The sequence below is a fragment of the Vigna umbellata genome, chromosome 11 (assembly GCF_029865625.1).
Source record: "Vigna umbellata cultivar VRB3 chromosome 11, Vumbellata_1.0, whole genome shotgun sequence".
NCBI classification, from domain to species: domain Eukaryota; kingdom Viridiplantae; phylum Streptophyta; class Magnoliopsida; order Fabales; family Fabaceae; genus Vigna; species Vigna umbellata.
The window spans coordinates 21103657-21175745 of record NC_142175.1 but is presented as its reverse complement, the minus strand read 5'-3'; the positions used below and the strand labels follow the sequence as shown (position 1 = coordinate 21175745).

Sequence of the window (72089 nt, the reverse complement as noted above, 5' to 3'; positions counted from 1 at the left end):
ATGTGAATGTGAAGTGATCTTAATGGTTTCAAAGGTATGGAAATGTGTTCTAAGGAGGAACTTCTTGGTGTTGGTTTCAAGTATCATTAGTATGAATGTAGGAACCTCAGTCTTGGGGGTTATCCTAACACTCTAATGATCTTTCATTCTCAAGTAGAGAAGATTGACACATGTGGTGAGAGTAGTAGGATGTCTTAGTCTTAGGTGCTTCCAGTATGATCTAAGGCATGAAGCAGACTAACCTTGTGAGTGTGGTAGAGTGAAACCCATTGGCAATGACTTTGCAAAGTAGTAAAGGCCACCACAAGTGCACAACCCGTCATTCGACATTCATTCTAAATTTGGATATTCAGTCTAGGTCCTTGTATGTTAGGATGTGTGCGTTGATCTATGTTATATGTGATTCATGTATGCCTTATTCTAAATGCTATATGACTTATTTTGTATCTAGTTTACCCTTGTGTTTGTGTGTTATTTGTATGTGCTTGTGTTTAAATCTTGGCTATGATCATCAAGTGTGTGTGAGCAGAGAGTGATGAGGTGAAAGTGGAGCAAGTTCTTGATGGAGATACCCCTTATGCATAGATAAATTAATAGTTATTTGTTTTAGACTTGTCTTCTTTTGGTAGTTGAGACTATCACTCTTGTATATAGTTTTGACACAACTATATTATATATAAACTTTAAATTTATGGTTGTTTTTGGCAATTATATAGTGTAATGCTATATTTTTGGCTGTTACACAAACCATACAGTTTTGACAAAGAAAACAATTAATTAAGTTTTAATTATATATGAAATTTTATTTTTATTTGTTTAAAAATTAATTATTTTTACAATCTACATAAATAACATGCAAAGTAAAAAAGTAGGATATATACTCCTTGGATGGTCTTCATATTTGTTCAGGAATCTCAATTTGGACCTCTCGTTTTAAGTTGTTTCAATTCTCAATTTTGAAAATGTAATGCAATATGGTCTTTTGTGTTAATATAAAATTGATGACGTTAATTCAATGTCACGTGTCAGTGTGCTTTTTTTTTAATTTTTAAAATTTTTCTTTTAAAAACTTTGTCACGTGTCAAATGATGATCTTGTCACATGGCATAGACAGTGTGACGTGACAGTGATAATGACACGTATCACTATTGGAGAAAATGTCACGTGAAAAATCTCAATTTAGTCATTTTATTTGTATTTGATCTCACTTTAGTTTTTTTTTTAAATTGAAACAATTTCACCCCTCCAAATCAAAACCAAATTTAACTTTTATATAGATATATAACGATATTTTCAATAAAATCGATATTTATAAAAAAATTTAAAATTTATATTTTACATTAAACATATTTTAAATTTTATGAAATTTTAATAAAAACATCATTATAATATTTATTTTAAATTTTTATAAAAATATTTTAAAATTTTATATTTTAATTTATAATATTACTATTTTCAAAAGTTCAATAAAAAATATAAATTTTACATTGAACCTTATTTAAAAATATAAATTTTAAAATATTTTTGTAATGATTAAAAATAAATATATTTAAAATTTAAAAACAAAATTTATAACAATTTAAAATAAATATATTTAAATAAACTTAATCTTCTTAAAAACATTAATAAAAATATAAATATTTGTTAAAAATATCATCACAATAATTATAACATTTATTAGTTATAAAAATATCATTTAATAAAAAGGTCATTATAATATTTATTTTAAATTGTTATAAAACTATTTTAAAATTTTATATTTGAATTTATAATATTTTTATTTTTAAACCAACTTTAACATTTGTATAGAAATTATTAATATATAAATATTTGAAACAAAATTTAAATAAACTTCAATGTAAAATATAAATTTAATATTGTTAAAAATATTTAATAAAAATATCAAATGTAATAAAAATATCATTATATATGTATACAAAAGTTAAATTTGGTCTTAATTTGGAGATGGATGAAATTGCTCTAATTTAAAAAAAAAATATAAGACTAAAGTGAGACCAAATACAAATAAAATGACTAAATTGAGATTTTTCACATAATACTTTCCTAACAATGACACGTGTCACTATCACTATCACGTCACACTATCTTTGTCATGTGGTAAGATCCTTATTTGACATGTGACAAAGTTTTTTTTAAAAAAATAAATAATTTTTTTAAAAACAAATAAATAAATAAGTTTAAAGAAAATGATATACTGACGGGTGACATTGAGTTAACGTTGTCAATTATGTCTTAATGGAAATGATCAAACATCATCACATTTTTAAAATTGAGGACCCAATTGAGACAACGTAAAACTAAAGGACCGAATTGATATTCATGTACAAAGATGAGGACCTTATGAGGCTTTTAACCTATTTTTATACCTACGTATTTGATTATATATACTACATCTAAATCTCAATCAATTGAATGAGGTTTACTAAATAGACAATGCTGCAAAGTATAATACGAGTGTTCGTTTGTAGTTACTCTTGGCTAATAATTTTAGTCCTATTTTACTAAGTTACTCTTAACTCATCCAATTATTCTTTTTCAAGTCATTAAACCAAGTATTATTTTTCAAACCATATGGCTTAACTAAGTACTCTTTCCCAATCTACTTGTGATTAATTTTGTTCAAGTATTTTTTCTACAAGTCACTTTTAACTTAAGCAAGTATTATTTTACAAGTCACTTATGACTTAAACAATATTCTTTGAACCGTTCACTCTTTTCTAACAAGTGAGTATTCTTTGTCTAACATTCACTCCTAGTTAGGATACAGAGATAAGATATTTTGTGATCTTGGATAATGCTTTTTGCTTGGTAAATGAAGATTATTGTTTGTCAATGAATGTATGAGAGATTGAAACATTCTTCTTTTTTAACGTGTTGATTTGAATACTATAGTCTTCTTACCTTAAGTTTTAGTTGGCTCAATTTTTTTTACTACATATTTGTGTTGTGCACATAGTCTCTCACTCTTTTTGTTCTTCTCCTCAATGATTTTATGGTTTCAAAAAAATTAGCAGTTGTAAATCTTCTGGCTGCTTGAGAGTAGCTTCGACTATTTTGAATTTTTTTTCTTAATGAGCTTGATAGTGTTGAGTGTCTTTAAAGCACTACGTGCATTAATAGGTATTTTTCTTCATTTTGTCAAAGTTCTAATAACTTTAATTGCTTATAATCTTCTTGGGCAATTTGAATTTACTTGAATCACTAAAGATATAGTGTTGTACTATGTTGACAATTCTTCCAAAGTTGATGATGCTTTGTTTAGGAATTTGACTAAAGAAAATTAACTTTTTAGCTCTTTGCTCGAAAAATCTTCTAACATGTTTTGTCTTTTGGCCAACAAATCTCGTTGTCAAACATAAGAGGTAATAGATATTCCCTCCAACCATAAAGTAAACATGTAGTTTTTTTTTTTTTACTGATTCTAGCTTATTTCTTTGGATTTTTAATGTATACGAGTTTTTTTAATTAGTTTATTAGACATTATCTAAGATTGTCCAATGTTGATCGTTTATTAGATGAAATACTTACGTCTTACATAATCTATTGTTTATTTATCACATTATCTTTTAGACAAATCATTTCACTTTGCTATTTTTAGCACTTAATCAAAATGATAAGGTGCTGTACATTTGTTTTCTAACAAAAATAAAAAAATATCAAAAGAAAAAAATAAAATAAATTCATCTTTTAAATCGAAAAGAAAATTATAATACACTCTCTTACAGATAAAAACACATAACTAAGAAAACTATTTTTCTTTTCTTTTTTAAGTTTTCTCTTCCTAGAAAATAAAAAGGAAGTATTATAGTGTCTTTTATATAAAAAATGTTATGAATTTTTTATAAGAAAAAATAAGTATTAGAGTAAAATTCATTTCATATAAGACTTTTTTTTATATTCTCTTACTCGAAGATTTTGACTCAAATTTTCATGTCATGTTTCATTCTTTTTTTTTTTATTTTATATTGTTTATTTTTTAATAGGTCATTAGTGGGATCAATCCGATGTAAACTTATTAGTGCTGTAACATCCCAAAATTATACAGTCAGCAACTATATAATAGAATATTAACATGTATTAATATTATATAGCAGTTTTACAATTAAAGAGAGCAGTGTGCAAAAATGGCCGAACGGCCTTACATATACACACAAAAAATAACGAGCGTTCACAAAAGAATTAGAACGAACGGTTTACAAAATATTGGCCGAACGTTCAACTATTTACAATCCCCAAAAGAGCGCTCGCTCACAGCCGCTCGCTACCCAAATATACTAACTGAAAACCGAACGTCTTTACCGCTCGGCCTTCACTTCCACTTCAACGAGATTCTCCTCAGCTAGGACTTCTTCTTCAAGTGCTTGCTCCAGGGAAATATCACCTTCTGCTCACATCCACACGGATGATCATGGCAAGGACAAGACGGATACACATATACCGACAACGCAAGGAAAGTGCAAGGGTAAGCTTATTGAATTTAATTTAAGTAAAACATATATTTCATACTTATCAAATACAGCAAGTAAATTCACAAACATGTACATACAATTCATACAATAATTCCATCCAAACCCTGATGCTAGACCGACCGTCCGGACTGTATGAAACCTGTGTAGCTAAGGCGTCCGTGCACTCAGGTGGGGTAACTGGAATGCTCATCAGTAGCCACCTGAGGTTAGTCTGTTCTGTCCAAGTTACAGTTATGGACTAGACCTCCTGCCATTCCCACATATGACATACTCCTCTCTACTTGAGAACGAGCACTCACGGAATATCAGGATGAACCACCATCTAAGCTTACCACGTTCATACTTACAAATCTCAATTTCCGACCAAGAGTCGTTCCTCCCTGGAACGCTCGTTCAAAAACCATAATCACAATTTCAGTTTTCATAGTGTTCGCACATCTTAATTCTTTCTCTTAATTACATTTTCATTCTATGTTCCACTTGCATAAAAAGACGAACGTTCACTCCCCTTCATAACGAGGACGAACGTCGAGGACGAGACCGAGAAAGACTCCTTTGAATCAGTTAAATGAAATGACTTTAGTACGACCCGAACAACACTTATAATAATTTGAAGTCCATAACTCTGGAATGAATCAAGTGGATAGACATATCACCCATTGTTTTAAATAAAGAATCCGAAACGATTTAATTCAAGAGTCAATCCGCCAATCAATGACCGAGCGTTAAAATGAAACTTTTGGACGAACGTCACTTAAATCTTGGACGAACGTTACTAGGATTATTGGACGAGCTCTATTTAGATAGTAAGGACGAACGCTATTTCAAATTTGGGACGAACGCTATTACCGCTCGTTGATAATTTAGAAATGAATGAACGTTCGGTATAGGACCGAGCGTTCCTTTACCACATACTCATTTGGACGAGCGTTCGGTTATAAAACCGAACTCTGCTTTGGACGAACGCTAGGTAAATGACCGAGCACTAAATAGAACGAACACTCATTTAGAACGAACGTTCGGTATTAAACCGAACGCTGACTAGGACGAACGCTCAATCTAAGACAGAGAGCTCATTTGGACGAACGCTCAGTATAAGACTAAGCGCTACCTATGACGAACGCTGGAATGTAAAACCGAGCGTTACTAAAATACTTTAATTTATTTCAATCGTTGGACACGCTAGGCTGAGCCGAACGCTCAAACCTAACCCTTCACTCAAAGGACGCTCGTTCTTAATCAGAATCCTTTCCAAATGAAAGAATTCTTATTCTATGTTATTTCAAGGGAAACCGAACGGTATAAGACAGTTCGATGACGAGCGTACATTATCAAGCAGAGAATATGAAGATTTCCAGATTTTTCATTTTTCAATAACTTTACAGTTTTCATACGATTCATAACTTATAATTTCTCTCCACCATAAATCTCATACATTACAAAATTCATATTATCATCCCAAACCATACAGAAATTTAATCATACTCCAAATCATACGTTTCATTCTCAGCATATAGTTCAAACAATATTCATCATATACATCCAGTGCAACCATGCTCGTTCATGCATACTTAAACATCAAATATTTCATGCATTTCAGACATCCAGTACACTTCATTACTTTCATACACATCAAACAAATATTAAATTAAATTACTAAAGCTTCCCTTACCCGGATTGTAGTGAACGTCCTAAACTGAGTGGATCTTGATTCGTCTAACCGAGACTCCCTCAACGTTTCACTTACGCTTTCCAACTAAACTAACCAAAGAAAAAAGAAAAGACTTAGTCCACGCCTTTGCATGCAACGGAATGGGGTTTGCAGGAACTTCTAGAAACGAACGTCCAAATAAATTTACCAGAACCGTAAGTTGTTCGGTTCAGTCTGAAGCTCTTGGTGCAGGGAACGTTTCTGTGGTCTCTGAAACGTAATCGGAGGAGAGGAAAGTGAGTTATGGTAGAGAGAAGGTGGAGGTTCTAGAGAGAAGGAGGAGAAAAATGGAGATTTTAAATTCCTGGGGAAGAAGAAGGTGTACGCAGAGGGGGAAGAGTTGTTCAGAGAAATTTAATTCTCTTACCAATTCATACGGACGTTCCTTCCTGTGCTGACACCTGGCTTCCAGAATTGAGTGCAGAACCTTCCGATGTGACACATGTCAGAGATATTCAGAGAATGAAAGTGCACATTAATGGCACAGCACGTGGAGGGGCGTGGGTGCATTAATGAAACACAGAGGTATTAAATGGGGCGTGACAATCCCCCTAACTACAAAAATTTTCGTCCTCGAAAATTAAATCTTACCGGAGAAGAGGTGAGGGTATAAATCCTTCATAGCGTCTTCCACTTCCCAGGTAGAGTCGCCCGTCTTTTCGTCCCACACTACTTTAACTAACCGAACGTCCTTTCCCTTGTATAACTTAGTGCGTTCGTCTTCAACGCGAATCGGTTTCATCTCTAGCGTTCGGTCTTGTCGAAGACGAACGTTCTCCAGTTCCAATATGTGCGAGGGATCGGCCACGTACTTTCGGAGTTGCGAGACATGAAATACTGGATGAAGGTTGGATAATTGAGGAGGCAAAGCTAACTCGTACGCTACAGGTCCAATCTTCCTTAGAATTTGATACGGCCCCACGAACTTGGGAGATAATTTCTTTGGTCGTAACACCCTGCCTACTCCAGTAGTTGGATTCAGTCTCAAGAAAACGTGGTCGCCAGCTTCGAACTCCAAGGGTTGTCTCCTCTTATCTGCGTAGGACTTCTACCTGCTTCTGGACGTCTTCAACCTCTCTTGAATTAATTTCACCTTTTCAGTCGTTTGTTGAACGAGCTCGGGTCCAGTCAATATGTTTTCTCCTTCTTGGAACCAGCAAAGTGGTGTGCGGCATTTGCGTCCGTAAAGAGCCTCGAATGGAGCCATTCCAATGCTTGATTGGAAGCTGTTGTTGTAGGTGAACTCCACTAATGGTAGGACTTCATCCCAAACGCCCATGTGATCAAGTACGCACGTTCTTAACAAATCTTCAAGCGTCTGGATTGTTCTCTCGGATTGACCGTCCGTCTGAGGATGGTACGCTGAACTCATTTGGAGTTTGCTGCCCAGTTCGCTTTGCAACGACTGCCAAAACCGAGAGGTGAATCTTGTGTCTCGGTCAGAGATGATACTGGACGGCACTCCATGCAGACGAACGATCTCTTTGATGTAGAGCTTGGCCAAGTTGGTCAACGACATCTTCAGGTTGTTGGGTAGGAAGTGAGCACTCTTCGTTAGACGATCCACTATTACCCAAATAGAATCGTGATTCTTGACCGTGCGAGGCAAGTGAGTCACGAAGTCCATTGAAATGCTGTCCCACTTCCATTCAAGAATCTCCAAAGGTTGCAGTAGGCCGCCCGGCCTCTGATGCTCCGCCTTCGCTCGCTGACAGGTCAGACAAGATGCCACAAAACGTGCAACGTCATTCTTCATTCCAGGCCACCAGAACGAACGTCGAAGGTCTTGATACATCTTAGTCATGCCAGGGTGTATGCTGAGACGACTATGATGTCCTTCCTCCAAGATAATCCTCTTCAGCTCGCCATCATTGGGAATGCACGTCCGTCCCATGTAACGTAACATGTCGTCCGTTCCAGCGTTGAAATGCTTGGCTTGATCCGTACCGAGCGCGCTTAAAATCTTCATCAATTCTTCATCCTCTCGTTGTTTCATCCAGATTCTATCGAACACATCACTTGATATTCTCAAGGTGCAGCATTTAATACTGTTCGGCTCCAACTCGAACTGCAACCTTAGGTCTCGAAAACTCTCCACTAAACTTAGCTCTTTAACCAACATTACCGAGACATGAAACGCCTTCCTACTTAGAGCATCCGCCACAACGTTCGCTTTACCAGGGTGATAAAGCAATTCGAACTCATAATCCTTTAAGAATTCGAGCCACCTCCGCTGCCTCATATTCAACTCCTTTTGATCAAAGAGGTACTTGAGGCTCTTATGATCGCTAAAGACTTGGAAGACGGATCCATACAAATAATGTCTCCAAATCTTTAGTGCAAAGACGACCGCTGCCAACTCTAGATCGTGCGTTGGATAATTCTTCTCATGTATCTTTAACTGCCGAGAGGCATACGCCACCGCTCGTCTTTCTTGCATTAGAACGCACCCCAACCCTTGGTGAGACGCATCACAGTAGACTTCAAAGGGTTTGGCAGTGTCCGGAATCACCAAAACTGGAGCGCTCGTCAACTTATTCTTCAACTCTTGGAAGCGCTCTTCACACAAATCAGTCCATGCGAACGGTTGATCCTTCCTTGTAAGACGAGTCAATGGTGCTACTATCTTAGAAAATCCTTCAATGAACCGCCTATAGTAGCCTGCGAGCCCCACGAAGCTTCTCACTTCCGTGACCGAACGTGGACTCTCCCATTCCAAAACCGCTCGTACCTTAGCCGGATCAACTGAAATTCCACCCGCGGATACAACATGACCCAAGAACTGCACTTCCTTCATCCAGAATTCACATTTAGACAACTTAGCGTACAACTCTTTTTCTCTCAACACTCCAAGTACCACCCTTAAGTGTTCCTCATGCTCTTCACAGCTCTTGGAGTAGATGAGAATATCATCAATGAACACCACCACAAACTTATCCAAGTACGGCCTAAAGATCCTGTTCATGTAGTCCATGAAGACTGCTGGAGCGTTCGTCACACCGAACGGCATGACTACGTACTCATAATGTCCGTAGCGTGAACGGAAGGCCGTCTTCTGAATGTCTTCTTCCTTAACTCGAATTTGATGATAGCCGGATCTCAAATCTATCTTTGAGAAGACGCTCGCTCCATGCAATTGGTCCAGCAAGTCGTCAATCCGAGGCAATGGGTATTTGTTCTTGATGGTCAGCTTATTCAATTGACGATAGTCAATGCATAGCCGTGAGCTGCCATCCTTCTTCTTCACCAACAATACGGGCGCTCCCCAAGGTGACACGCTTGGGCGGATGAACCTCTTGTCCATCAATTCTTCAATTTGCGTTTTAAGCTCAACTAATTCAGCAGGTGCCATTCTATATGGTTGAACGGATATGGGAGCCGCGGTCGTTACCAAATCAATCGTGAATTCCACTTCACGAACAGGAGGTAGTCCTGGCACTTCATCCGGAAAGACGTCCGGGAATTCGTCCACAACCGTTCGTCCTTCAGTGTACCTATTGGACGAACGTTCAAAGCTCTTATTCGCACCCTCTCGGTCTTCATGCGTCATGATCAAAAAGCAACTCGCGCCCTCCATTATGTCTTCTTTCAACTGGCCGAGCGTCACCCCCAACTCTTCTTCATTTTCTTCCGGGAAAATCAACTCCTTAGCTCCACAATCTATGAGAATGCGATTGGTATTCAGCCAATCCATTCCCAGAATTACTTCTAAGTCTTTGAGAGGCAAACAGATGAGATTCACCTTGTATCTATGCCCTTCTACCTCAATAGGACATCTAACGCACACAGTAGATGTCCTGATTTCGCCAGCTGCTGGGGTCGACACCACCAGATCAAACTGCATCTCGCTCTCAGCTATTCCCATCTTAGCAACGCACGCCTTCGAGATGAAGGAGTGTGTCGCCCCCGAGTCAAATAACACACAGCAAGGTATTCCATGAATTAAGCAGGTACCAGTGACGAGCGTACCTGAGCTCGCTGCTTCCACCCCAGTGATCGCATACACACGCCCCACAGCTTGGGCTCGTCCACCTCTTCCTTGTTGACTCCTTCCAGCGTTCGGCGGCCTCATCACTGCGCGTCCGCCCATATTACACTCATTCTCCAGATGGCCGTTCCTTCTACATCGAGTGCAATATTTCCCTCCGATCAACTGAGGACATGACGACCTGAAATGGGGTCCCCCACACTGGAAACATCTAACCGGTCCCTGTTGTCCTGACTGTCCAGCAACTACCAAAGCTTGAGACCCACTATTCTGCGCTGGACGAGCGTACGGTGTCCTGTTCCGGTTCAGATTGGGCCTCGACAGAACTGGTGCCCTTGACGCTTGTTGTTTCTTATGTTGTGCTGCCTCAGCCATATTTTTCTCTAACACTTTAGCCCTCTCGACCATTGCAGGGAAAGACCGAATGCAAAGACTGGAGATCAATACCTTTAGATCGCTCCTCAACCCATTCTCAAATTTTCTACATTGCCACTCTTCACTGGTTGCCATGGTGTTGAAACGAACCAAGTGTTTAAACTTGTTCGTATATTCAGAAACTGACTTTCCTCCCTGTACCAATTGCAAAAATTCCACTTCCTTAGAAAAACGAACGCTATCCGGAAAGTACTCCTCATAGAACTTGCCTCTGAATATTTCCCAGTTAATAGGACTGTGAGCGTCCGTCAATAAAGCCTTCATGCTCGCCCACCAATGGCTTGCTTCTCCAGTAAGTAAATATTCCGTGAAAGCCAAACGATTCTCATCTGGACACCTCTTGGCGTTGTAAATCCGTTCCATATCCTGCAGCCACTGATCTGCCTCATCCGGAAGACCTTTCCCACTAAACTTGGCCGGATGGTGTTGAAGAAAACTCTCCAAACTCCACTCGGTATGATGAACGGCATTGGAGGAGGACGCTCCTGGTGTGCCCCTGGTGGCGGCGATGAGTTCCATTAATTGTCTCTGAGTGGCTTCAGAGTTCTCGCGTGCGGCCTCAAGACTTCTTAAAGCAGCTGCGTTCTGCTCCATTAGTGTAGCGTTTTGTTGTTGCAACCGTTCGATCACAGTTTCCAACAACCTGGCACTGTCGGACGTATCTGGTCCATTGGGTGGTGGAGGAGGAGGAAGTCTAGGCGCCATTTGTTCTCTGAGCCAGAGAAAAACGAACGTTAGAAATGTTTAAGAGTTAAAAACAATAACTCACCAAACATATAATAAGCACACAGCAAAAGCACAGTGCACTCATATCCTACAGTGTCCTTTTTATAGAACAAAACTGCTCTGATACCAATAATGTAACATCCCAAAATTATACAGTCAGCAACTATATAATAGAATATTAACATGTATTAATATTATATAGCAGTTTTACAATTAAAGAGAGCAGTGTGCAAAAATGGCCGAACGGCCTTACATATACACACAAAAAATAACGAGCGTTCACAAAAGAATTAGAACGAACGGTTTACAAAATATTGGCCGAACGTTCAACTATTTACAATCCCCAAAAGAGCGCTCGCTCACAGCCGCTCGCTACCCAAATATACTAACTGAAAACCGAACGTCTTTACCGCTCGGCCTTCACTTCCACTTCAACGAGATTCTCCTCAGCTAGGACTTCTTCTTCAAGTGCTTGCTCCAGGGAAATATCACCTTCTGCTCACATCCACACGGATGATCATGGCAAGGACAAGACGGATACACATATACCGACAACGCAAGGAAAGTGCAAGGGTAAGCTTATTGAATTTAATTTAAGTAAAACATATATTTCATACTTATCAAATACATCAAGTAAATTCACAAACATGTACATACAATTCATACAATAATTCCATCCAAACCCTGATGCTAGACCGACCGTCCGGACTGTATGAAACCTGTGTAGCTAAGGCGTCCGTGCACTCAGGTGGGGTAACTGGAATGCTCATCAGTAGCCACCTGAGGTTAGTCTGTTCTGTCCAAGTTACAGTTATGGACTAGACCTCCTGCCATTCCCACGTATGACATACTCCTCTCTACTTGAGAACGAGCACTCACGGAATATCAGGATGAACCACCATCTAAGCTTACCACGTTCATACTTACAAATCTCAATTTCCGACCAAGAGTCGTTCCTCCCTGGAACGCTCGTTCAAAAACCATAATCACAATTTCAGTTTTCATAGTGTTCGCACATCTTAATTCTTTCTCTTAATTACATTTTCATTCTATGTTCCACTTGCATAAAAAGACGAACGTTCACTCCCCTTCATAACGAGGACGAACGTCGAGGACGAGACCGAGAAAGACTCCTTTGAATCAGTTAAATGAAATGACTTTAGTACGACCCGAACAACACTTATAATAATTTGAAGTCCATAACTCTGGAATGAATCAAGTGGATAGACATATCACCCATTGTTTTAAATAAAGAATCCGAAACGATTTAATTCAAGAGTCAATCCGCCAATCAATGACCGAGCGTTAAAATGAAACTTTTGGACGAACGTCACTTAAATCTTGGACGAACGTTACTAGGATTATTGGACGAGCTCTATTTAGATAGTAAGGACGAACGCTATTTCAAATTTGGGACGAACGCTATTACCGCTCGTTGATAATTTAGAAATGAATGAACGTTCGGTATAGGACCGAGCGTTCCTTTACCACATACTCATTTGGACGAGCGTTCGGTTATAAAACCGAACTCTGCTTTGGACGAACGCTAGGTAAATGACCGAGCACTAAATAGAACGAACACTCATTTAGAACGAACGTTCGGTATTAGACCGAACGCTGACTAGGACGAACGCTCAATCTAAGACAGAGAGCTCATTTGGACGAACGCTCAGTATAAGACTAAGCGCTACCTATGACGAACGCTGGAATGTAAAACCGAGCGTTACTAAAATACTTTAATTTATTTCAATCGTTGGACACGCTAGGCTGAGCCGAACGCTCAAACCTAACCCTTCACTCAAAGGACGCTCGTTCTTAATCAGAATCCTTTCCAAATGAAACAATTCTTATTCTATGTTATTTCAAGGGAAACCGAACGGTATAAGACAGTTCGATGACGAGCGTACATTATCAAGCAGAGAATATGAAGATTTCTAGATTTTTCATTTTTCAATAACTTTACAGTTTTCATACGATTCATAACTTATAATTTCTCTCCACCATAAATCTCATACATTACAAAATTCATATTATCATCCCAAACCATACAGAAATTTAATCATACTCCAAATCATACGTTTCATTCTCAGCATATAGTTCAAACAATATTCATCATATACATCCAGTGCAACCATGCTCGTTCATGCATACTTAAACATCAAATATTTCATGCATTTCAGACATCCAGTACACTTCATTACTTTCATACACATCAAACAAATATTAAATTAAATTACTAAAGCTTCCCTTACCCGGATTGTAGTGAACGTCCTAAACTGAGTGGATCTTGATTCGTCTAACCGAGACTCCCTCAACGTTTCACTTACGCTTTCCAACTAAACTAACCAAAGAAAAAAGAAAAGACTTAGTCCACGCCTTTGCATGCAACGGAATAGGGTTTGCAGGAACTTCTAGAAACGAACGTCCAAATAAATTTACCAGAACCGTAAGTTGTTCGGTTCAGTCTGAAGCTCTTGGTGCAGGGAACGTTTCTGTGGTCTCTGAAACGTAATCGGAGGAGAGGAAAGTGAGTTATGGTAGAGAGAAGGTGGAGGTTCTAGAGAGAAGGAGGAGAAAAATGGAGATTTTAAATTCCTGGGGAAGAAGAAGGTGTACGCAGAGGGGGAAGAGTTGTTCAGAGAAATTTAATTCTCTTACCAATTCATACGGACGTTCCTTCCTGTGCTGACACCTGGCTTCCAGAATTGAGTGCAGAACCTTCCGATGTGACACATGTCAGAGATATTCAGAGAATGAAAGTGCACATTAATGGCACAGCACGTGGAGGGGCGTGGGTGCATTAATGAAACACAGAGGTATTAAATGGGGCGTGACAAGTGCCAACAAGACTTTATTGATGTGAATATTTTGCTTATGAACAGCTTTTTCCTATCACCTCTCTTATAATGAATACCTATGTGTTTTTGTTATAGAATGAAAGACAATATTTTTTTGTAATGTGCAAGAATTGTACAAAACATAATATTTTTTTTTTCTAATTGTAATTGAGTTCTACTATAAACCTTTTCTAATCTAGATACTTTCTGACATCACTGTAACTTATAATACCTCAATAAAATCTCAATTCATGAAAACATGAAATATAGAAAAAAACTTCCTAAAATATTATTCTATTACTTATCATTTATTGTATTGCATAATACATATAAAAAAAACTTTTTATATGTAGTTCATAAATTACATTAAATAATTATATTAATAAGAAAAATAGCTACCTCTAAATAGAGAGAAACCCATAAATAAGGAGAAAAAACAAAGTAACTTGGTATATAAAACACTTAATAAAACTTGAGACATATAGTTTTAACTTCAACAGTGAGTTACAACGAATAAAATATCTCCTTAATTACTTAAGTATACATTACACTCTCTTATGCCATGAATAACATTAAAAAAAAAAAAGGTTAAATATGTTTTTAGTCCCTAAACTATTGGTTTTCGTTTCTCTTTCAAAGTAAGGTACAATTTGGTCCTCATTTAGCAACAAAATGAGGACTAAAACCAAAATTCCGAGGACTAAAACGAACGTTTTGAAGAGAATGAGGACCAAATTGTACCTTATTTTGAAAGAGGGACGAAAACCAGAAACGGACAATAATTTAGAAAAAAAAGCATATTGAAATAAATAATCTATTATTAGAGAGAAGATTCATGCCAAACTTTCCCTTATACACTCTCTTATCATTCCGATTTCACAATTTCTATTGAGAATTATTGAAATATATTCTCTGTTCGAGAGAGACCCTTAAAAAAAATAATGGTATAAATGAATTTTTTACTATGTGTGTAAAAACCATTCCTTGTTTACTTTTCCCACTGTGAAAACGAAATGTTTTGCATGTATTTACTATATTTTTATCTTTTCCTTTTTTTTTCCTGCTTATCACATTTTTTCATGATTGTTCATGCCAATCATTGTTTATACTGTTACAATATTATCATAGGAGACACGATTCTGATATAACTTCTTCCAACAAAATAATTGAAACACATGTTAGTTTAAAATTTGAAACTCAAATTTTAGCCTTAATGTTTATTAAAATTATAATTTTAGTTCAAAGATAAATAATAATCGTAACTTACTCTAAATAATAATAGCGTACTCTAATTATATTGATATAATTTAAAAAATAGAAAATAAAGTAAAATATTAAGAATAAATAAATATATCCATTTTATTTTTACTTTTATTTATATATTAAAAAATATATTTTTAGTTCTCTTACTTTTGATCCTCTTATCCAAAGCAATCCTCTTACGGAACAATAAAATCTGAATACTATTGTTGATAATGTGACATTGTCCATACACATAGCGTTATCCTTAATCGACAAAATAAGGCCCACTCCATCTCTCTCTCTTATTAACAACAAAATAACGATGCAGAACGTTTTTTTTTTGTCTCTATTTATATAAAAAATAAACTATAATAATAATATTAATAATTAACATTTAAAACTTAATTTTCTATCATTCAAATGTAGTTTTAAAGTATTTCTATCATAACATTAATTTTATGCATATTATATATTTTAAAAACTAACTATAAATTAAATTAAATAAAATTGTATACGTGTAATTTTATTAATATTAATGTATATGATAATGTAATTAATATTATATTGAATAATATTGTTTTGTTTTGTATAATGTGTATTAGACACTATATATGATTATTGATTATATAATATTTTATTATTATTTGATCTTAACGAAATTGATCTATTTAGATATTATCTACATATCAAAAAGTTTTAATTAAAGTAATTACTTTTATATATATATATATATATATATATATATATATATAATATTTTATATGTTTTTATCAACAGATATAATATATGAATTAACATAGTCTTCAACAATTAATTTTGATCCTCTAATATGTAAACGGTATAAGATTTCTTCAAGGTATCGAAGAATCCTTTTAATACCATTTAAATGATTTTCATTAGGGATTTCTTAGATGTACTAATCGATCTGATTGCTTGTGCAATATTTGATGTTACACAAATTACAACATATATAAACATATGGCTCCCTATCACTAAGGCATACAATGCTTAAGACATTTTTATCATCTTTGTTTCATTGTTTTCATTATTTCAACTCATGCTTAAAAGATAACATACAATGATAGGAAATAGAGTAAAAATTTCCTTGAAATCTTGCATGTTGAAGATTCGAAGAACTTTTAGTAATTAATCCTTCTTATAAAGTCAAACCTCTCTACATTTATAGTAATTTTATAGTAAGTAATTCTTATTTGTTCGTCCTTATATTTCTTATCAAACTCCTTAGTAAATTGTGTCTTCAACTTTTAAATTTGAATTTTATTGAATTATACCATTAGCATGTCATACACATACAACATCTAAATGACACTAATGTAGAAAAGACTTTTTATATTGATTCTCGAAATAGGAGATACAAAAGTATTGAGCTTTCTATACTAGTTCTAGAATTGGTATAGAAAGTGCCACTTTTTATACGATTAACATGATAATTGGTATAGAAAGTGTCACTCTCATCTTTTATTTGAAGCCACCAACCCCTACTCTCCGAATCCATTTCACTTACTCGATTGTAATGAATAGATACAAACACCCAATCGCAAACAAAAACCACTAAGCTCCAAGATCACATAGAAAGAAAAACACCACTCACAAAAACAACAAAATGCTTTGTTGGTGTAGTTTTAATGTATCAAACGCGACAAAAGAAAAGACCTAGTAGATTTCAATGTTTTATGTATTCAGATATTATCTACATAGATTTTGTGGTTGCAAAGTAGACGACGATACAACAATATTATTTGATTTAGAACTACCAAGTGGTGTAAGAGGCGGTAGATGTGTAGTCGTAAATGTTAAAGGTGTCGAATCACCAGTCACAACCCTCGAATCTGACTCAAAACTAGCCTTTGTAATAGTCTAAGGCTGAGAACACACACTTTCCTCTACCAACACATCACAAAAAGCCCTATTGTGATGAAGGTATCCCTCCTTCAAAAATAACAAAACTTTCACAAACCCTAAAGCCCCAAATAAAAACTTCGACCCATAATCTAACTTAAGAACACAAATAAAGAAAAGAACAAGAAAAACACCAAACTTACCCGATGGTTAGGTCGAACCAGAATGACGATGATGGCGATCCAATGACAACGCCGATGAACGACAAGGGCAACTCATCAAATGCAAATGCAAACATGAATGAGCGTGATCGATGAGGGCAACCCAATAAACTCATGAGAATGAGCATGAATGCAAAAGGGAAGAAATAAAAGTGAAATGCAGGGAAAAAATGCAAATAAGGTATAGGGAAGAAAGGGAAAGGAACGAGGGAAACACAACTCTTAGATAAAAATGAAAGTGAAACGCAAATGAATACAAAAGTTTGTTGGAGATAAAGCGAAGTTTTCAAAAAAACAATAAATTTCTAAAAAACAGAAAACAAAAAACAAAATAAATTTCTAGGTTCCTTAATGGTTTTAATCTTACAATTAGAGATAGAGCAAAGTTACTTCCTTACGAAGATTTGAATGATTTGGTACAAATAAGTATCAAAGTGGAGCAACAACTTTTGAGAAAGGGTTTTAAAACTTCCCACTCTAACTCTAATCCGAAGAGAGACCATCAAAGTGAGGGAAAAGAAGTCAAGAAAGAAGAACCTCAAAAGAGGTTCACGAAAGAGAAACCTAGGGAAGGTTAAGTGTTTCAAATGCTTAGGTAGAGGTCACATTGCATCTCAATGCCCTATCAAAAGAACCATCACCTTAAGGGGTGTTGATCACTATAATAGTGAGGAGGAAGAAGTAGAGTGCTCAAGTGAGGAATAAAGCGAGGAGAGGATTCCTATCCTTGTGAAGGAGATCTTATCATGATTAGAAGAAATCTTAAGAATCAACCTTGTCCCTAAGTCCTAACATAAAAAAGAGAACATCTTTCATACAAGATGTAAAGTTTTAAACAACATATGTTCTCTAATTGTGGATAGTGGCTCATGTTGTAATTATTATAGTACAAGGTTGGTGGAAAAGTTAGGTCTTACTAGCAAGCCCCACCCAAAACCTTACAAACTCCAATGGCTTAAAGAAGGAAGGGACTTGAAAGTAGACTCGAAAGGGACTTGAAAGTAGACTTGGTGGAAAAGTTAGGTCTTACTACCTAAATGGAGGTCAATTTCTCCATAGGGAACTATGAAGACAAAGTGGTTTTTGATGTGATCCCTATGGAAGCTTGTCATATTCTCTTAGGTAGACCTTGGCAATTTGATAAGAAAACTATTCACAATGGTCTAACCAATGAGATTAGTCTCCACCACCAAGGAGGAAAATTTTTTCTTCATCCTCTACCACCTTCCCAAGTGTTTGAGGGTAAAAAACAAATGAAAAAAAAAGAGAGATGAAGAACAAGAGAGAATGTTCAAAGAGAAATAGGAACTAGCCTCCTGATCATGCATACAAGAGGAAGGAGAGAGTATCACTCCTCCTAAGGTCACTCCAAAGGAGATAAATATGTCAAAGAAAACTTTAAAGAAAACTCTTCTTAGTGAGCAACCCTCTCACCTTCTTCTATGTAGAGGATCCTTATCATGCATATCAACAACTCTAGAATCCAAGTTTCCATCTCCTTCGAATTTTTTTTTTAAAGAATTTGAAGATGTCTTCCCCATTAGACTAGATGACATGCTAGATGAGTTGCATGGATCCACTATGTTTTCTAAATAAGGATAAGAGAAGGTGATGAGTGGAAAATTTCATTTAACACCAAATTTGGATTATATGAGTAGTTGGTGATTCCTTTTGGCTTAACCAATGCACCTAGCACCTTCATGAAGTTGATGAACCATGTCTTAAAGGATTGTATTGGCAAGTTTTTGGTTATATATTTTGATGATATCCTAGTCTGTAGCAAATGTCTTTATGAACATCTAGGACATTTGCATACAATGCTTACCACTTTGAGAAACAACCACCTGTGAGGATAGCGTGATCTTCTTAGGGTTCATAGTCAATAAACATGGAGTTCATGTTGATCCCTCCAAAGTTAAGGCCAACTCCCAAAAATGTGGGAGAAGTTAACAGTTTTCATGGGTTAGACTCCTTCTATAGCAGATTCGTTCCTAACTTTTCTAGCATATGATGGAAAATAATGTTAAGTTTGAATGGGGAGAAAGACAAGACTTGACTTTCAAGCAACTCAAATAGAAGTTAACTAATGCACCCATCCTATCTCTTCCAAAATTTTCTAAAACTTTTGAGATAGAGTGTGATGCAAGTGATGTGAGGATATGTGGAGTGTTGTTATAGGAGGAGCATTCCATTGCATACTTTAGTGAAAAACTTCATGGTGCAACTCTTAACTATCCTACCTATGATAAGAAATTGTATGCACTTGTGAGGTCCCTCCGAACTTGGGTCTGGTCTCCAAGGAATTTGTCGTTCATAGTGACCATGAGTCACTTAAGTTTTTGAACGGACAACACAAGTTGAACAAAAGGGATGCTAGATGGATGGAATACTTTGAACAATTCCCCTATGTCATTAAATACCAGAAGGGAAAATCAAATGTTGTGGCCGATGCACTTTCTAAAAGGCGCAACCTCTTTTCAAAACTTGGTTCCCAAATCCTTGGTTTTGATCACATGGGAGAATTGTATACCCAAGATAGCTTCTTTTCATCCATCTTTGAAAGTTGCTAAAACAGAGCTCAATGGGGGTTTTACATGTCCAAGAGGTACTTGTTTAAGGAAAGAAAATTTTTTGTGCCTCAAGGGCCTCATAGAAAACTCCTTATTGGGAGTCACATGAAGGAGGGCTCATAGGCCATTTTGGAGTTGATAAAACTCTAAACATTCTCTAAGAAAGATTATATTGGCCCCATATGATAAAAGAGGTTCAAAGGTTTTGTCATCAATACATCACATGCTTGCAAGCCAAGGCTAAATCTATGCCTCATGGCTTGTACACTCCTCTCTCCCCCTTGCCTCCTCCCCATGGGAAGACATTAATATGGATTTCGTCCTTGGTCTTCCAAGAACTCAAGGGGGATTTGACTATATTTTTTTGGTTGTGGATAGGTTTAGCAAAATGGCGCATTTCATTCCATGCCACAGGCTAGATGATGCGAGCTATATAGCCAAACTGTTCTTTAGTGATGTGGTGAAACTCCATGGCTTGCCTTAGACCATCGTGTCCGATAGAGACACCAAATTTCTTAGCCACTTTTGGAAAACCCTTTGGTCTAAGTTAGGAACTAAGCTCCTTTTCTCCGCCTCTAGCCACCCTGATGGAAGACACGTGAGGAGAAGATCTATTGGAGTTGCGTAAGCGTGAATTGAGCCTCCTCAAGCTTCCTCGTAGAGAGAATAACACAACGGAATGAAGAAGTAAACGAGATCAAACGCGGAATCGGAGAAGATCAAAAGCAAACCTTAGGAATTCAGGAATACTCCAAAAACAAAGATGATTTGGCGCGAAGAACCCTAAAGCCCTAGGTTGATGAAGGAAACCTAAAATGAACTGATTAATTGATTCAAATTGAAGAATTAATGGTGGAAATGAAGAATGAATGAAGGAAACATTGATTAAACTGTTGAAATAGAGTTTAATTGTTGTAAGCAAGGTTTTAATCGGTGAAAAATGAAGAAATGGTGAGAAGAGGATAAAACCCTAATTAGGAGATGAAGATGTTCGGTGAAAGGGGAAGAAAATGTGAAGGAAATGATGGATCTATGAAGACAAATGATACTTATGAAGTAAACTCTCTCGACAGAGTAATACTTGATTCAGTGCTGATGAAAATGGGGAAAATGAGATGTATGGCTCGCCAGAGTGCTTTGAGAGATAAATTGATATGGTCAGTGAGGCAATAATGCAACGCGAGAAAGGATGAAGATGTGGTTGATGATGCAATTGGAGCGATGACGCAATGAAGCGTAGATGCGTGTAAGGTTGTGGTAGTTTATAGGTGATGCAGCGTGCATGGAGGAGAGAGAAGCACAAAGGAAATATGGAGAAAATGAAAATGAGAGAGTGTGCTTGGAAGGTGGCTAGAGGCAGATCCCTAGGACTCTCTAGCCTGAATTTCAAGAGAGTACTAATTCTAAGTTTTAAAAATCTAATTGTCATTCATCTCAAAAGTCCTTAATACAATGTTGGAAATGTGTATTTATAGTAACCCTAGCTCCATGAAAGCTAAAATGCATATACCATAAAACGTAAAAGAAATACAAAAGGACAATGAGGAAAGTTTATTAGGTTGTATTCCATCATACCTTCAAACGGATGACCAAATCGAGGTTGTCAATAGGACTTTAGGAACCATGTTGAAGGCTCTTATAGTGGGCAACTACAAGTCTTTGGATGAGTAGTGTGGTTCAACAATTTGGTATGACTCGAAGTGAGGCATGTCCTTCAGTATTTTACTGTTACTTAAGTGTTTGATGTGTCTATTTGATAGTATATATTGATGACATTGGTCTTAGAGGTAGTGACCACCATGACACACTAGTACAAAAACAGCGTATAACGTCACACATTCAACGTCCAACCACTGAATAAGCAACGTTAAAATTGAGCGGTGACGTTTTTGTAAATAAATGCAATTATTAAACGTTGTTTAGAATTGTAATTCGACGTGAAAGGATATAAAACGTCGAATGAATTTTAAATTCGATGTTAAAAGCTTAGTGAATTCAATAAAAAATAGAGCGGGAGATTGAAAAGTTTGACGAACATCACATGTAATCTTTCTTTCATTTGATAAAAATGCATACTAATTAATTATTTTATGTATGATTTTTGTTTGTTTTAACCAATTATTTTCGTGCTCTTGTCTTTTATAGGCACATTCTGCTTTCTCTCTCATTGTGACGAAACTTTATTCCGACGAACTCACCTTTTGAAGGTTAGTTTTCGTTTTCATTTTTGTTTTGAAGAAATTATTTATTGAACTTGTTTGTTGTTTTTTTTGTTAAACTTATTTTTTGTTTGTTTAGTTGAACTTGTTTGTTGTTGATTATTATTGTTTGTTGGTGATACTACACTACATCTTCATAGTTCATGCTTTATAAAATACCAAAAACTGAAATTTGTTGTTTTTTTGCTTTTCAGGTCTCGTAGAGTTGTAAAAAAAGATCACAATTAATTAAAAAAAACTAAAAGAATTGATTAACGTCGAATATTGACAAAATTCGACGTTAAGTTTAACGTCAAATTTAAAAAATTCGACGTAAATTTAACGTCTCCTGATATGACGTCGCTCGCGAATTCGTCTTTAAAAACCCAAAATATTCGACGTTGTACGCGATTTTTATACTAGTGGCATTTCCCAAATGAAACAACATCTTGGCAAACTCAGATCAGGTACTTCTTGGGTATTAAGGTAGCAAAATCCAACGATGATATTGTTATATGTCAAAGGAAGTATGCATTGGATATTTTAGAGGAAATTGGGTTGATGAATTCAAAACCTATCAACACACCCATGGGTCCTAATACCAAACTCCTACCAAATCAGGGAGAGCACATTTCAGATACAGAGCAATATAGAAGATTGGTTGGAAAATTAAATTACCTTATTGTTACTCGTCTTGACATTTCCTTTACAGTTAGTGTGGTGAGTCAATTTCTCAATTTCCCATGTGAAGATCATTGGAATGCAGTCATTTGTGTATTAAAGTATATTAAAGGATATCTTGGAAAATTTGTGTTATATATGGTTCCAATAACCATACAAATGTGGTTGTCTATTCAGATGTTAATTAGGCAAGATCTCCTTTTGATAGAAGATCTACCTCCGGGTATTGTGTCTCTATTTGATACGTTATCGTTGAAGCTATCAAATCAATAGTATTATACAAGGCAACTTCATTGTTACCAAGTTAGTATATATAGGGTTAAAGTAACCATGAGTCGTTTCCTAATGAATACATGATTGTTTTTCAATACTTGATTCTAAAATATTAGTAAATGTTATGTAATGCTTAAAAATAAAAGAGAAAAGTTATGCTAATGAAATTAATGTGTGAAGAATGTTTGAGTTTAATTGAAGAATAAATAAGAAATTTAGAAACAATTATAATGAAATAGGTTATTTGCACTACTTTTTCAAGATAAATTCATCATCGATAATCCACATATTATTGTTTCATTGATTATTGTTCGGATTTAAAATTAATTAAAGTACATTCTAAAAAATTAACTTGAGGGCGATCTTGCAATTAATCAAAGTAGATTCTCAATCAAAAGAAAGACTTTTCTAGATTATTCACAATCAATTTAACCAAAGTACATTCTCAATCAAATCCTATTTTGTTTAATCATTTCTATCCTTAAATCTCATAACCAAATTAAAAGTTAATTAATCAGAGTAAATTATCAATTAATTATAGTTGAAATTCTTACCACCAACCAAGGTACATTCTCAATTAGTAGCAAAAATCATTTAATCATATGAAAGTTCCTAAATTCAATTAAAGTACATTCTCAATTAAACCTAGAAACCTTTGATTAATATGCATGTAGATTCAACACCTTATGATGCAAAAATCATTACTTTTAATGTGATTGGGAGATGAAAATAGAAAAAGGATAACTCAATTCAATAATCAAAAGAAACAAATACATTAATTCAACTTAGCTTCATAATCCATAATAAAATTATAGTCTAATAACCTTAGAAGCTTAGCCCTCCATGAATGGAGTGAAATACATGGTAAAAATAAAGTGTGAGGAATGGTGGATGATTGCTTATAAGTGAAGGAGTCTGAGTGGATGAATGAGTGATGTGTCTTCTACTTCTCTTGGGTCTCTTTATATAGGGCTTGATTGGGTTTGGATTTTGAATATTTTGTTTCATAAAATCTTTTATCTTATATCTTTTATCAGAATATTTGGTAAATATCTCATGTTAATATTTTCACATATAATTAAATTAATTATTTTGTTAAAATATCAAGAAATGAGTTGCCTCTAAAATTCCCTTTAAGTCCTTCATAATTTTTCAAAATGGCGTAGAAGCCTAGAAAGTCCTAATATTTGCACTTTAGCCCTTTAGTTCTTTTTCAAAATTGCACTTTTTTCCCTTAGTTGATCAAGGTTTGACTATTTGACTAGATTTTGATCATTTGAGATCTGCCAATTAAGGACTGCCACGTGGTAGCCCATTACTGACCCAAAATTAGGGTTTCAGATTGGGGAATGGAAGGAGTGTTTCTACGCTGCGAGAAGAGACGATCCTACGGTGGTGCTGAATCTCATTTGCGAACTGTAGTGGCCATGGCGCGATGATGAAGGATCAAGCTTCTGCGATTGGATTTTGTGTTGTGCGAATTTGGTTTTTTGTAGGTTGGTGATGGAGATGGCTTCGCGTTTTGCGATTTTCAAGTTAGTGGCCATGGATGTTGGTCGCGAATATAGGTGTTGTTTTCTGATTGTAGGTTTGAATGGAGGTAATGCACTTTATCGCAATGAAGGAAACCAAGATGGTGGTCTGTTGGATGGTTAACGAGAACACGATGGCATTGCGAGGAAGGTCACGCATCTGGTTCACGATGGAGTTGTGATTTGGTTCTCGCGATGTGAATGGGTTTTCGCAAGGGTTTCTTGGTTTTGAATCTGATTTCCCTACAAGTTTTCACGGAGGCTTTCGCAAAGAAGGATGATGGAGGAGAAGGCTGTCATGGTTGCGCGAGGAAAAGCTTCTAGGTGCAAAGAGGATGAACAAGGTTGATGCGCGATTTCTAGGTTTTTCTGAGTGTAGGCAAATGAAGATGGTGAGGCGTGATGTTGATTCGAATGCGAAGAGGCCGCGATTAGGGTGGTGCGAGAGGTTCAAAGGGGTTCTATGTTTCTTGGTTTTTCTAGTTTCAGTAGATTCAGGTGGTGGTGGCTTCCATGGAGGACGAAGGAAGTTGAAGAGAACGAGGAAGGCGCGATTCGCGTTGATTGCGTTAGAGAGTGGAGGTTCACGATGGCTAATGATGGTGCGACATGGTGCTGGTGGACAACGACACAATTTAGGGTTTCACGGTGGCCCTATGGTGGCACGTGGTGGCCTGATAAAGGAGGAATATAATGGCTAGGGTTTCTGCTAGTGTTTAAAGATGATGATGACGTGTCATAGGGTGATGATGTGGCAACATGTTATTGATGTGGTGTGTGACGACTGGGATACAAGGCAATGTCTTAGAGTACCTTACTTAAGAGTGTAGGAAGGGTAGGAATAGGAATTTAAGAGGTATAGAAAAAAGGCTAATTGTTTGACCTGTTTTAGAAAAGAGAGGTGTACTTGTAAATAACTTAGGGATGTAGGAGTAAAAACTGACTGTTTGGCCTATTAGCTGAAAACGAGGTGCATGCTTGTAAAAATAGGGATGTTCAGCTTCTTGTAACCTTTTCATGAATAAATTTTATTTTGTAACTTGAACCACTTATTTTCATGTTTTGAATCAATCAAACTTTAATTTCAGTTGCATCAACAAACATTAAACTATCCAAAATAATATGCAACTAAAAATCACATTTTAAGCCTCTTTAATTCCAAAACTCGAAAAAGCCAATTGTCACAAATCTTATTGAAATCGACTATTTAAGCACAATTATTCAACTAAAATTTTGAAATTAAATCTAAAATGTGGGCATAAGTATGTATTCATCAATCTCTATTTGTGGTAACTTGAGTTCTCTTAGAAGAGCAAGAAACAAAATGTTGTGGCAAGATCTAGTGCAAAAACAAAATATAGAGCTATGGCTTTAGACACTTGTAAACTTCTTTAACTTAAGCAATTTCTTAGAGAATTACAATTTGGAGATGTCACTCAAACGACACTTATATGTGACAATCAAGCAGCTCTTCACGTTAGTTATAATTCTATATTTCATGAAAGGACTAAACAAATTGAGATTGAATGTCATTTCATTCGAGAAAAGATTGTATTTGGAGACATCAAGATTGAGTTTGTTAACTCAAACTATCAGTTAGCAGAAATTTTCATTAAGTTTTTAAAGGGATCAATAATCGATTATATTTGTAACAAGCTCAGTACATGCGATTTATATACATCAACTTGAGGGGAATGTTAGATATATTGTGTTTTATGTTAATTAGGGAAACATAGAGGTTAGATGTATTACATTTTATGTTAATTAAGGAAACACAGAGTTTTGATATTGGTAAATATTGTTGATATTATTTTTAACAATATCTTATATTTACCATATTTATGTTTAGTTGTCATATATGCTTATATAATTATTCATTATAAATATATTATCCTATGTGTGTTTAGACACAAGGGAGATTAATCATATATCCCATTTTATTATATTCAATCATAATAATCACCAATTATGTTAAAAATGCACTTCTGAATCTTACTATCAACTTTCATCAAAGATTTGTGACTATCCTACCTTAACCTCACTAGTGCAAAATGAGGTTAAGAACGGGGGTCATATGTCTCAGTTTCCAGAAAACCGAAGCATATATAAAGGCAGTGGCATTTTTGCAATTTCAACGAACTTATACGCCTCGGTTGTAGGGAAACCGAAGCATAAAAGCCAAATTACCTCGGTTAAAAGCCAAACCAAGGCGTAATGTTCTGTCACTTCCCACCTAAAACTAGCTATTCAACTGACAACTTTTTGAAATTGCTGATAGTGCATATTTATGCCCACATTTATGCTTTAAAATTAAATTTTTGATGAAATTCATGTTCTTGAATGATTGATTTAAAGAAGATTTGTGATGATTTGATATATTGTGTTTGGAATTAAAAGAGACTTAAAAAGTTATTTTAATTGTATAAATTCGTACGTTTATTTGTGCAGCTGAAATTATAAGTTCTATTGGTCCAAATGGCAATTCAAGGCCCAAAATCAAGTTTTATTTGGAAAATAATGTACAGATGGGCCAAACAGCAAACTTTACTCTTGAACCTCCTAAACTCTCTACATACACTCCTATTTCTAAAATAGGCCAACAACCAAGCCCAAACACTAAGCCTTTTCTCCTACACCCCCTAAGTTTCCTGTTCCTACCCCTCCTAAGCCAAACTCTACCAAATTCTGCCACGTGTCCAAATCCTCCAAACACAGATCTAACCATTAAGAAGCTGCCACGTCATTAATCCTCTGCACACCAAATAAACCAACCACATGCTGCCACATCACCCCCCTTTGCCACATCATCATCTTCTCCCCAGAAACCCTAATTTCATCATCCTAACCTAACCTTAGCCGCCACTACCGTGCCGCCGTCATCACCATGCCGCAAGGGACCGCCGCTGCAAACCCCAATGCAACGCCGCCGCTATGAACCCTAGATCTAACCAATAGCCACCAGCAACCACCTTGTCATCGCGCCACTACAGACCACCACCAACCTTGCCGTCAACATTCATCGCGCCACCACACCATCCGCAACCATGCTGCACCGCCTTCGCCGGACCATGTGCCGCCGCTACCATTTCACGCCGCCGGCCACCACGAGTCTTCCGCTGGCACAACAATTGCAAATCGCGATTCCGCCATGGACGCCATCAACGAGCATCATCGCCGCAAGACCTCCGTCTGTCACTGTCGCACATTCTCACCATCGCACCACCAAATCGTCCTCCACCGACGATCAACCTCGTCGCGACGCAGAATGCACCAGTGCCGCCACCGTGTAACCACGCCGCTGATCCAAACAACCACCAAAGCACGACCTTCTTTTCGCCGTGAATCTCCCAGCCACGATGGCCACCACGCTACCGTTGCCTTTGTTCTCATCCATGGACTTCGCAACCTCCATCATCAACGAGAGCCATCTCCTTCGCACAACCTGCACTCAGTACACCAAGAACCAGAAACGCAAAAGCGCGAGTAGTGACAGAGAGGAGCAAAGTGACGGCACAGAGAAAGCCCTTTCCCCCAATTACAAAACCCTAATTTTAGGTGGGAAAGGGGCTGACACGTGGTGAGTTCCTATTGGCCACGACCATATGAGTCAAAGCTGGTCAACAACCCTTCTCTGGTCAAAGTCTGGTCAAACAAGGACTTCTGGTGCAATTTTGGGAAATTCAGAAGGGACTAAAGTGTAGATAGAAGAAATTTTAGGGCATTTGTGCAATTTTAGAAAGTCAGAAAAGCTAAAAGATAAAATTCAATTGTTGAATTAATTTAATTTGGGAATATCAACAAAAAATTTCTTCCAAATAATGTTATAATTATCTAAATCTTTTAGTTATTTGGAAGATATAAGATAAAAGATTCTGTCAATTGAATATTCAGAGTCCAAGCCCAATCAAGCCCTATATAAAGAGACCTAGGGGGGACTTCACTTCATTCATTCATTCACCACTTCTCTCTCTCTTATTTCATCTTGTATTCAACTCCATTCATGGAGAGCTAAGCATCTAGGGCTATTCTGCTGTAATTCCATTATGGATTCTGAGGTTAGATTGAGTTAATGCAATTGTTTATTTTGATTATTGCTTTAAGTTGTTCTATCTCTATGTTTTTCATCTCTCTATCAAATTAAAAGCAAAGATTCTTGCATCATAATGTGTTTGAATCTACATGCATATTGATTATATGAGTTCTAGGGTTTCTAGGTTTAATTGAGAATCTACTTTGATTTAATTTAGGAACTTTCATATGATTAAATGGTTTTTACTATCAATTGAGAATGTACTTTGATTGGTAGTAATAATTTCAACTATAATCAATTGAGAATTTACTTTGATTGATTAACTTTTAATTTGGTTAGGAGATTTAAGAATATACATGATTTAACACAATAGGATTTGATTGAGAATGTACTTTGGTTGAATTCATTGTGAATAATCTAGAAAGGTTTTGCATTAGATTGAGAATTTACTTTGGTTAAGTGCATGATCGCTCTCAAATTAATTAAGAATGTACTTTAATTAATTTGAAACTTAAATAATAATCAATTGAACAACTATCTGTGAATAACCGATGATGAATATATCTTGGAAAAGTAGTGAAATTAGCCTATTTCATTATAATCGTTTTTAAGTTTTTTATTTGTTCTTTAAACCTTCTCCAAACATCATTTTTATTCTTGAACATTGCATTGCATTCATAAGATTCAAATATTAAAAGGCAATTCCGTATTCGTTGGGAGATGACTCAGGGTTACTTTAACCCTATCTACTTTCTTGAATACTACTTGGCAATACTGAAGTTGCCTTGAAAAGTAGTATTAATTTGATAGCTTCAACGACAGCCTATCAATTGCCCTACTGCCTTAGTTCTCTGACCAACCAAGGCAGAAAGGTTCTGTAATTTTCCAATATGTTAGTCTACGTCCGAAAGGGGTAATTTACCCTAATCATATTTCATTTTGAAAACTCTTGGCCTTCATTATTTTCTTCCTTGATATTAGTCCTTCTTCTTCTTCTTGCGGATAACCCCATCATGGATGTTATCTTTGGCTCGTGCAAGGGCAATAGACTCGAGATGGAGGAGACAACGGTGTGGAGATGGCGCGACCAGGCAACGTTCGTGGTGGCTCGCCGTGGCGCATGGGCCGTTCTTCTTCTTCTTCTTCTTCTTTTTTGTTTTGGGTTCGTCTTTGGCAAGAGAGGGGAGGCTCTCTTCTTCCCTTCTTTCTTTTCGGTTTCGCGTAGGGAGGGGCAGCCGGCGCGACTTCGTCTCTGCGGCGTGACGGTCCCTGTTCGTGGAGGTGGCAGCAGCGACGTCTAGCAATTTAGGGTTTCGATTTGGGGCTTTTACGGGATTGGCGACACTGTTGGAGGGACGACTCAGACATGATCTCACTTTCGTTGGCGGCAGTTGGCGGCTACCGGTGGATCTCGCCTGCGACAAGGGTTTAGGGTGGCGTGGCGAGAGCTTCTGCGTTTGGCGGCGAGGGTTTCGTTTGGGGATTTTTGGGTTCTCTGTGCTCACATGAGGCTAGTGATTTAGGTGAATGATTTTGGTTCCCTTTTTCTGTAGGTTTTGATTCACGACGCAATCCTTCTCCTATTCTGATTTTATATTTAGGGTTTGCTAAAAGCCCTCTATGGACTGGTAAAAATCACTCTACTGCCTTGGTTCAGGTCCCAACCGAGGCAGTAGAGTCCGAGATACTGCCTCGGTTCAATAGGAACTGAGGCGAAATCCTACCCCTGTTTGTCTCGCCTGTATATGCCTCGGTTGAGGAATCACTGCCTATGATCGAAAATAACCGATGTCGTTTCCCTTGACTGCACTAGTGCCTTGTGTTTTTAGTGACAAGTAAAATATAAATTGAACAAGAGGACACATAGCTACTAAGGAAAATAAGGTGAAAGAAGAGGTCATCCTAGAATTTAAAAAATTTTAGTATAACAAAATTAGGCAAAAGTAAAAGGGTTAAAAATGACAAGGTTTTACTACTCATTCACTTATTTTAATCCATCTGCATGCTGAATAGAGGGTTTCAAGAGTATTTTCACTACACATATAATCTCAGCCATAGCCCATTGTATAAAGCTTGATGTTGTGTCTACTCCAGCCACAAATAAATCCTGACATATGTGGCCAATTAGTAAAATAATACAACATCACATAAAAATTTTACACAAACACGCACACTCACTAGAAACAAATGCAGAACATGAGTGCGAGTCACTTGTGAATTGTCATCAAGCATGAGTTCCAACACAGAATCCAACACGTCCTTGCATGCCTTGGCTTCATTTTCTAATGCCCTTAAACGCAATCTTTCTTCTACGAGTTCATCAAAAAACGCAGTTAACTTTTCAAAGTAACCATTCATTCTTCTCCGAACACCCTGTGGATCAAGCATGCGAAAGATTGGAAAAAAGTCAACAACATTAGGCCTTCCAGCTTCTTCCATGATGCCCCAAATGATGTCCTTGAACTCTTGAGACTTGTCAGAAGCGTAGTGAGCTAAATCCATTGAGAAGAAAGTGTTTGATATGGAATTAAGCACAGTTGTGAAGGAAGCCTCACCAATATCCAAGGCTTCACCTTTCTCACGTCTTTCCTTGACATAATCCATCAAGGTTTATATTTTTGTTTTGTATATGTAAATCTTTAGCTTTTATCATGTCATCGTTGTCAATAGCAAATTCTCAACGACCCGTACAAACACTTTCCCGTTATAACATCCTAAACAATGAATAAAAGTTTACCAACACTAAGTTAATTTAATAACAAATTAAAACACTTAACTTCATCCATTTATATGCACTAAAATTGCCTTGACCAAATGTAACATTTCATCTAGATCTCACTAATATCTGATCAGATTACTTAATAATCATTAAAACTTAACTCTGATATCATTTATATAAGCATAAATTAAAAAAAAAATCTTTAACTTAAATAAATCTCAAATCCCTTAATATTATATGAATGAAAAAGAAATTAAATATCCTTAATATATTACTATGTAAAGCCGTTAAAATAAAACTTTATCTACTAAATCTTTGCATCTATATTCAATCTTGACTGAGGGGGGAAATACCTGCAAAGGCACTCCGACGCTCAAGTTAGGCGTCTGTTAAAGGAGCTTTTGCTCACAAATGAATGTTTTGTATTTATTGTAATTGAGTATTGCGAACTCAGTAGAACGTAGTGAAGTCTGAGTTGAATGTACCTCGCCTTTGGCCTTATAAGTGTATTTATAAGTGTTTCATAGATCAAATAAAAACAACCTTACCTGGAGATCCAGTTAGTAACGACTTTATATCTTTAATCAGATATCTTTGATTATTTTATCTTTTGCTGGACTATTGACCTAATAATACTTTAAGTGTTGACCCAATTATGGCCCAACACCATTTAATGTGGTTGACCTTAGTTGATTCAGTGGATGATGGCCTGGTTGACCATTGTTGTGGTAGTGACCGAAGGGTTAACAATTAGTAACCGTTGGGTATACACTATACCCGAAGTAGAAAGGAAAGATAGTCATCCCAGTTAACCATGTGACTTTCTGTCACTTTAAATTCTTTTGTTTACCACTTGTTATATTGGCCACTGAAAATGGAACTTAGTTTCCTTGTATGCTTATCTCTTTGTGTATTATTGTTTAATTGTTTTTACTTGAAATTCTTTTACTTGGGATCACGCTATTATAGAAAAACAATTCAGTGCATGTGATCTGTAAAACCGTGAGCATTTTCTCTTTTCAAAGTTGCAGAATGTTTTTGTTTGTTGGTATTTTATCTTTATTCTTAGTTTTTTTATTTATTTAGTTTTATACTCATCATCTTCGTTTTATCTTTTACTGTCACAAATTCAAATCATCCATACTATCTATCTATCTATTATTATTATATCTAAAGGCTGCAGATTTTATTTATAATATAGGACATCTAGCATGGATGAATTATTACTCTTATTCATAAATTGGAGTAGCTTACTTTGTCTTCTTTCATTTGGTTTGTCATAGATGGAACAACTTTATTTTTATCACTCACTTGTCCAAACGTGAAATGGTCTATGATGTTGAATAAAGAACCATTTTCTTTATTCCATTTACATCAATGTGCTGTAACCTTTTCAAAGCCATTTAATTTAAATTTCATACTTATAATATTAAAGAAAATAAAGAATCTTGCTAGGCTTATTTCATTTTTATCTTCTTATATCTAAGACATCATCATTTTATTTTTATAATATGACATGGTATCTTTTGCTAAAAATAGAGAGAAGTCTAATGTTCGGTGTCCTCTGTAGGATTCATTTTATTAAAAGCTTAAATCTCTATCATATTATGTTGTAAGAAAGTATTTTGATTTGAATGAATACTGCAACCTTGACACAATTACTTCTTAAGAGAGTCATGCTTTACCTCCCTAATTTCTTTTAACCACGCAATAATGAAAAGTATGACACATCTTCACTATTGAAACTTGAGCAAAAGAGATTGAAATAAAACCATCTAGGAAGAATAAAAAAAACATTGATTAAAATAAAAATAAAAATAAAAATAAAAATTAACTATAATTAGCTCACTACTTCAAAATTTACGAATTTATGGTCATTAGATAGAACTCTGAGTCTACTGTCCAACCCAAAAACAATAATCTCATTTGGAGTTTGGTAGAGAGAGTAATGAGCAAAATAGTCAACAAATGTCATAGCTTAAGAAAAAAAACGTGATTAAAAAGATAATTCTAAAATTTTTACTACAGCTAACTCTGTGATCTAAAAATTACGAGTTTGGTGCCCAAGGAAAGATATTTGAGTCTAGAATCCAACAAAACTAGAATCAACTCATTTGGAGTTCTGTAGAGAGAGTTACGAGTAAAACATTGAACAAAGGTCAGAATTGACAACAAACGATCCACTACTGGAAAAACGAGATTTACAGACGGCATATTACCGAAGGCTTTGAAACCCTCGGTATTGAGATGATTACCGAAGGCTTTGAAGCCGTCTGTAACGTTCTCGCTGATTTAAGTCTGAGATCGGGGTTTTCGTTCTCCATTTTCATTTTCTTCACGCTTCGTCGTTTTCTCCAAATTTTCCTCCCCTTTGTTCTCTTCTCTGAAGCTTCCCCCTTCCCTTCCCTATTCTGCCTGTGCCCTCCAATATTGAGCGATTCTGGGACAAAGGGTTGGTTGGTTGACACTGATTTGGGGATTCTTTGGCTGGGATTGAAGATGGCGGTTTGGGGGTTCTACACCTAGGTTCGCTGAGGCCGGTTTGGTGGTTTTGCAGTTGGGTTGGTTGATGCCGATTTGGGGGTTTTGCGGCTGGGTTCGTTGACGCAGGTTTCGGGGTTCGTGGGAGATGTTCGGAACGTGGCAGCAACGACAGTCTCATTGAAGGTTGGTAGATCTGGAGCGAATAGCATTGGAGCGAATAGCATTGGAGGATTTTTGTGAAGGGTTGGTCCTCCGGTTGAGGTTTTTTGTTGAAGGCTGGTGGAAGAGTGGTTGATCGAGCAAGAGGGGAGAAGCGGCAGTGCTCTTACCATCAAAACCGTAAGAGGTTAAAGTGGTTAGCAAGCTCAAGAAAAGTCCAGGTAAGGGAAGAACAAAGTTATATCTAATGCACGATGGGTTACATAAATGAATATGAGTTTTGGGTGGATGTTTTATGGTGCTTTTGTGTTTTCTCTCGTGTTTGGAAAAGTTCTATGTAATGAGAGTGACTTTGTTTATATTGATTTATGTATGAATATGGATGAGGGAACAAATGACATTGATATGATGAAATTTTATATGTAAAATGTGATTGTGTGAATGAGGAGAGTATTTTTATTGAGAAAAAAGCAGACACGGGATCCACTCTCGGTCTCTTCTTGGATTCGGTAAACCCAGTGTGTGACATGTTCATAGGATCAAGAGAGAAAGGTTAGAATGCAGCGTGGGAATGAGTTGAATGATGAGTGAGGAGGTTTAGAGTATAAGGGTGTATTGGTGATGAAGGAAATAGGTGAAGGAGAAAAGAAGAGTGTGAATGTTGTAAGACGTGGAAGAAGAGAGAAGAGGAAATAAAGAGGTTAGGTCTGCTGGTTTTAGAAGAATATGAGAGAGATATTGGAAAGAAAGAAAGTGGTTGTTTGAGTTAAAGAAAGGAATGAATGGTTTCAGGTCTGTGCATAAGTAAGGGTTGTGCAACTTTTTAGAATGTAGAAGAAATAAGAAAGTTAAGAATAGGAGTTAAGGATGGTCCTACAAGCTTTATGAGGAAGAAAGAAAAGAAAAAGAAAAAGAGAAAGAATTGGGTTAAAATAGGTTGACCATGTGGGAAGAGCATGCATGTGGAAGGATTTCAAGAATCTTTTGTTTCTTTAAACATAAGTTTGTTTTTTTAACTAAAAAGAAGTTTATTTGCCTTGATTTGTAAAGGCACTATCTATTGATTCAGTACTTGTTTGATTCTGTTTGGTCTTATCTTCTTGTGTCGTTAATAAAAATCTGACCCTTTTCTTCTTGAGCTAATTTGAAACGTTGTCGGTTTAATCTTATAATCTCTCTATTTAATACTAATCACCATGATGCTTTGAGTCTTCTAACTTTTGTGTTTGATTTCCCACAATGTTTTCTAACCTGCCAGGTAGATGCCAAAATATTATGCTTTGTCTTTATGCCCTGATTGCAGCTATGGTTTGTTTGTTTCAGTTAACTGAGTATGGTTTACTTGTCAGGTTGTTAATCTGGGAAGATCGCTACTATGAACCCTTGCCATCTCCTTTCCCTCCACGTACTGTTGGGGTGTCTAATTTTCCATACCGAGACGGGGAAGGGTGCTGGTTTTCTTCTGAGTCTCAACTGGGGATTCAGGAGGAGGACAGAGTCGGTGGATTGATTAACAAAATGATGTTGAATAATTCAGTCAGTATTGCTGGAGAAGGGTTGGTCCTCCCTATTTTGCCTTTTCATTGCTTATCATTATCAATATTTGAAGTGTTTTCCTTCTCATTCCCATCTTACTCAAGTGCCATCTTTTGTTGTTAACCAGGATGGTTGGACGGGCAACATTTACAGGAAACTATCAGTGGATTCTTATGAACAATTTCAGTGGAGATGCATATCCACCAGAGGTATTGAGTTGATTCTATTCCCCCAAGATTATGAGCTAATAGTTTATGATTAATATCTTCGTTTCCTTTTGAAGTTTGATGGTAAGGTAGATAAATTTTCTATAATCTTCCATTGCCTTGGTTCATTTTTCTAAATAAGAATTTTTTTAACTCAAGCTGTTGGTCAAATGAGTGTATAAGTGAATGACGTAAGCTTCTTTTATGTGATAGAGTGTGTTTATTTCAATAATGGTCAAAGGCTTGGAGTAGGTGAACATATGAACTTCTTTTTCATTTCTCTCTATTGTTGTTTTATTTTGTAGGTATATTCTGAGTTGCATTACCAATTTTCTGCTGGAATGCAGGTTTGTGATTTTTTTGTGTATCTCACAGTACCAGCTATTATCCTGAGTTGGATTTTTATTACTGTTTCTTAATTGTGGACTACTTTCTTAAGACCCTTTATACTTATTTATTTTTTAATTCTCGTCATTAATTGTCATTTAGTGATCATCTCTAATTTAAATATGATTCTTTACTATATATAAAAAGTACATGTAAATTTGGTAAATGACAGGTTACTTCTTCTCAGTTGGAAAGAAAGTGGAGAGATCTAATTAGTGGGTTCATGCATTTCACCGTCCAATTAATTCAATGAAAAAGATAATTTGCTTTCACCAACCAATACATAGAGTGTCATATCAGATGCATTACACTGCAATTATGGCAATGCTTGTTCTTGCTAAATTTCTTTACCAAAAATAAACTTGAATATTTACTTTTCTTATATATGGATGTAATTTACCACAGCAATTGATCTTTTATCTTTCTGGAAATTGATCTTATATATGCTTGTTCTTATATATTTCTGGAAATTGATCTTTTATTCTCCATCACCATAACTTTTATATCTTTTTATGTAACTATGGATCATTTTTTTTATCTGGTATCTCAATAGTGTTAGATAAAATAATTCAACTAGAAATGTAAAATTTATTTGACAGAAAAAGAGCACTGAGATGCTTACTAAATAAATAAATAAGAAAAAAACTGTTAGAATTTAGAATTTTGGTTAATTTTTTAGAACATGTTTATTAGCATTGTTAATTTTTAGTTAATTTGAGAGAAATAGAACATGTTTATTAGCATTGTTAATAGAACATGATGAATATGATATTATTGTTGTTGTTCTTCACAGGGGATCCAAAAGAAGTGTTTGGTTCTTTGCACATTGGATACTTGGAACTGCAGTCACATTCCTGGGTGTCCTGAATGTATATCTTGGATTAGAAGCCTACCTCCAAAATGGGTCTATAAACAAAATCAAGGATTACAAGTGTTTCAATCATATAGAGTATATAGAGTACTCGTGAATTTGAATTCAAAGATTGTAAATTACTTGGCTTATATGTTTTTTATGTCTCGCTAAATCACTTTTTTGCAAGCATAATATTAATTACTTCTGGGAAATAAACGTCTATATATGTTTAGTTTACGCGTGTTATATATATATAATTAATATTTTTCAAGCGTAGATTGTCAACAATACACTAAACCAAAACAGCTAAAAAAATACATTATAGATAATTACCGAAGGCTTCTGCTCCTCGGTAATTACCGAAGGCTTCTGCCCCTCGGTAATTACCGAAGGCTTCTGCCCCTCGGTAATTACCGAAGGGCAAAGGCCGTCGGTAATGGTTAGCGACAAGGGATTTACCGACGGCCATCTGACCGTCGCTAAGCCGTCGGTAATGGCTTATTACCGACGGCTTTTGGATGTTTCCGAAGGATTATGGCCGTCGGTAATGCCCTTTTTTACTGTAGTGATCTTGGATTGGATTTTTGGATTTAACGTGAATTGTCATATGGATGGTTTCTTGAGATTAATAGAATAGCCTTGGATGATTATCTAGTTTTATCAAGGGAAGATTTATGCTTTATCTTGGTAGTTAAAAGGAAAAATTCCTTTTGCTTGTGTAAGGCGATAGGTGGATTCGAGTCTTGTCATTTTCCTCTTTCAAGGGAATACAAATGTCTTGCCGTAGGTTTCTTACTCGTGCCGAGTATTGTGCATGGTGAATGGATGCTACTGACCAATGTTTTTACTTGTAAGACCTTGAAGAATAGGGGAGAGATGTCCGAAGCTGCGTGTAGAGGACGACTCTTATCCGTGGTCTATATGAGGGACCAGTTTTGTTATAAGTTTATTAGATGAGTGTGAATGATACAAACCGAGATATATTTACGTGTGACAGATTAGGAACGAGTCATATCCGAAGCTACACGTGGAGGAGGACTCGTGTTTAATTATTTCGATTATCTGATTTTACGCGATAATTAACAAGAAGATAAAACAATCTTTAATACATTAATGATATTATTAGATATTAAAAAGATGTAAGTTTATCTATAATCTATATTTTTATATTTTTAGTTACCTTACCCTACTTGTGTGCCTACGATGATCGTATAACTCGTGTCCTTATACGGGAGTAGACGATGTTTCAGGTGAAGCCGAAGATGTTTAGAGCGAGGATGTGTTGGGAAAAATAATTGGGACTTTTAAATATGTATTTTAAATTATGAAACGTTGCGGTTTGTAATTTTAAACAACTTTTAATGTTCGGTTGGTAATATAATAATTACTCTTTAAAATTCTGACCTTATTATTTTTCGATATAAAATATTGTGTGTTTAAATGTAATTAAACATCTTGAAAAAATTTTGTGACACTTCGAGAAGGGGTGTTACAGTTTGGACTTGGCATAGGAAGTATTATATAAGCCAACAACGTAAAGAGATTCATATTATGTCGACGAATGGATGAGTGATCATTTAGAGGAAATGGTGCGTGACGTTGGCGAAGAAAATGGCTCAGCCTTTGAATCATGAAGATCATGAGGAAGCAAAAGATGATGATGATCCTCTAGCCATATTGATGAAGAAATTACATAAGTTGAATAAAGGACCGGTCCCAAGAATGAATTTAGCTTGACACCATGTCCACCATCGATCACAAGATCGTTAAAGCTCAAATCTAGGACATTGCTGACCAAGGTTTGTTCTTGTGTTTTATCTTTTCTGAATGGTGTTTGAGTGGATGGGTGAGTTTTTCATGGGTAGTGATTGAACCTTAGTCCCAATTTGCATCCTCTGAATATCAGATTGGCGCACGTGCTCATTGTGACGAGTGTATATGAATGTGTACTAACTGATTTTGGTTGAGGTTTTGTTTTGGATGATCTGGTAGAGGAAGCATAATCTGATAGACGATATTCTTGCATTATCCAATTGATTTTAATGCCAGTAGTACCTTCTCCTACATGAAAAACAAAAATATTTCTTAATACTAACTGTCTTGCTGTTTGAGCTTGAAACCACTGGCACTTCCATTCCCGTTGGTTTCCAATACCCATTGTCAGTGACTCTATTCTATGTCCTTCTGCTGTAGTAATAGTACCATTGGTTTCCCTCCGCCAAAGCTCTCCCATCTTCTCACATTTTGTACCTCTCTTATCCTAGTTTGGATTGGCTTGTCAGGGAAATCATCTCTTAAGATTGTGAACTAGTACAGGCGCCAACTTTGCAATCATTAAGTCAACAACATATATCTTCTACTTTGTAATTAGTCGACATCCCTTTTACAAGCTCTCTCATTTATCTTCTTATTCAGGGTGTCATACAGGTATTACATCCAATCATCAGAAATAGGTGGGGAAAAGTTGTTTCTGCTGACCTTTTGCATGTGTAACAGTCCTAGAAATCTGCAGAGCTACTACTTGATTTGAAAGTGAGTTCCATAATTAACAGTCCTAATAATAAACCCTCTATTTAATATTTAAAAAGTGAAAAGTAGTGTTTATATAATATAATTATAATTATAATTGAAATTTATGTAATAAATTTACAAATTTATGACATTATTATTATATTGGACTCAGGTCAAAGAAAAAAAAAAGTTTTTCAAATTAGTCACTTTATCTATATGTATTGAGTGTCGGTATTTGATATATATCAGACATAAAACACATCATTTATGAGGTGTGTCCAAGCTTTATAGAGTGCGACAATGGTGGAATTTTGAGTTGTGGAGAAGAAAAGAAATGGTGAAGGCAATCATAACAACTTAGATTATCATATAAGAGAAGAGATAATAGACGAAAGAAAGAAAAGATAGGGAAGTAACACTCAAAGATAACTGACAAGAATAGATTGGAACAAATTCAGTTTATAATAATACTTATTATATAATTTTCTTGATCTTATGCTTGGATGGGAATGATCAAGAGAGGTTGAGCCTTGTGCGAGATCAACCCAGATTTCTCTTGCATATCCATTTTCTCATATTTTTCTCCATCCTTGAGCTTCCAATCATAATTGCATAGAAGAGAGGCCAACACAAGGTGAATAGTTCTAAAAGCCAATGGTAACCCAGGACAGATCCTTCTTCCAGCTCCAAAAGGTATCAGCTCCATATCCTTCCCTTTAAAATCAATGTCACTTTCTAGGAATCTTTCGGGTCTAAATTCATTTGGGTTTGTCCAAATCCTTGAATCCCTTCCCATGGCCCATGTATTGATAAGAATTTGTGCACTTCTAGGCACCATGAAGCTACCTATTTCAACATCAACTTCTGGCTTGTGTGGCACTAACAATGGGCCGGGTGGATGTATACGAAAGCTTTCCTTAACCACTGCTTGCAAGTAAGGAAGCTTTGAGATATCTGATTCTTTTAGTTGTTCACCTTTGCCAAGGGTTTGAATCTCTTTTCTAACTTTCTCTAGTTTTTCTGGATTATGGAGCAACTCAGCCATCGCCCATTCTATTGAGCTTGACGTTGTGTCTATCCCAGCCACAAATAAATCCTGACATCAATACGTCAAGTCATATAGGATAAGAGATATGTAATTTACAAGATTTAAGACATTTTTTATTAACCCGCAGAGACTCTATTATATAACTTACGAATGGTTGAACTTCTCACGTTGTATAAAAATAAAAATAAGAAAAATTTATGTATATAAGTAAATTGAAATTAAATCTTGCAAGTTGAATTGAATTTAAATTTTATTTTTTAGATGGCATCAAAAATAAACCAAAACCTATATTTTACTAAATTTATTATTAGTCTGGTCTATTGTATCTTTATATCGAACCATGATTAATGTGAAATATATATATATATATATATATATATATATATATATATATATATATGTCTTAACGTGAAATTTATATATTAGAATTCTCATATTGAATAAAATTAAAAATAAGGTGAATTTATAAATTGAATTTCTAGAGTTGATTAAGGGTTAAAATTCACTTTAGTAAGATTTAAGAAATATTTTCATAATGTTAATTAGGTTGAGTTGATTGAAAATATAGCTTAATAATCTTTTATGACATTTAACTTCAAACGTACATCATGAATTTTATTAAAGCCAAAGAGTGTCAAAATAGCATTTATTGTAAAAATATACATATACTTACTACAAACAGGTGCAGAACATGGGAACGAGTCAGTTTTGAGTTGTCTTCAAGCATGAGTTCCAACACAGAATCCAACACGTCCTTGCATGCCTTGTCTTCATTTTCTAATGCCCTTAAACGCAATCTTTCTTCTATGAGTCCATCAAAAATCGCAATTAACTTTCCAAAGTAACCATTCATTCTTCTCCTAACACCCTGTGGATCAAGCATGCGAAAGATTGGAAAAAAGTCAACAACATTAGGCCTTCCAGTTTCTTCCATGATGCCCGAAATGATGTCCTTGAACTCTTGAGACTTGTCAGAAGCGTAATGAGCTAAATCCATTGAGAAGAAAGTGTTTGATATGGAATTAAGCACAGTTGTGAAGGAAGCCTCACCAATATCCAAGGCTTCACCTTTCTCACATTTTTCCTTGACATAATTCATCAACTCTTTCACCTTACTTTGGCGAATAGCTTCTGTAGAATCAAGCTGCTTAGAATAGAACACTTTGGTAACACAAGCCCTCCTAAGGATCCTCCATTCTTCTGAAGGTGGAAGCCATGCAACGGAATTTGAGTGATGGTCAAGAGCTCGAACAGCATCTGGGATTGTCCTGTTGGAAAAGATTTGATCTTTTGTTTGCAGTACTTCTCTGGCAAGATGTGGAGAGGAAATGACTATGGTGGTAATGCTACCAAGCTTGAGACTCATTATAGGACCATAAATTTGGGAAAGCTCGGCAAGTTTTATGTGTGGCAGGTTTCGAAGCTCCAAGATGTTTCCTATGATGGGAAAAGGGTAAGGCCCTGGAGGGTACTTTGAGGTTTTCATCGGTTTGAAGGTTGAGATGAGTACATGAATGGTTACACACAGTATGGTGATTAGAAGAAGAAGTGGAAGAAGGTACTCCATTGTTTTGCTTCTCTGGTGTGCACTGGAAAATGAGAGACTGATTCTTGAGACACTGAGAGTTATTCAAAGCTTAAATTCACCTAACAAAATATATACTGAAATACATGTGGAAACGTGTCCTGCTATTTGACAAAAAAAAAATGATTACTGTTCAGAATTCGCTTTACTTTATCAGATTCATTTTATGCAACAATTTCGTCACTAGATCAATAAAGAGAAATGACACCGGTTAATTTCGCTTATAGGCACCGGTTCTGCAACCGAGGCATATAGAGACGAGATAAAAAGGATAAGTTTAATGCCTCGGTTGTGAACTGAGTCAAAAAGAGTTCAATTTTTGCCTCGGTCCTCTTTTGAACCGAGACCGTATCTTAGAAAATTTTAATAAAAAAAAAATCAAAAAACTGCTGAACCTGGGACCTTTTCCTCAAACCTTTAATAGTTCAGAAAATCACTCCAGGATTCAATACAGAACATCAAAGTTCAGATACATACATTACAAAGCATATAACAAAAGCCAGTGGGATGAAAGAATCAATGTTCTTCATTATAGAGCATATAACAAATGGAAAAAAAAATCAGAAAATAGAATCCGAAAATCATTACAGAGTATCAAAGTTCAGATACATCAGAACATCAGAAAATCATACTTCAGATACATTACAGAGCTGGAAAAAAAATCAAAGAAACCACGGACACCCGACGACAAGCGGCAAGCGGGAAGCGGCTCCCGACAGCAAGCGGCTCCCGACGGCAAGCGGCTCCCGACGGCAAGCGGCTCCCGACGGCAAGCAGTAAGCGGGTGCTAGGCCAGCGACTCCACCAAGCGGTCCACGAATAGCACCATCTGAGAAACAAAAAGAAAAGGGAGAGAAAGGGGATCGCGATCTGGATCTAGATCTGGATCTGGAAGCCGCACTCGAAGCCGTTGCACACGACGAGGTGGTGGTGGCGTGGAGAAAGGTGGCGTGGAGAAGGAAGAAGAAATCTATCGATGCGTGGTCGCGGCCTCCATGGAGTTTGGACGAGAACGAAGGCGTTGTGGTGGCGGCTTGCGGGTTTGCGCGTGGTGGCCGGCGGCGTGGTTGAACGGTAGTGGTTGCGGCGACCGTAATGGCTGGTGATGGTGGCGGTTTGATGATGGGGTTTGGTGGAGAGAAGAAATCGTGACGGAGGGAGGGAGGCACAGATGAGAGCGCGAGAGATGAGAGCGAGAGTGCGAGAGTGCGAGAGTCTGCGAGAGGGTTTTTGATTTTAACCTAAGGGTATATGCCTCGGTTATATTTAAAACCGGTGTCTAAACCCTTTAAGTGCATCAGTTACACAGCAAACCGGTGTCTAAACCATTTAAAATTTATATTATATGCCTCGGTTGGCCTTCTACTCGAGATAGTAACATCTATAGACATTGGTTCAAGTATAACCGAGGCATATAACTGCTCAATATTATCGAAATGCCATCGCACTTTTATACGTCTCGGTTTCAGTAGAACCGAGGCATATATAGCGCGTTAAAAGAGCCTTTTTTTTTTACTAGTGCGTAATAAAATTAGGAGCCCTTAAGGAAAAAAAGAGTGGAAGTTTGAGAAGGATTTACTTTCAANCAATGACATTAATAATAAACATAGCAATTATAATCATAAAAAGAAACACATAAGAATTAAACACCAATTACCAAACAATCATACTCAAGTCTCATAACCACTTCATTTCCTAACTGCTATAATTTTTCAGGTCTTACAAACAAAGGGTATTGAGAGGGGTTCACTTGTATCGTTGTAAGATTTAGATAGCCACCGTAGGGGTATTCATTTTTACTCTTTAAAACACCTTTTGCACCCATGTATTTTGGGTTACTCTTGACAAGAATGATATGCTCTTATCATAAGTGTGGTGTGAGTGAGAACTAGAGGACTAGAGGAACATTTAGAGAGAGAGCTCTTCAAAGGGGAGTAGCCATAAAATATATTTTTGTGAGGGATGAGGTTAGTTTCAATCTTTAACATGTATGTATAACTTGATGGTATTTGCATGGGCTTTTGCTTTGTTGTTGTATGTGAGGGGGGAACCATGGGTATGTGTTTTGTGAAGGGTGGGGTTTAGTTTAAAGCTATATTATATATGCATGATGTGGTGCTTGCATGGGTTTCTATTGGTAGTTCAAAACTTGTGGTGGATGTGGAAGTGTGCATGTTTTTGGTTCTTTGCTAAGTGTTTCACGTATGAATATATATACTATGTTTCTTTGTTATATTTAGAACTCTTCTTGTTATGTTTTTATGTTTTGCATGTAGGGTACATTCCTACACTCTAAATCTAGAGTGTGTGCGGGTGTGAAGAGGGTGAATTTTCTCTTCCTTTTAGTGGAAGAAATGAATGAATAAGTGAGAATGTTAAAAGTGTGGTTGGGGTTGTGAATTTATGAGTTTTGGGGTTGTTTACTTTCATTAGTAAAAATAGGGGGTGTTCCAGAAATGTTAGAATAGTGAACAGGGGTGTGAACTTACAAATTTTCAAGGACTGCGTCAGAAAATTTGTTTTAGTAGACAAATGTGTGAACTTATAAATTTCAGGGGTGTGTCAGAAATTCTGGTTTCGTAGACAGGGGTGTGAACTTAGAAATTTCAGGGGTGTGTTAGAATTTGTTTTTAGTCGACAGGGTGTGAACTTAAAAATTTCAAGGGGAGCGTTAGATTTAGTTGACCAGGGTGTGAAATTAGAAATTTCAAGAGTTGGGACAAAATTCTATTTTAGTAGACTGAGGTGTGTACTTGGTAATTCAGGGGCTATGTCAGAAATTTTGTTTAGTAGACAGGGGTGAGAACTTAGAAATTTCAGGGGGTTCGTCTGAAATTTTGTTTTAGTGGACAAGGGTATGAACTTAGAAATTTCAGGGGATGCGTTAGAAATTTTGTTTAAATAGAGGGTGTGAAATTAAAAATTTCAGGAGCTGCGACAGAAATTCAGTTTTAGTAGACAAAAGTGTCAACTTAGTAATTAAGGGGCTGTGTCAGAAATTATGTTTAGTAAACAGAGGTGTGAACTTAGAAATTTCAAGTGCGTCAGAAATTATGTTTTAGTGGACAAGGATGTGAGCTTAGTAATTTTAGGGGGTGTTTCAATAAAAAAGAGAGAACTATTTTTTAAACAATTATTGAGATTTTTAGTTATTTTGTTTGGCCTACGTTTATGGATTGATTTAATACATGTTATTGAGAATATGTATGTGTTTGGGTTGTGCACATAAACTATGTTATTTACTTGTAATTTCGTGGAACGTGTGAGCATATCTAAACGATATAAGTTTGTATCTCGTGTGAGACAAAGATTTGAGTGTCACATTTCCTTTTGTGCAAGGAAATAAAATGGGTGGATGTCTCGTCCAATGACTTCGGCTCGTATTGAAAATAGTGCACCAATGCACTTAGTATTAGTATTTTTACTCGTTAGTCCTTGAGGAGTTAGGGAGATAGGTCAGAAGTTGTGATGGAAGATGACTTAAATCACCTATTATTGAGAATAGGTTGTGACGACGAATTACAAGGAAACGACATTGGTTTTGTGAAAGGCCTGACTGTAATGATATATTTCGCATCAAGGTATGATGATATAGCTTGTTAGCCTGTTTTAATCTTTTTATACTTTGTTATATTATATGATGTTTCTGGTTGCTCACCCTTGCATGTTGTGGTTGTGGTTCCACCTGCAATGATCGTACTTGTACGTGAGTGATGGTGTTGCAGATGAGGCTGATTTAGAGTAGCTCGAAAAGAGAGACGAGGAATAATAATTGTTGGGGTTTTATATTGATTTTATTTAAGTGTGTTTAATTTAGTGTTGTAAAAGACAATTAATATTTGTTTTGTGTGATGTACGGGCATATGATATGTTTATGGTTTTGCTTCCACGTTGTTAAATTTTTTTGTCAAGAATGTTTTTTTTATAAATTTTGTACTTTATTATTTTCTTTTACACATGGCATTCCATTAGGGGTATTACATGATCCATGTATGTGTTCCATGTGTTTCTAAATTTTTGTTCAAATTACTGGTTCTTTTTTAGCCATCCATGTATAGGTTAGAATTCCTTTTTGTTTTTTTGTCATTTAGGTATATGTTGGGTATCTAAATTTTTTTGATCATTTTCATTGAATGTCATATGAGTTTTGAGTCTTTTCTTTGATTTTATGATCCTATGGTTTTGTCTAATGTCATGTTGATTCCAAATTGTTATGACTTCCATGTTTAGCCATTTATTTTCATTTTACAAGTATAAAAAATTTGAAAACGCATTTCTATGTTACCCCTTGATTTATGGTGTGTTTTAGGTATTGGTTGTAAGTGTTCATGCTTGTTTGTAGTGTCATAAACAATTTCTTAGAGTTAGGATTTATTAGAGTCTTTTTGTAATTGTCAAACACTAATTGATTCTTTAGGATTCTCTATAATTTTTTATTGTCTTAGCCTTGATAATGGGTATGAAATTACTAAATTATATATTGGTTGTTGTTGTTTCAAGTTGATGTAAGAAAAAAAGATCATTTCCCTCTACAAAAGTTAAAGAAAGGGAAGAAAAGAAAAGGGACAAAAGAAGTGAAAAAAAGACTTAAAAGAAAATGGACAACAACAACTAGAGACCCATTTTGAATTTGGAATTTGTTCTTGCTTGTGAACCATCTTATTCTTCATGTTGAACATCAATTCTTCCTAAAGACATTACATCGTTTGACTCCTTACATTACATCACTTGTGAATCATCTCATTCATCTATTCTAGTACCATTCATAGGACTTTCCTTCTGAGTACTTATTGAACTACCTTAAAAACACTAGAAGGTGGCTTGAATAGTGTTAATGGAAAAATTCTTTTTGCAACCCTTCTGATATAGCACATAATCGAGCTTTGAAAATTTCTTATGAAATCTTAAACGCTCGATCTAATAAAAGTTTTAAACGATTGTTGTTTTTTACGTGCTACTCAGAATATACACTACAGAGTTTTATAAGAACCTCCTTAGTTGAAGAATAATCGTTTAGTTTAGAAGGTTCTTTTATTTGGAAATAAAAACACAACTACAGGTTTTTATAAGAGAAGCTTTTAGGTAAGAGAAGAGATAGATGCACAATTATTTTTATACTGGTTCATTCCAACTAAGTTACGTTCAATGTCCTCCGTAAAGGGTTCCACTAAAATCTCCACAAGATTACAACTGAGTATTCGCACCACTCTGGACTAAGCAACCTTGCCTAGATTTCCCTTGGGTATTCGCACCACTCCTGGTACTAGGCAACCTTGCCTAGATTTCCTTTGAGTATTTACATCACTCTTTGTACTAAGCAACCTTGCCTAGATTTCCTTAACTCAATCTTAGTTTAGTTGTAAGTGTTTTAATTCTCTCCAGAATTGCAATCAACAATTTTTTATAAGTTGTTCAGACTATTACTCTCGCATAGAGGATATGATTATAATACAAAGTAGTCTAAACACTCGCAAATGTTTCTCTCTTTTCTCTTTGTCTCTTTCTTACAATCAGTAAGCAATATAATAATGAAGCTTGAGAACATTTCTCTTCTTCTCTTCTCTTTTCTCTTTTTCTCTTTTGCTCATATATATTCTTTTCTTGAGCTCTTTCTTTTCTTCTCTTTTGAACGCTTCTAAGGATAAAAATTTCGTTGTAAGTTTTTCTCTTACTATCCTCTTGATTTTTCTTTTGAATGTTCTTATATTTAAAGACTTGTTGAATAAATATCCGTTAGACTAAGCATCTGCCTTGATTCCTTTACTTTCTCTTTCTTCATGTACACCAATCATTGGAGAAGTCAACTTGTGAGAGTAGACAACCTTTTTCAGTACTTTGCTTGAAGTAAGTAGTACGTCCTTTTAGGCATGGCTTCTGATATTTTGATCTGAATATCTCTTTTGTCTCTAATGTCCACTTCTGATATTTTGATCTGAAGCTTTGTGCATGTTTGTAGAATAGCTTATCTAAAAATAATAGAGTAAATTGTGCATGAAGCAGATATGTGTTTTCTTATCACTTTTGTTGTTTTTGAACATAAAGCATTTAATGTCATTTAATGCTTGCTCATAACAACAAAGTGCTTTTTGATTTCCTACTGTTAAGGTAACATTTGACAATTAAGCTTTTCTCTTTAAGATACAAAGCTTTGAGTAAAGACTTCATCATTTGATGAAGTATTGTTTTAGCTCATGGTATCGTTTAGGCAAGTAAACACGTGTAATTTTGTCTTTTTAGGCAGATAGCGTTTAACTTTGCTTGTTTTCTTTTAATGTTTTTATGCTTTTAATCTTTTAGTGTGTTTTGTCAAAGAAATCGTCTAGACATTGTTTTGTTTTCGAGAGCTAAACTGAATACCCTTTGGGTATGATAAGCATTAACCGTTTATCTTTAACTCTCTTAGACACTTTAGGCATAATAACCGTTTAGCACAATGTCTGGGTGTGTTGACCTAAATGTTTTTCTATTTCCTAAGAACCTAAGTGTTTTCCTAAGATTTTCTATGTTGGGGATTTTGGTTCTAGGTCTTGTGTTTTCATCCTAAGTTGTTTTCAGATTATTATCCCATTTTAATGTTATTTGGTTAAACTTCAAAACTTGAGAGCGTTTTGGCGCATAGACGATTTTGTCTTAACACTTACTTATTTTTGTGCCTTATTTCTAGTTTGTCTCTTCTTTGCATTTTATACGTCTTGTATCATATATACTCCATTTAAGTTTAGCTTTTCAAATTTTCCTTTTGTTGCTTCTTTTTCTTGACCTCTTAAGTGGTTTACACTTCTTGGGATTATGCTTCTTTTTGGAGTATAACTTACCTTTCAAGTAGCATCTTAAAGGTGGAAAAAGCTTGCTAGAAGATACTCCTAATTGGCTTGGAAAATGGAGGCTACAAAGAGTCATTTGGAGTGAAATGAAGTGAGAATAAACATTGAAGAAGAAAGATAAAAAGCTCACAGTGTTTTGCATTTTTTATTGCTATATCACGAAACTTTGTACTTGTTTGGTTCATTTGCTTTGTGATTTTTGGTTCATTTGCTTCTTTGCTTTGGTGTCTTGGGAAAATGCCTTTGGTGCAATCTCATCTCCTTAACTAAATATTTGTAATAGCTTTAATTCCACTTTAGAACTAAAAGTGTGTTAAGGGGCTCCAAAGTGTCACTTGCACTTTCACCTAGGATCATTAGCTTGTTTACATTTTACATTCCTTATATTATTTGCTTTGTTTCCTTTTAAAGTTCTCCATGATATATAGGTAACTTTATTGCATGTTAGATTAACCTTTCTTTTTTTTAGCAACATTTTACATTTATGTTTTGGAAGAGTTTTACCTAGAAGCTTTGGTAAAGGTAATATGAGGAAACTCTATATAGGAAGGACATGGTTTCCCACCTTGTCCATTGTGACTCATCTTTCCTTCCCGGGAGCTACTTTGAACATCTTTGCTATTAGTTTCTTTCTATAAATCCTCAACCAAAAAAAGGAAAACATTTGTGAAAATCTTTTCATTCATAGTTGTGAATTTCTTTTAAAAACATTTGTGAAAAACTTTCTTCTTCAGAACAACATGAGTTGCTATTCACATTACTATAGTTCACATGATAGTTTTTGGGGTCATGGTCGTTTCTTATAACACCCCAAATTTAAGGGTGGATGGTGTAGTGAAAAAACCAAAACATTCTAAAATTATTTTGTCCATTAGGCGCTGGTATGTGGCTCCTAGTTTCTTCAGACCGAACGACATCACTTCGTAACACTAGTTGGACTGTTCGGTTATGAATGTCATTTTATCCTGATCTGGTGCGTACATGGGAATTTGGTTGTATCCTGAATATGCATCCAAGAAACTTAACACTGCATGCCCTAAGGCCCCATCTACCAGACGGTCCATGCTTGGCAGGGGGTATGAATACTTGGGGCAGACTTTGTTTAGGTCCGTGAAGTCCACACACATCCTCCATTGGCCGTTTTTTGACCATAACCACGTTGGCTAGCCACGTGGTGTAGGTTATTTCCCTGATAAACCCAACCTTCAAGAGTTTAGTGACTTCATCCTGTATAGCGTTTCTCTTTTCCTCACAGAATCTTCGATTCTTTTGAGCAACTGGTCGTGCTTCTCTGAATATAGCCAGCTTGTGAGTCATGACACTCAGATGAATCACAGGCATGTATGAAGTCGTCCAGTCAAACAGATTTGCATTGGTTTTCAAGACTTTCGTCAATCTTTCCTCATCGGTCTTTCCCATCGCTCCCCCTATGGATGTCACCTGTGACTCATTGTTACCAAGCACAAGCGGCTTGGTGTCTCCCAAAGGTTGTATGCGGTCATTTGTGTTAGATCGCGGGTCCAGATCGATCACAACAGTTTCTTGCCTTCTAGGTTGTCGTTGGGGACAAAACGTGTGAGTTTTAATCTTGCAACATAGCACTACCGAGCGGTTAGCTGGTCCGCCCATACGGTACATATGGTTCCGCGTTCTGATGGGAACTTCATGGTTAGGTGAGGGGTGGACACTATAGCTCCAAACACATTCAGGCAAGGGTGCCCCAGCAATGCATTATAGGAAGTATTTGCTTCTACCAATAAGAATATGACTTTGAGTTCTCGATCGAGGTTTCCTGTTCCAAGCCGAGTCCTCAAGTATAAATACTCTCAAGTATCAACCCTTTCTCCTGCAAACCCTACAATTTGTTCATTGAAGGGGGCTATTATGTCCTCGGACAAGTCCATTTTCAGGAACGTCTGCCAATACAAGATGTTGAACGAGCTGCCCTTATCAACCAGCACCTTGCTAATAAGACACTGAGATATCTCGACTGTGATGACCTTGATCATTGAAGACGATGGGTGGCATGGATCGAGGTTTCCTATCCACCATGTGGACGTTCTTTAGGCTCCTCAGATGTCTCTTCCTTGCTGAAGAGGATGCTCCAGCGAAACTACCGGAAATGGTATTGATCTGCTTGATGATCGATCAGTCGCGTTCGCGAATGCGACTTTGGCTATGACTGTGACTGTGCCTTCGTTTCCGTTTGGTACTTTCAGAGAACCGTTCAGATCTTTCATAAGACCGTTCGGGTCTTTCATAAGACCGTTCGGTATGCCTGTGCCGCGACCTTTCTTTGGTTGGGCTTCTCCTCCTGGTCTCCTTTTCCTTTATGAATTTCTGTAGATGGCCCTCTTGGATGAGCCTCTCAATTTTTTTAACGTGGTACATTCTTCTGTGGTGTGGCCCTTATTTAGATGATACTGACAGGTTTTTCCTTCGTTAGCGTCTATGGGAGAAGATCTCCGTAAGAGTGTGATTAAATCAATAGCAAAAGCTTCCTCTAGAACCTTTGTTCGGGGTGCATTAAGGGCTGTATAGTGGTTAAACTAAGGAGTGCGAGGGAAATTTTTATGGGATGGTCCCCGTTGTTGTGGAATGGTCGTTCTCCCTCCTTTTTACTCCCACCCGTAACCTCTTGTTGCTTCTATTTCTGCGACTGCCTTATGTCTTCTATGCGAATAAACTTTGCCACTCTCTCATGGAGTTCCTCCATAGTTTTGGGAGGTTCGACATATAGGTCTTTTGAGAAATATCTCGCTTTCAGGCATTAGGGTAAATTGTTGATGATTAAGGTGTGGCCAATGTCCTTGATCTGCCGAGAGGTTTCATTATATCTCTTCATGAAGGCTCGCAGAGATTCGTCCTTCTCCTGTTTGGTATTGACGAGTTCTGCTAGTGTTAGGTCTTGCACCCGGCTGGATGCATATTGGCTCCTAAAGAGGGATTTTATAGTGGCAAAACAATCTATTGTGCCGGGAGGAAGAGTATTGTACCACGATAGTGCCTCTTCTGTAAGTGATAATGAAAAGACTTGACATTTAACTGGGTCACTGCTTGTGTAAAACGCCATTGAGTTTAGGAATGCCCTGATGTGATCATCTGGATCAGTGGACCCATCTTACTTTTCCATTGTTGGAGGAGTTCTCTCGGGCATTGGAGCCTGCATGATTGTTGTCGTGAACGGCAGTAAATCGATGGGCTCTTCTCCTCTGGAATTGTCGTGCGGGCCACCATTTGGATTACCGTTCGGCTTATTATTCTGGTTACCGTTTGGATTGCCATTCTGGTTACCGTTCGGGTTGCCATTCTGGTTGTCGTTCTGGTTGTCGTTCGGGTTGCCGTTTGGGTTACCATTCTGGTTGTCATTCTGGTTACCATTCGGGTTGTCGTTCGGGTTGCCGTTGTTAGTTTGATCACGGTGGGCTGACGACACTGAGAACTGCTCAGATGGTGGTCGGTTATACCGTCCGGTTCTTAGTATTGCTATTTCTTCTTCATGTTTCCGTTGCATCTCTTGTTGAGCTTGTGCTTGCGCTTGCAATTGTTCTTGCATGGTCTGTGTCTATGCTTGCATCTGAGCCTATATCTGCTCCTGCAGAGTTAGTGCTTGCGCTTGCATTTGCGCTTGCACTTGCTCTATCAATCCTCTAGTGCTTTGTTGTTCTGACATACTCCTTGTGGTTACCATCAGGCTTCTTCTGCTTGCTCTCGGCCCCACGATGGGCGCCAAAATGTTTCGGTAGATATTTTCGGGACCGAGAGACTAACCTGTTCCAACGTGTCTTCCTTGTCTTTGGCTGCCTGGATCGCCTGTCTTCCTTCAATCTCCTGCTGTTGACCGTTCGGTATTAGTGTGAACCGATCGGTCTCCTTCTTACTGACCGTTCGATATTGGCGTGAACCGATCGGTCTCCTTCTTGATGGGTAGGATGTACCTGCAAAAGGAATTTCGACGCTCAAGTTAGGCGTGTTATTGAAGAGCTTTAGCTCTTAATGAAATACTCAGTGAATGGTTTGCACTGTTTTTAGTATTTTGAGTAGTAGAGTGTAAGTAAAGCGTAAGTGGAACGTACCTGGCTTTTAGCCTTGGCCCTGTATTTATAAGTGTTTCATAAGTCAAATAAAAACAACCTTACCTAGAGATCCGGTTAGTTACTCATAAACGACTTTCTCAATATCTTCAACCAAATATTTTAGATTTGGTTTATCAAATATGTCTAACCAGATATCCTTCATTATTTTATTATCTGCTGGATTATTGGCCCAATTACCATTTGAAGTAGCTTGTTATCGCTGTAGGCCCAACTAGGCCCAATACCAATGAAAATCATTTGACCAGGTTGACCAACAGCGGATAGCCCGATCGGCCTTATTCCATGACTGCTCGGTCCACATTACATACGATACAATGCGAAAAATGGTATTCATAAAACTTCATTATTTAGCTTGTGCAAAAATAATCAAAGTCATAATTGTTTCCCACCATTGTCCAATTACAAAGTTTCAAAATTAATGAAAACAAGAAATGAAATAAAATGAATTTGATTACATTGCTTCAAAATTTTATAGCATAAAGAACTATAGATAAGCACAAGTCTTCCCTCATCCTCTTACAACTCAATCATACATCTGAAACATCTACAACACCCTCTGCTCCCGTATAACAAAGGTCATACGATCATTGCCGAAAACATAATATAAACACAAACAAGTATGGGTAAGCTACCGTCAAAACAACCAATAACAACACAATATATGAATGTTAAATAAACACAACATAATAACAAAACATTTATTTACATCATTATCCTTATTAAAATCATCATCACGAACACCATGATTGTCGTGAAGGTCATCATCATCAATATCATGATCTTCGTCATCAATGTCATATGTTTCCAATATGAAGCGTTGATGCGTTGAAGAGATTTTGATGATGATGAACTTAAAGACCGAGGAATTGAAGAGTCCAATACTTTAAATGTTAAAAGCATTCTTTGTAGAAAGCATTTGTATGAGTTATTTTTGAATTGTAAACACTTAGAAGTTTCATAACTTAGTGATTTCTTGCGGCAATAATTGATTATCATAGGGGATAATCGATTATCCAAAGCAAAAGTGGAAAACGGTTCATCTCGGCAATAATCGATTATCATAGGGGATAATCGATTATCACCACAAGTTTTGATATTGTCCAGGGTTCGGAAATAATCGATTATCACTAAGGATAATCGATTATCACGTTTTACAAAACCCATAACGGCTTGAAATAATCGATTATCACTTGTGACAATTGATTATCACTAGTAGTTGGGAGTTGTCTTTTCATTTTCTGACCCATGGCTTATATATAGAACACTCCTAATTATTTTAGTATATACCTATACCATTTGAGAGCACAAAATTGTTCTAAGGAAGTTCTCTAGTTTAAGTGTGAGCTTAATCAAGTCTTGAGAAAGGAGAAGCTTGTGGTTAGTGTGTCTAAAGGTGCAAGCGGTTCTCTACAAGTTGATTGAGCTGGTATTCATTCCATCGTGTATCGAAGGAATGTTTATTCTGTTCTTAATTGTTGTATTACTCTCATTGTAATATGAAATTGATTTCTAGTGAAAAAGTTAATCACTCTTTTATAATGATTAACGACTGGATGTAGAATCTTTTGATTCGAACCAAAATAAAATCATTTGTGTGATTTTCTCTATCCCTTCATCTTTTATTCATAAATTGTTCGATAAAAGTTCTAAAAGAAAACCAAAATTTTAAAAGAACCAATTCACCCCTCCCCTCTTAGTTATTGTCCGTTTAACACGCTTTTTAAACATTCTGCTACGCGATACCAATTCCAACATCATCCTCATCAACATGAACCTCAACATCATCTTCATTACAAACCTCAACATGAACATCCCCATGAACATCACCACGAACATCACCATGATCCTCACCATGAACATGAAAGACATTAGTCTATCTATCTCCTATACCCCACCTCACACACTTGTTATACCAAACAGGGTGGTTTGAGTGGTCTCGCCCTCACAACTAAAGGACATGTTTCCCTATTCCACAAGGACTTATGAGTAAAAACATTGGTGCATCGCACACCAAGTACTATACTCAGCAAACGAGCTAGATTCTAAGCAAAACATCATTCTCCTCTTCCCACATTACACGGCCGAAAAGGATGCAACGCTCGAACTCCACTCTCTTCCCATATCGCACAGTCGAAAGCTCCAAACTCAGGATTTACATAGCATAAACACTTTTCTTTACTTCTTCCTATCTAGATCAGTTTTGAACATGCAATTTTCTTTAGACATTGATTAATTCACTTGTCTAGGTAATATTTAACCCTTACCTTACCAAAACATTATACACTTATTAACATACACGAACATGAGTACACTAGAAAGTTGTTCAATATAAGACTCTTAAGTCTAGCATGTAACCACCCATAGTAAATATTAATCGCGGGAAACTCTAATTAGCCCAAACAGAGTCCAAACCAAAATTAAGCATGTTCGCATATGATTCCTCATCAAATACAAGTTCCAGCAGCTAGATACAGAGTGATTCACGTTCATACAATACATTTTTAATGCAGAATGTGCAGTCTACAAGACAACAAGATTTTATCACTTTTCAATCAACCTAAAACAAAGCCACTCAAGCATCGAAAAAACATCCTAATGAAATGCACAAATCTATAATGCATGTACAGAGGCAATATACATAAGTACACAATCACAAATATGATCATTCAGTGTAATAATACTTACACATATGTTTCAAAGGAATGATAGAATGCACTACACATCAGCATGACAATATAATTGATCAAACAACCAGGATATTTTAAACAACTTTAAACCAGAGCCTAACAGATTTATACAGACTAGAACTGGAATTTTGTAGCAACTATAACATAATATATCACAAAAACCAATTCTTAGTGATAAACATTAAGTGGCAGTATTAGAGAATCAGATAATACTCATTCTGCAGCAGTTTGTGGATCCAAAATTTAGCTAGTATTGTGATTTGATTACATCACCTTTAACCCCATTTTCCCCATCATACAAACCACATAATAACACCTAATAAGCCTAATTAAACTCCAACAAATTCACGGATATGGTAACAAATAAAGCACCCAAACAAAGCCAGTAATGATAATGACAAATATAAAGTTAACAACAACCTATTCTACCATGTCAACCCTTATTAGTTTAGTATAGAGCTTAATTCAGTGTCAACCCTACTTCCCCAAGACATACATAATCATAAACCTTCACTCATTACCTTTGAATCCTTAAATTGACATGTCCCGAAACCAGATTTTTTAATCAATCAATCTTTAATCAGTTAAAGTATAGAGAAAAACAGTGTGACAATTATGAAATCATAACTCTCGCAGGGTTAACATGCATCTACAACTTAAGTAAGGTTTTCTTCGAGATATTTCAGTCCACAAAGATCATTCATTTCGATTACCATTCACCACAATGATTTATCAAGTTTATATACATTTTCCAAGTAGCATGTTACTTCATGTATAACACACAATGCATCACAGTGTTCAAATTAAAACATATCATTCAGTTATGCAGGTTAAGTATCATTAAAGGCCACAATAACTATGTCATACAGCCCAAATATCTGTTGGGCCAAACAATATATTGGACAAAGAAACAAAAGAGCAAAAGAAATGGGGACAAGTTTATAGCAGGAGAAAACAAAATAAAGGGGCTGAGGTGGACAAAATTAGTTAGAGAGAGAATTGGAGGATCCTAGGAAGATTTACTTTTTCGTTATTACCTTTATATTGGCAGGGCAATGTGTGTGGGGAGGGGATTGGGGGGTTGTTGAATGAAATAGAGAGTGGAGAGTACCGTTTTGGTCTCTTAAGGAGCCTAGCTCTGGATAGTAGGTTATTCCTTCTGTTTTTGGCCTTAATTTCAATGAAACAGGATCTATGATCCTTTCTTATATTATTTTTTCCTCTTATTTCATTACTTGTTCTGTGGTTTCCTAACATTTCTGGTCCAACCTGCCGGATAACTTCATGAGAGGGTGAATGGTTAACACTCGAGCAAACAGCAGAAAACAAGGAGAACCAGTGGTTTCACGAAAAATGGAGGAGAGGGTAGGGTATGTAGAAGAAGAAGTTATTCGAATGAAAGCGATCATGGAAGAGTTGCATCTGCAAGCAACTCAAAATCATTCAGCACTAGAAGAGATGAGAAAAGAAGCGGCAGAAAATCAAACAAAAATGATGGAGTTGATGACGAGGAGTTTTGAAAAGAGAAGATATGAAGAGGGTGAAGGTTTTGTGGGAAACAAAAAAATAGAGACTAAGGAAAATACCAAGGGTGGAGCGAGTCTTACAGCCCTAGAAGGGGAGGCTTTGGCGGAGTTTCAACAATCAGTAAAAAGGATTGAGTTACCAGCATTCACGGGCGATGATCCTGCTGGGTGGATTTCGAGAGCGGAGATTTACTTCAAGGTCTAGGAGACCAGCGAGATGGTGAAAGTACATCTGGCTCATTTGTGCATGGAAGGAGGGACAATCCACTTTTACAACTCGTTGTTAAACGATTATGAGGTGTTGTCATGGGATAATTTGAAGAAGGAGTTGCTTGAACGTTACGGAGGAATGGGGAAGGGAGTGTATATGATTACTTGACAACGCTGAATCAAACAGGGAACATGGATGAATATATTGGACGATTTGAATGCTTGATCGCCCAAATTCCTAAGCTTCACGATGAACAATATTTTTCATATTTTACCCATGGGCTCAGGGAGGAAGTCCGAGCTAAGGTGCGAAGCTTACATATCGCAAACCCTCTAACCAGGGGACGTTTGATGAATGTTGCTCGTGTTGTTGACTTGGAGGTGTCGGGACGAAGTAGAGGGTGGCATAGGCGGAACGAAGCACAGGCAATAGGAGGTGAAAATTCGGGTCAGAAAACTGGATCCAACATAATAGGACGAGTGGGTCAAAAAGGGTATGGATCTAATGGTTGGAGTAATGGGTCAGGCCCAAATTGGAAGAGTGGTGCAACTGATAAGGGATCAGGGGGACCACGTGAGAGGGGCGTGCGTCACTTATCTTATCAGGATTTGGTGGATAGGAAAAAGAAAGGGCTATGTTTCAAGTGTGGTGGGCCGTATGGGCCAAATCATCAATGCCCAATCAAACAATTAAGGGCCATAGTAGCTGAGAATGAGATTCAGATTGAATTTGAAGATGAAGAAGGAACCCAAAAAAGTGACGACGAGGGCGAAACGGAGGAAGTCGATGGAGTTTGTAGTGCCATCAGTCTCTTCGTGCTGGAGAAAGAGACTCGAGATGCGCCCAGAACGATGAAACTAAAAGGGATGATCAAAGGAATACCTCTTCTCATTTTGATAGATTCCGGAGCGTCTCACAACTTCATTTCGAGAAGGTTAGTGAAAGCAATGGAATGGGAGTGGCAAAATACGCGGAGAATGTGTATATTGATGGGAGATGGGCATCAAACAGAAACAGCTGGGGTTTGCCGGGGGTTATTGTTCTTGAGATAGGGGAGTTCGTAGTGAATGCGTTTTTATTCGAACTCGAGGATATTGATCTTATCCTTGGCATGGATTGGTTGGAGTCGTTAAGAGAGATGTGGGTAGATTGGAAGAAGCAAATCATGAAGCTTAATTTGGCCCAAGGAATTAAAGTGCTGCGAGGGACAGAGCAAAGTGAATCCTTGAGTGCTAGTCTTTGCAAGTTTGAAATCGAAGGGGAGGCTAAGAAGGAAGAGGAAACTAATCAAACTCTGTTGGAAAAATTAAAACAGACGATGGGTCAATATGAAGATGTGTTCAAGGACCTAGAAGGTCTATCTCCAAAACGCCAAAAGGAGCATTGCATCAACTTACTCCTCGGAAGTGCACCAGTTAACGTGAGACCTTACCGGTATCCGTTTCACCAGAAAAATGAGATAGAGAATCAGGTTTGTTCCCTGCTGGTAGTGAGGCATATTCGGCATAGTCAAAGTGCTTTCTCGAGTCCGGTTATCCTGGTGAAAAAGAAAAACAAGCGTTGGCGAATGTGTGTAGATTATAGAGCTTTGAACAAGGTGATGGTACCTGACAAATTCCCAATCCCAGTAATTTAAGGGCTCTTGGACGAGTTGCATGGAGCTAAGTATTTCTCAAAATTAGATCTCACTTCCGGGTATCATCAAGTCAGGATGAGGGAACAAGACATAGAGAAGATGGCCTTCCGAACCCATGAGGGACATTACGAGTACTTGGTAATGCCCTTCGGACTCATGAACGCACCTTCAACATTTCAAGCTTTAATGAATGAAGTTTTTAAGAAGATGTTGAGAAAGGAAGTCCTGGTATTTTTCGATGACATATTGATATATGGAAAGGATTGGGAAGAGCATCTAACAAATCTCACTAAGGTATTACAGTTGTTAAGGGAGAATGTTTTATTTGCAAATAAAGAGAAATGTAGTTTTGGGAGAAGTAGTGTTAACTACCTGGGACATGTGATATCAGAGAAAGGAGTTTTTGTAGATCCTGAAAAGGTAAGAAGTGTGGTTGACTGGCCTGTGCCGAAGAATGTAAAAGGGGTGAGGGTCTTCTTAGGCCTTACAGGTTATTATAGGAAATTTGTGAAGAATTATGGAAGCGTGGCACGCCCCTTAACTGAATTGACGGAGAAAGATAACTTTAGTTGGAATGAAAATGCCCACAAAGCTTTTGATGAGTTGAAGAGATTGATAACAACTACTCCATATCTTTGTTTGCCCAACTTTGAGAAGGAATTTGAACTTGAGTGTGATGCATCAGGTACTGGGGTTGGGGCCATTTTGATGCAGGACAGGCAACCAATGGCCTGCCATAGCAAGGCTCTAAGCCCCAAGAATCTGTCCAAATCAGCGTATGAGAAAGAATTGATGGACGTAGTTCTATCCATCCAACACTGGAGACCATATTTGTTGGGGCAAAAATTTAAGGTTTTTTCTGATCAGAGAAGCCTCAAACAACTGTTACAGCAGCGCATCACAACAGGGAGCCAACAAAATTAGGTAGCAAAGTTATTGGGATATAACTTTGAAATAGTGTACAAGCCGGGTTGTGAGAATAAAGGTGTTGATGCACTGTCGCAGAGTAAGGACGATGTAGCTTTAAGAAAATTGGTCACAGAGCCAATTTGGATGAATTATCCTGCAATAGTTGATGAGACGCATAAGGATGGGGAGCTGGTGGTGATTATTACAGCACTGAAAGAGGGAAGAGTTTAGGGTAAGTATGCATGATTCAGCTATCACCAAGGTCTACTGCAGTATAAAGGCAGGTTAGTCATTTCACCTCAATCACCTTGGATTCCTGAATTGTTGAAAGAGTTGCATGCATCTCCACAATCCGGACATTCTGGTTTCTACCGAACATATAGAAGGGCTACTGCGAACTTATACTGGAAAGGGATGAAGGGGGATATCATGAAATTTGTTCAAGAATGTGACACATGTCAACGTCAGAAATATATAACTGTTGCCCCATGAGGATTGTTACAACCCATGCCAATTCCGGAAGAAGTTTGGGAGGACATAAGCTTAGATTTTATTACAAACTTACCAAAATCAAAGGGGTTTGATACGGTGTTGGTGGTTGTTGATAGACTTACAAAATATAGCCATTTCATTCCAGTAAAGCATCCTTTTACTGCTAAGAGTATCGCTGAGATTTTTATCAGAGAAGTGGTTCGTTTACATGGGGTACCTAAATCAGTGGTAAGTGACAGAGATCCTACATTCATAAGTGCTTTTTGGAGGAAATTTTTCAAGCTACAGGGGACTAAGTTAAGGATGAGTTCAGCGTATCACCCACAAACCGATGGTCAAACGAAAGTGACCAATCGATGCCTAGAGACATACCTACGTTGTTTCATCACTGATCAACCAAAAGTGTGGATTAAGTGGCTGTCGTGGGTAGAATTGTGGTTGAACACCACTTACCATGAATCTATAGGAACTACACCCTTTGAGGTAGTTAATGGGAGGCCTCCTCCAAGGATTATCCCAGTTGTAAGAGGAGAGGTGAAAGTAGAGGCAGTTCAGCGTGAATTAATTGATAGAGATGAAGCTATTCGTCAGCTGAAGGGACACTTGGTGCGTTCCCAAGATCGTATGAAGGCACAAGCAAACAAACATCCAAAGGGGAGAAGTTTTGAGATAGGGGACATGGTGTTTCTCAAACTGAAACCTCACAGGCAACACTCGGTTATTTCGCGCATTAGTCCTAAGCTTAGTGCAAGGTACTACGGACCTTTTGAAGTCATTGAAAGGGTTGGAGAGGTAGCTTATCGGTTGCAGTTACCACCCAATTCAAAAATACACCCTGTGTTTCATGTTTCGTTGCTCAAGAAGGCCATTGGGGAGTATAAAACAGCAGAAGGACTACCCACAGGGCTAGAAGGGGATCAATCAGAGGTATGGTTACCCCAGAACGTGTTGGCTACTAGAAGCATACTCAAGGGGGGAGAAAGGGTTAACCAATGGCTGGTGCATTGGCTAGGAAAAATAGCAAAAGAAGCAATGTGGGAGGATGAGATATCAATGAAGGTCCAATTTCTAACTTTTAGTCTTGAGGACAAGACTATCTTTCAAGAGGGCGGTATTGATACAGCCCAAATATCTGTTGGGCCAAACAATATATTGGACAAAGAAACAAAAGAGCAAAAGAAATGGGGACAAGTTTATAGCACGAGAAAACAAAATAAAGGGGATGAGGTGGACAAAATTAGTTAGAGAGAGAATTGGAGGATCCTAGGAAGATTTACTTTTTGTTATTACCTTTATATTGGTATGGCAGTGTGTGTGGGGAGGGGATTGGGGGGTTGTTGAATGAAATAGAGAGTGGAGAGTACTGTTTTGGTCTCTTAAGGAGCCTAGCTCTGGACAGTAGGTTATTCCTTCTGTTTTTGGCCTTAATTTCAATGAAACAAGATCTATGATCCTTTCTTATATTATTTTTTCCTCTTATTTCATTACTTGTTCTGTGGTTTCCTAACACTATGCTTGTTCATATTTTAGACAAGGTATTTACCAGCTTCTACCTTAACAATACAACATCTATTATGACAGCAATGTAACAGCTACCTTGCCAAGATTAATATGATTGTGCATCTACCTTATCCCTCTTCTGTGAAATGTATGAGATCATTTATGGGACATGTTGGGTTCTACAATACGTTTACCAAAGATTTTAGTAAAGTAATCAATCCCTTCTCTAACTTGCTTCAAAAGGACATGACATTTGACTTTGGAGAAAAATGCAAGGAAGCTTTTGACCACCTAAAGAAAGCTCTCACCACCTCTCCCATCATTTTCCATCAAATTATGTCATAGGAGTGGTGCTTGCACAAAGGGGTGGAAGGCTATCACATGTGGTATATTATTCACCTAGGACTTTGGACACCACTTAAGCAAATTATACCCCCACGTAGAAGGAATTCCTAGCAGTTGTGTTTGCCTTAGACAAATTCAGGTCATATATATTGGGTTATAAGGTGATTTTATAGAATGAACAAGTTGCACTCAAGATCCTTCTTAAGAAGGTTGATTTCAAACCAAGATTGATTTAGTGGATGCTACTCCTCCAGGAACTTGATTGGAGATTTGAGATAGAAGTGGAGCACACAATCTAATAGTAGACCATTTGACTATAATTGGAAGGGAAGCAAATGAAACGCCTATCCAAGATTATTTCCCTAATGAGGTGTTGCTAATTGTGACTATTGTTGGGCTATGTTTCATGAAACTTGGTTTGTTGATATAGTGAATCAATTGGCTGGACTTGTTATTCCACCCTTAGCTACCAAAGTTGAGCATGCCAAGCTTAAAAGTGAGACCAAGTATTATGTTTGTGATGACCCCTTCTTGTGGCATATTTTAGTGATAAAGTGATTTGCAAGTGTGTACTAGACCATGAGATACCTTATGTGCTAGATTTTTGCCATTCTTCACCTTTTGGTGGGCATTTTGGAGCATAGAGGATAACACATAGGGTGTTGAACTATGGTCTGTATTGCCCTACAACTTTCCAAGTTGATAGGAAGGTGTATTCAAACTATGAGCAATACCAAAAGGTAGAAAGGGCCATCACCAACAAGCAAGAGATGCTCAAACAACCCATGCTTTTCTATGAGATATTTGATGTTTAGGTATAGAATTCATGGCACCATTCCCTGTGCGATCTGACTACACTTATATTTTGTTGGCTTTATTTTATGTCTCCAAATGGGTGGAGGTTATAGCTATGAGGAGTAATGAATCTCGTGTAGTGATGAGTTGTTTCAAGACTAACATATTCTTTAGATTTGGAGTGCCACAAACTATAGTTAGTGACCAAGGGACATACTTTGTAATAACATCCCTAAACTAAATGGATAGGTAGAAATCTCTAACAGGGAGATAAAGAAAATTCTAAAAAGCTAGTTAAGCCTAATAGGAAGGAATAGGTCACACGCTTGGATGATGCTCTTTGTGCACACAAGACATCCTATACACTAGTGCAGCGAGGGGATTTTACCGCGGTTATTTTTCACTATACGTCGCGGTTTACGAACCGCGGCATATTCAGTCGCGGTAGTAAGTCAGAGACTTTAGGCCGCGGTTCTGACCGCGGTATATAGGTTGCGGAATATGCCGCGGTTGTCTATGTAACCGCTGCCTAAATTCAATTTTTTTTAAAAAAAAAACAATTTATCCACTATATGCCGTGGTTGAACCGCGGCAATATACTCTAGTATATGCCGCGGTTAGTGCTAAAACCGCGGCCATATGTCTCATTTTAAAAAAAAAAACGAAACACTATATGTCGCGGTTATGGTTAGAACCGCGACATATTCCCCTGCAGTTTTTTAAAATTGCAGGTCTGTTTTTGTGATATCCACTACCACAAAAACAGACCTGCATATAAAAACATGTACACAAATTCAATTTGAACATAACAAACACATGTTCAAATGTATTTCAACATCAAATAAACTACAAAGTCTAAGAAAATTCAATCTAATCAAATGCAATGTTTAAATCTAAGAGCTATTGTATAATCTAATTATATACTTCGCAGCAGCGTTCCTAATGAATAATAGTGACTTCTCAGGAACTGATGTAGTAGTCTTGAATCTCTGCAAAAGACAATTCATATTAATTAGTGTATATGAATTCAACATTTGGGAAAAAAATCAAAATTTGTTAAAGTTAAATATTACCGTTTCCCAGCGACTTGTGATGTGAGAACGAACAATATGGGTCATCCAATACATTACATAGTATCCGCACTCATATGACCCATTTTGTCTGTTACACTACAATATATCATCACAGTTGATAATAGTTAGTGAATAACATTAAAATAAAACAATTATAACAAAGTATGACTTTAGCATATGTCAAACCTTGAGAGAAATCCAAGCAATCTTTCTACTATTAACAATTGATCTCCCACCCATCATCATACTTGCTGGAATAGAACTGTATATAAAAAAAGGTTTTAGCATTCATTATATAACAAAGAAAGTCCAAACATTGAGGTTCTTACCAATCAATTGCTTGTTTGAGTTGTGTGGGAGGAGGCCTGTGCAATGAGCAGAACCACAAAGCATAGTTGTCTTGCATAGACATAACAAGAAGTTGCCAATGGCGCCTGAAATTCATAATAACGTAACTATTAAATATTAAAATCACATATGGAACATTATTATGTTAACAAAGTTCACTTACCCGGATATATAAGGCAAAAAGTATATTTTCTTGCCCCTTCCAAAACTTCTTATCAGACTCATGTTGATCTGCTCAAAATCATTTGATTCATGAATTGATTGGGGATCAATGAATCCATAATCATCAGAACGCCCCAACTTATTACTGACCCCAGACATATACCTGAAATCAAAAATTAACTTTGATATAAGGATACTTGATATATAAATCAATTTTATATATAAATAATTGGTCATAGACTTACATCGTCCATAGTTGAATAATTGAAATATTCAACTCTTGTGTTCCCGACGCAAGCTCACGGACATCTTGGCTATTAAGGTATATTGGGACCTCAGAGCCTGCCCAAATACATTAGCATCATACTCAACCTCCAAAGGCTTATCATCAAGGATGTCAGCAAGTAGATGCAATGAAGAAAGAGGGTCATCCTCAGATAGAGGAATCTTCTCTTGTGCCTGCGTCTGTTGTTACATGAAAAGATAAGATAAGTTTTGACATCAAAAACCTTTAAAATTGAGAAGTGTAAAGAAGAATTTCATACCGAGGGGTCAGAAACTGGTTTAACCAAAAATTTAGGCCAAGTGATAAACGACTTATATGCTTGTTCCACAGTGAAAATCTCTTCCGTGGACAGAGGAACCGAGGCATCTGGTATGATCATTTCATCCACTGAGACCTTCACCTCATCCTCTAATAGTTGCATACCATGACATACAGTCGCTGACCTAAACTCTGTTCCACGAGCTACCAGCACCATCTCAGTATCCTCTAAAATGTATAGCAGACATGGACTACCATCGTCCATGTCATCCTCTGGGATGGCTGATGCGGAACAACTTCCTTTGCCGCTTCTCCCTGTCAGAGTAAATGTTAGATTATACAAGAGATAGAAATAATTGCACATAAATGTTTATTAAGTTTACCTGTGGAGGGGGAGGGATAACATGTTCCTCTATAGGAGATGCACCGGGCGCATGCTCTGAAACTGCTGCTGGTATAGCATCTGGAATTCAGCCCTCACCTCGGCCCTGATCTCCTCTATAAGGTCTTGTCGGACCTTTTTTGTGATCTCTTCTGTCATCCTTTGTGTATCGCTGTATGAATATGAAGGCTGACGAGAAGAGCTCCCAAAATAATCTGTAATTCCTACTCCAGGACCTGCAGCACGTACACGTCCAGGGTGCTCAGGTCGTCCAATGCAGCAGCAAGAATATCCTGGCGACCCTCTGGAGTGAATTGGCCTTGGGAGCTCTGCTCAACCAAGGCGTCCTGTAACATTACAAAACACCATTATTCTTTAAATAGTTTAATGTAGTATGTATAATGACAATATTTATTATTTTAGGAACAGTGATAACTTACAATTTTTCAGAAATCTCTCGTGCAGTGTCGGAAGAGTAGGTGCCCGATGGTCGCATACGGGCCAACTTCCATTTCTCATGTCTAGACGGTGGAGAAGGAGGCTGAGGAGGGCTACCACCCTGAGATGGTGGTATAGCATCTGCCTTTTGCTTGAGGATTTTCTCCTCAAGCTTCCTATACCCACCACGAGATAATAGGTGGGGGTTTTTGTTGTGAGCACTTGTTCCTTGTGCTTTGCTTCTAATTGCCTGTCACATACACATTAATTAATTAGTTCATATGATATATATTGTTAATGAGGAATTGAATAATATGAACTACACTAACCTGCCATTCCTCTGACATCCGACTCTCTTTAAAAAGCCGCCAAGTCTCCTCATCAATGGACTTATATGAACTACATGGACTTTTATGTTTAAGGTGTCCAAAGATGTACCTTGATGTCAACTTGCTTTTAAAGTTTCTGAAATTTTCTGCAACAGTTGACAAACACTTATTTCTAAGTGTTGGACATTTGGAATGTCAAATGTCATCTGAAAAAAACATAATAAAGTTGTATTAGTACAAAATTATCAATATAAACAAATTTTAATTCAAATGCTATTAACTAACTTACCAATATATCTTCCAAATAATGTTCCGATCACCTCGGACACATGATCAAAAGATGGAATGAGAATGCTAATCTTATCACGTGCCACTACTCCAAGGTATGATCGGAAGTCATCTGCATGGGGGCCAGTTGCCACACCCGTGGTGACATTCACATTCACCGGAGTTCTTTCACCACTATTTTTCCTGATCAATAGTTGTTTCATCCTAGTGGGTCCTCTAGTGGATCTGGTTGGGGGAGCCTCATCCCCTGAAGAATGTGGATGATCAGCCATATATCTGTCAAAATAAATAACAACATTAAATTTTATTTCAAGACTTATGTAATATCATATAAATTAACAAAACATGTAATAGTAATCATAGGAAATGTATAAAAGGAAAACTTATGTTATATTAATAAAATACTTATACAGAAATTGAAAATTCATACATAAAGATATGGATTCATCATATGTATATTCCCTCATCATGATCTGACCGAATTGCATGTACATCATCGTCAACTACAGATTGGTCATCCAAATTTGTTGTAGTTTGAAATGAATGGTTGTCAGCAATATAAATATTAATCAGATTGTCTTCGTTAACTTCAATTTGTTTTTTGCCTTGAAGAGCAACATACCAATGGTCAGACGCAGGATCTTTGACATAAAAAACTTGAGATGCTTGATGTACCATGATAAACGGTTCGTCTCGGTAACCCACCTTGCGAAAATCAACCAGTGTCATACCCGAGTCATCTATTTTCACACCACTCTTATTGTCAAACCACTTACACTTGAACAATGGAACAAAAAACTTGGTGTAATCAACCTCCCATATCTCTTCTATTATACCATAATATCTCATTGATCCAAGTACAGGAGATTGATCTTTTGATGTGGAAAATTGAAGTGACTCAGCTTCTAAACTGACTCCACTATTTTGTACTGTGCTTTTATCATCCAAAGTCTTCGTATAGAATGTGCAATTATTGACTTCATAACCTGTACAACACACGACATCAAACTTCAAACCATTTGCAAGCCACAATAAAGTTTCAGAAGAATGTGGCTCTTTGTCAATTTCAGATTTGAACCAAGACATAAATGTTTTGTTATGCTCCATCAATTGCCATTTCTCTGATTGTCTTGGATTTTTATTCTTAACAATGGCTTTGTGTGCTTCCAAAAAAGGGATCACCTCATCTGTGTTGTTCAATATATAAAGATGCGCTTGCAACAATTCTTCGCGATCTTTTGTCACCACATTGACACCTCGGATGCTTTTACTTGTAGAAAATTTATTCAACCATGCTGTGCGAGGAACTCCTATTGGATTCGTTGATGTCATGTAATCTGAACAAAACTCGATACTTTCTTCAGCAATATACCTTTCAATCATCGAACCTTCAGGACGATATGGATTTTTAACGTACCCTTTCAAAATCTTCATATAACGCTCAATAGGATACATCCATCTTAAGTATACCGGTCCGCACAACTTGATTTCTCTAACCAAATGAACAAGTAAATGTACCATGATGTCAAAAAAAGATGGAGGGAAAAACATCTCTAGTTGACACAAGATGATAACAATCTCGCCTTGAAGTTCATCTAACTTTGTAGGATCGATGGCTTTACTACATATTGACGAGAAAAATGAACACAACCTGTTTATGGTGTGCCTAACATTTTTGGGCAAAATTCCACGAATAGCCACCGGTAACAACTGTTGCATTAAGACGTGACAATCGTGAGACTTCATGCCAACAAGCTTTAAGTCCTGCATTGACACTAAACTCTTCATATTTGAAGAGTATCCTTGTGGTACTTTGATACTCTTTAAACATACACAAAAACTTATCTTCTCTTGTCTAGACATTGTGTAACATGCAGGGGGCAAATAAGTACGTTTACCAATCTCCTTGGGTGCCAACTCTTCTCGGATATTCATGTCAACCAAATCCAAACGAGCATTCACTCCATCTTTTGTCTTTCCCTGAATGTTGAGTAATGTACCAATCAAGCTATCACACACATTCTTTTCTACATGCATCACATCTATGCAATGTCGAACATCTAACTTTGACCAATATGGAAGATCAAAGAATATTGATTTCTTCTTCCAAGGGGTCGTTACAGATGACTTCTTCGATGTTTTCCCAAATACATGATGTATTTTATTAACTTTTTCAAGAACTTCAAGGCCAGTAAGTGGATTTGGTGCTTCGTCCCTCTCTTGATCTCCATTGAATGCTTTTTTTAACCTTCGATATGGATGATTACGTTTTAGAAATCTCCGATGACGCAGATACACCGTCTTTCTTCCATGTTTCAATTGATGAGCTGCAGTGTTTTCTTCACATATAGGACACGCTTTATGACCCTTGACACTGTATCCTGACAAATTACCATAAGCAGGAAAGTCATTAATGGTGCAAAATAACATTGCACGCATCATAAAAGTCTCTGAAGCGAATGCATCAAATATTTCAACCCCATCAACCCACAAAACCTTCAAGTCTTCAACTAGTGGGCTTAGATAAACATCTATGTCATTTCCAGGCTGCTTTGGACCAGATATCATCATAGACAACATCATGTACTTCCTCTTCATGCACAATGCAGGAGATAAGTTGTAAATTATCAATATAACTGGCCAACAACTGTGATTGGTACTCAGATTACCAAATGGGTTCATTCCATCAGTGGCTAAACCAAGCCTAAGATTTCTACACTCTTTACCAAATTCAGGGAATTGTCAATCAATATTTTTCCATTGCTTTGAATCAGCTGGATGACGAAGCAGCCCGTCAATTTTTCTCTCATCTGCATGCCATCTAAGATTTTTAGCATCTTTGGGATTCGCAAACAAACGCTTAAGTCTGGGCACTATTGGAAGATACCAAACTACTTTCAAAGCAGATCCATTTTTTTCTATCTGACCATTATCTTCACTATTGTTTTTTGACTTGTATCGTGATAAGCCACATTTTGGACACTTTGTCAAAAATTCAAACTCTTTCCTATACAAAATGCAGTCATTGGGACAAGCATGTATCCTTTTATACTCCATACCCATTGGACAAAGAATTTTCTTCGCATCATAATTACGAGTGGGCAGTGTATTTCCATCTGGCAACATTTCATTCAACAACGTCAACAGTTCTGTAAAACTCTTATCAGTCCATCCATTGCTCGCCTTCAAATTCATGAGCCTTAACACCGCTGACAAACGTGTGAACTTAGTTGAACCCACATAAAAAGGTGTTTCCGCATCAGTCGACATCGTCTCATACACATAAGCTTTGGCAAAATTTTCTGCTCCAACATCGCGGATCATGTCCTCCAATTTGTCTTCATCCGGTCGATCTTCTTCCATGGTGGAATCAGTAACATTTACAGTTTGAGAGTCAGCGGGAAAATGCATTTATTCGCCGTGCCATATCCATGTTGTATAGCATCTTAGAAAACCATCACATATAAGATGTTCTCTAATTTGAGTTGCGTTCAACTTTCTCCCATTCAAACAGTTCACACAAGGACATCTAAACTTCACTTCATCATCACTTCTCCCCTCATTACGTTGCGCAAATTGTATAAATTCCTCTACACCTCTCTTGTACTCAGCACTAATACGTGGTAAATTAATCCAATTTCGATCCATATTCCTAAATATTACATAAAAAGATAAGCTACTAAAAATCAAACTTGCAATTTCATACATATCATTAAAACTTAGTGAATAATATTTTAAGGTTTATAAATAATACAAGAACTACAACACACATTACCAAAACTATAGCAAAAACCATACCATACATTACCAAAACTATAGCAATTTCATGCATTACCAAAATTTTAGGAAAAACTATACCACACATTACCAAAACTATAGAAATTTCATACATTACCAAAACTATAGCATTATGCAAAATCTAATGAAGAAATCATGTTAAGAATGCAAAAGGGCATAAATACCTGGAACAGGGGCGGCAAAAACGCTTGGTGCAAAAAAAACGAAATGGCAGCGGAGAGGTATTGATCGTCTAAAACGATTTTGATCGGTTAAAAGAGTTTCTTATCGTCAAAAATGAGAAATGACCGAACAATTTTGAGTTTAAACGGTGAAAAACGAGGTATCTGAGATGTTGGGTGGTTCGGAGGGAGAAGAAACGCGAAAACACAGCGCTGCGCGGTATAAAAGGGGTATATGCCGCGGTTTCACAAGCAACCGCGGCCTATACGGATTAAAAAAATTAACCTAAATGGCATTTTTGAAATTATTTTCAAACTATATGCAGCGGTTCAGCGGGCAACCGCGGTATATTCCTCGAAATATTTAAAATTAATTTTAAATTTATTTCAGGTAGGAGAATAGGTCGCGGTTGCTCGTAGAACCGCGGCCTATCCCCCTGTAACGTGCTGAACACACTGTCTCCCCAACTGCCTTTTGGGGAATTTCAGTAGATGACAGGGGTATATGCCGCGGTTACTCTGCGAAACCGCGGCATATACCCCTGTAACTTCTGAAATTCTCTGACTGGCAGAGAAGTTGAGAAGTTACTGCGGTATATGCCGCGGTTGCTCTGAGCAACCGCGACATATACCCTTGTAACTTTTGAAATTCTCTGACTCAGTCAGCCCCTACAATAAATTGGCAGGGGTATATGCCGCGGTTCTCTGGACAACCGCGGCATATACTCTGTTATTTAATTTTTATTCACACGTGGCGTCAAAGGGGATGGTTGACTGGAGTATATGCCGCGGTTCCGCGCTGAACCGCGGCATATGTGTTCGATTTATTTACAAAACTGCCACAGCGCACCATTATGCTGCGGTTTCCGATGAACCGTGGCATAATGTGCGCTGTAAAAACCCAATTTTTTACTAGTGAGATAGTCATTTAGTTTTGTTGTGTGAAAAATTCACTTAAATTTGACTTAAACTGAATATGAAATCTCAATTTGAAAGTTTAAAATAATGAATTTATAAATAATAAGTTTATGAATTTTTTTTATTATATGTTGTTTATTTTTTTAATGTATGACTTAAACTTATATACATAAATTCTACCAATTATTTACCTCTTTAATATATATATATATATATATATATATATATATATATATATATATATATTAATTATAAAAAAGCTTTGGGTGAACTTTATTAAAATTAATTAAATATTCTCACATTTTGGCAAGACTTCATGTTTCTTAGGTCATGTTTAAGACTTT

At 36.9% G+C, this 72089-nt stretch overlaps 2 protein-coding genes and 1 pseudogene across 2 annotated transcripts; 1 reads left to right on the top strand and 2 right to left on the bottom strand.

The window, feature by feature from the left end:
• Positions 1 to 28008: 28008 nt before the first annotated feature.
• Positions 28009 to 31398, bottom strand: LOC148191160 (cytochrome P450 monooxygenase 76AD131 pseudogene; annotated as a pseudogene).
• A 2253-nt stretch (positions 31399 to 33651) lies between these two features.
• Positions 33652 to 37409, top strand: LOC148191159 (uncharacterized). Its single transcript, XM_088101543.1, has 5 exons — positions 33652 to 34377; positions 35506 to 35712; positions 35820 to 35901; positions 36204 to 36245; positions 37079 to 37409. Exons 2-5 carry the CDS (start codon positions 35675 to 35677, stop codon positions 37307 to 37309), a joined length of 393 nt encoding a protein of 130 aa, XP_087957669.1. The 5' UTR covers positions 33652 to 34377; positions 35506 to 35674; the 3' UTR covers positions 37310 to 37409.
• A 2578-nt stretch (positions 37410 to 39987) lies between these two features.
• LOC148191158 (cytochrome P450 76T24-like) lies at positions 39988 to 42334 on the bottom strand. The gene is made up of 2 exons (XM_088101527.1): positions 41371 to 42334; positions 39988 to 40745 (listed from the first exon to the last, which is right to left on the bottom strand). The coding sequence occupies exons 1-2, from the start codon at positions 42262 to 42264 to the stop codon at positions 40143 to 40145; spliced, it is 1497 nt and encodes a 498-aa protein (XP_087957653.1). The 5' UTR covers positions 42265 to 42334; the 3' UTR covers positions 39988 to 40142.
• Positions 42335 to 72089: the final 29755 nt, after the last annotated feature.

Excerpts from the sequence above, each read along its gene's own strand:
- LOC148191159 (XM_088101543.1), top strand. The coding sequence starts at position 35,675 with ATGATGTTGAATAATTCAGTCAGTATTGCTGGAGAAGG. Across the intron at positions 35,902-36,203 it reads GAGATGCATATCCACCAGAG|GTATATTCTGAGTTGCATTA; the intron begins GTATTGAGTTGA and ends TTTATTTTGTAG. Across the intron at positions 36,246-37,078 it reads AATTTTCTGCTGGAATGCAG|GGGATCCAAAAGAAGTGTTT; the intron begins GTTTGTGATTTT and ends TGTTCTTCACAG.
- LOC148191158 (XM_088101527.1), bottom strand. The coding sequence starts at position 42,264 with ATGGAGTACCTTCTTCCACTTCTTCTTCTAATCACCATACTGTGTGTA. Across the intron at positions 40,746-41,370 it reads ATGTTCTGCACCTGTTTGTA|GATTTATTTGTGGCTGGGAT; the intron begins GTAAGTATATGT and ends TATTGATGTCAG.